Raw genomic sequence first — 72,089 nt, 5'->3', positions numbered from 1 at the left:
TTTCAGCAATGTTGGGAAAGAACTTGCTGTAATGCTGCACCATGCCAAGACGAGATCTTAGCTGGCTGGTGTTCTTGGGCTCTGGCATATTTAGGATCGCCGAGACCTTTTTCATCGAAGGCGAGAAGCTGGTCGTAAATGACTTGCCCGGATACTCTACCTTTTCGTGAAGAAAGGCACATTTTCCGTCTCGAGCGTGAAGCCGTATTCCTGTAGCCCCTGGAGCACTTGTTGAAAATTTCGGAGGTGTTCAGGAGTATGTATTTCATTGACGATGATGTCATCGAAGTAAGAGGCAACGCCTTTGAGCCCTGCATTTACCTGGTCCATCGTGCCCTGGAACACTGCTGGGGCGGAGGTGACTCTAAAGGGCATCCGGTAGAATTGGAATAGACATTTGTGGATTTGAATCACGAAAGCCGTTCTTTCCTCTTCATTGAATTCCAGCTGATAATACTTTTCTGACAAGTTTAGCTTCGTGAATTCGGTGTCCCCATTTAGTTTAGTAAATATTCTTTAGGACGAGGCAGTGGGTAGTGGGTCATGTCGAGCTGTGGATTCACGCTGACTCTGAAGTCACCACAGACTCGAACCCATATATTGCACATTGCAACAGCCACAAACGGAGTGGGCCACTGCGAGAAGTCCACGGGTGCGAGAACGTTGTTCTTGACTTGCCAGTATTTCTCTGCTGCTTCTCGCGTAGCAAACTGTATTGGGCGGGGCTTGAAGAACTTCGGTTTCGTGTCAGTCCTCAATGGAAGTTGGACTTTGAGTGTAGTGCAGCAATCCAAGTCGCCGGAGAACGAGGTTGGAAATGTTTCCAACATTGTCTGAAGCGAATATTTGCCTTCGATTTTCACAGATTGAATAAACAATCTGTTTAGGTCGATCTTCAACCTTTAGATCCACGTCCATCCTTGCAGGTTGGTGTGTCGCATGTCAGTCACTAATGTTTTTTAGCTGTTCGGATCGTTTTCCAAGCGTGACCTGAAGCAAGCACCGGCAAGGGACCATGAGGTTCTTCTAATTGAAGCACAAGAGGTTGTAGTCGCATTTCTGCAAGCTGGATTGCCCTATCTTCCGCCCAGTGTCAATGGGTACTACTTGAATAATGCAACTGACCAATTCGCCATCTGATAATGGAGAGCCGAGTACGTTGGTGATAGCTCTCACCTTTTCCTTGCTCTTGCCAGCTGTCTTGCGGCGCTCTGCGGATTGGCATACTTTTGCAATGTGGCCTCGTTTGCCCCACGTATTGCACGATTCAGTTTGGAAGACGCAGGAACTCTCCGAGTGGTTGGTTTTGCCGCATCTTAAACACTTGACAAGTGCAGAAGTGAATGGCTTCACCTTTTCAACGAGAGGTGCAGCGTGGTCTCCCTGTTCTAGGCGTCGGGACTCTGGTTCGGCTGTGAGGGTTGACTCGGCCAAGCGAAGTGCGGCAACTAGAGTGAGGTCCTTCTCAAGCCCCAGATTTGCCCGAACACGCGTGCCACGGAGGCTCACAATGAATGCCGTAAAAATGAATGAACTTCTGGCGTCGGCTTCAGGTTCATAGTCGAAGTTAATGATGATTGATCTAAGCTGCGTTATGAAGTCTTTGATAGTCTCATTTTTTTCCTGACAAGCCGAGAACAAATTCGCCCATTCAATTCCTTGAACGTCTTAGGTGCGAAATGTCCCTCGAACTTCTTGAACTTCTCCAGAAAGCTTCGAGGCTGAATTAGGAAGTAGAGCAGCATGAATGTTTCGGGACCAATTGAAGCGATCAATAAGTTTCCCTTGTCCAAGTCAGCAATGACCTCAGCGAAGTCGAGAAAAGTTTGAAACCCTATTTGATAGTTCTCCTTTTCGTCGTCGAATATCCCGAGACCATGAAATCGGTGGGTCTGGGCATAGACTCCTCTATACTCACAAAACCTGGCAGTTTGGCGACAGAGCCATATAGTGCCCGGTCGCAGATTTGGAGCGTGAGGCTCCGGAAGCACTCAGCATTTTTTTTTTTTTTTGGGGGGGGGGGGGGTAGCTTGTAGTCAACGCACAGATTTTGCAGCGGCGAACGCAAGGAGCACACGCGAACATTGCATCGCTCGGGACAATTGTGTTTCGGCGTCTCGCCGCAGCGTGGAGTCCGTTACATGCCCCTACTATCATCCGTTGTGTGCCGATCTACCTTTTTAATTTCAGCGGCCGGGTATCGTGGCGATCTGCCAGGCTTTCTCAGCACAGAGGGGGCTATAGTCTAGTTCTCCACCCTCCTCGCTGCTACTCTGCCGTGCTCCCGTTTAGTCCGCTGTGGTTTTCACCTTCGTGGCCAGTGTAGTAAACTCGAGTCGAGGGGCTTACTAAGGGTTTATTTAAATAAAGCAGGTCGGAGGGGCATGACCAGCGGCCAGGTTTCCAGCTTGCCGTAGAACGTAATTCAAGAGTTACCATCTCCGAAATCGTGCTCTGGTGACAAAGACGACTATCGTCTTTTGCAGTCACCACATAAACCTAATCCTTCGAACAGCGAATATACAAAGCCAGATTGCGGTCTTTGAGGTTGAAAACCTCTAGTGGAGGTAATACATCATATTTACGAATATTAGCTTGCATAAACTTTGTTTTATTATTATTAGAGCCGTAAATACTTTTAGTGAAAAAAGTATGACGAAACAAGTAGTTAAATTTCTAAATATAATTCCTTTGCTCACCATGCAAACTGTTATTGTTGCTGATTAGAAAAAGCATTAAAACCCAGATTTAAAAAAGCAATCTAGGGAATATGTGCGGAGTAATATTTACATTTAAAATGTTTGGTATTAGGTTGTGCTTAAGGTAAGGAAAGCCCTAAGAGAGCGAATCAGATGAAGAGAAATAGAAGGGACACTTACATGAGATTATTGAGACAACGAGACAAGGTGTTGCTAAGGTACGCAGTCCCGAATATGTTAAGCCTCCAACAAAAGAATGTAGGCTACAGGTCTGGCACTTTGACTGTGCCTCCATTTCAATTTCGTTAACGCAGATGCATGACTACTCAATGATTCATCTCATTTATGTATGGTCCTTGGTTTCTGAAACGATATAGACTGAACACACCGTCAATAAAATATTGCAAGAAAACGAGGGCTAAACGATTGAATACATTAAACTATGTCAACGTTCAATATCCAATAACTACGAAAAGAAGCCTATGGAGACATATAAATGTTGTGAACGTCGAGCAACACAAGTCTCTGCGGCAGAAAGGAAACCCACTAGAGATCAGGCTTTTATGCTTCCTGCTGATGCAACCAAAACAGCGGTTGAAAGAAGCTGTTATCATGTGGGTTTTTTTATTCCTCGTGATCTAGTCCTGCCTGTTCAAGTCAAAATTTTCAACTCTAAGCTGACATGCGCCCCCTTCATTCAAGGCGTTCTCGGTCACCGAGCGCACGTAATTTCTCTGGCACTGCCTCTAAGGCCTAGCTCCTCGTTTCTCATCAAGACAAAGAATTAAAAAAAAAAAAAGATACAGCAAGTTTAGAAAAAAAAGTGTGTGTGTGTGTGTGTGAAAGGGGGGGGGGAGGGCGTTTATTGAGCGAAGCGGTCCTTTTAAACTGGTCGCGGCCTGTTTTTAACGGCCGCTCCATTCTTAAGAGCCACCAACGTCAGCGGAACCAAGTATGCTACCTCTCGAGTTTAACTATCTCGCTCGGCTGGAGACGCACTTTTGTGCCACCGGAACGCAGGAGAAGCCGCGGAACGCGACTCCGGGAGAAGAGCAGCGATATTTAGGGGCTCCCCTTTTTGGCGGTCCTCACAAAAGACCCGCGTCAAAAGCAGGTGGTAGCGGCAGCCACTAGCATTCCCGCTGGCCGGCGAGGTCTGCGCTGTACTCGAGTTGTTTTTCGTTTCGTTGTTACTGCTTTCTCGGGCCCCTGTTTTGCCTCGAAATTGCTCCTGTACGGTAAAATGGATGCAGGTTTAGAAGGAAAATACAGAAACGACCGCCCGACGACGAACCTCGTCCACGTTGCGCTGGCTTACGACAAAATGCATTGCAGTGCTGTGGAGCAGCCCTACTTTTTTTCCCCAAGTAGGTTTCTTTTTTGTCTTTTTCTGCTGAGCTTGTTAAGGACTTTGTGGTACACACGCGATCACTGGAAGGTCTAGTTTATTAACTGGTTAAATTCAGGATTTCTCGTCATTGCAGGGTGTCACAAAAGAAAATTTACACGATATTTTTTACCGCAAAAATAAACTAGGTATCGCCGAATGCTCATTCTCCGCCCAAAGCTTGAGCTAGATGTCACAACCAGATGCCAAAGTTTCAGCCCAATCCGATAACTTAATCAAAAGTTATAAGTGATTTTCTAAAAATTTCAATGGGAAAATGGAGCCCATTTTTGCCCGTTTTCGGTTTCTGCTGCCATAGAGCCCCATGTATTCGAAAACTCCGTCGGCCGCCATTTTCCCATTGAAATTTTCAGAAAATCAGTTCTAACTTTTGATTAAGTTATCGAATCGGGCTAAAACTTTGCCATCTGGTTGTGATCTCTAGCGCTACCTTTGGGCGGAGAATGAGCGTTAGACGATGCCTAGTTTGTTTTTGCGGTAAAAAAGACCGTGTAAATTTTCTTATGTGACACCCTGTACTTCCTTCTTGGCATCTTGAGGAGCGTCATGTTGATGCATTTCCGCCCTTTGAGTTTCTTCGCGCCAATGAAATATTTTCCAGTTCCCTCGAGTTCTTTCCCGACGTAAGGGACTTCGCGAACCAAGGTAGTTGTGAACATAACAAAACTTCACCTACTTGATTTTTTTGTTTACTATCGGTTAATTTATTAGGACCAGCCGGTAATAGAGAGATCGGCATGCCGGAGGCCAAAATGGTAACCGTAGTTAGTGCCGGAACAACTTCGAAAAAATTTATATAGCGAAATAAACATAAATTCATGAGGCCCAAACACCTCTCCGGTCATACTTACTTCTTTCTGTAGTAAATGAAGCCAGCCGCCACACTTGTGCGCCTTCAAAACATCAAACCGACAGCAACATACAATCGTCACTTCTTTCTTTTGATTAATATAAGACTCATTTATTTTGCTTATCAATACAGACTACTTGTCACTTAAAAAACGTCTCTACAAATGACAAATTGTTTATGCAATTCAGTTACCTAAGCCTTTTGTTCATATAAACTTTGTCCTAAAGAAAATTGTCATGTTGCACCATCGGACAAACAGTATTTAAATCAGACATTACAGAGCCAATTAACATCTGAATTAAGTCCCTTATCTGTGAAAGGTTACGATATTGAAGCAAAGAACACAGATGAAGGTGCGTGCATATATTTAAGTTTTTTCCCTATCTTTTTGTACACTAAGGCAGGTTAGCTGATACTGTATTAAAGCACTGTCCTTATTGTAAGCTGTATTTAATGGTTGTTGATGTTGCATTTTTGTGCTTAAATTGATGTGACGTACCGAGTGTTTATCTTACTACTGTACGATCTGTTCTTTATTTTTTACATAATTTTCACTGTTCGCATCTCGCCTGTTCTAAGGGGTTCCAGAACCTCGTCAAGCTGTCAGAAAATCTTTCTGTTAAGGACCCTTGAATTTAGCTTGAAATGATATAATGATTTATTGATTTATTTATTTATTAATATTATTACGTCTGCATGTGCTTTAATGGAGAGAGTGGCAGACACTGTTAATCAAGATGTTGGAAGGCGGGTAACCGTAAGTTGAAAAGACGTTTCGTGAAATTCCCGTATATAGCTGGGGTTAAGTTTGCGTAGACTGTGTTTTTTTCTTAAATGGAGAGCTTTATTGTATAATTTTAGATTTTGCCAGCAGCGCCGTGGTTGTGTAAAAATGTGGGAATATTTATAAAATAGTTTAAAATCGTTCTATTAAAATAAAAAACGGTTTATCCATCAAAAAGTGGCCGCACCGTCTTAACGACCAGGTGTTGTTTCCGATGTTGGGTTCGAATACGTCGAGCTGAATATTAGAAACGCGCTCTAACGATTAAGTAAACTTTTCTCGGAAGAACATCCTTTCACGAAGCATTCAAAAAACAAACCTGTAAGGCATAAAATTGCGTCAATGTTGATATCCTTATTTGTCGAAGGCTCCTTGCGAAGTAGGCGACACGCAAATTAGGTTTGAGGTGCTCGTTGAAGATTTTCACGGTAGCTTAAAGTATTAATTAACCCTTCGTTGAAGAGCTCTCAATATCCATCTACAGTTTAGAAAGTAAGCCTTCAATACGCTTTAAGGTGTCTCAAAGGGAAGTAGAAATTATAATTCTCAGTACCTTTTATACCAGCTTAGAAATGAGTAAATGAACGTCTCAGCATCGGTGTAAAGCATGCCTCCAAAATAATGCCGCTTTCCCTTGATTACGAAAAACCTATCTGAACGACAGCGAATGGCTTGAAGCGCTTAATTTTGTGCTTGACATTTTGTTGGTGTTCTCGTATTTCCTGAATGGGGCACAGCGTTTCCAAGGATTTTCAGTTTGCGTCACTGTGTAGAAACTTTAATTTCAAACGTACTTTTTAGTCGTTCTTTATATGTGTGTCATTCTATGCTCTGTTTCCTGGACTACTGCAACTGAGCATAGTAGGGGTCGGAGCTCTAGTTGAGCTGCACACTGCACCTTTCTTTCTCGAATGTTCCATCATTGTGGTTTGAGATAAAGTTTAATTACCAACTCATCTCTTCTCTTCCCTTCTTCTACACAGCTCTCCCGTATTTCCCGTCGTTCTTTCCTCGTTAGTGTACCAACTAGCCCGAGACCAGGCACTGCTACAGCCTGTAAGGGATTCGGCCGAAATGTTCGAGCTTCTGATGCGTAGGCACGGGGATGTATGGAACTCGGAATTTCAATCGGGAGGAACGTGCCGCTCAAAAACCTCTGCGCTCGAGAGATTGTGTAAACAATGAGGCGATACCGGCCTTTCGATTCATCCTAAACTCCGTTTCACCTTGCGATGAACCGCGGGGGAATGCTAGGTCTATACAATGACGCGTCTGGTCACGTGATTTTTGAAAGAGAAGGGGCCCAGGGACGCCTGGGGGCGAGTAGTGACGGGATGAGTTCGCAGCGTTGGACTTACTAAGGTGGCTCGTAGTATCTGTTGCGGTCCATCGTTAGGTGAAAAGAAGTTCTGACGAACATTCGAGGCCTCGATGCTTTAGCGCTCGGTCAGAAGGGGACGAAGGAGCACTAGAAGCGGGGGGGGGGGGGGGGGGGGGGGGAAGTAGGACGGCGTCGCGTGGCGCATCTGCACAAAGCGCTTTGTCTAAATCCAGGTGCGCCAGCGTTCCCCTCCTTCCCAAATCAACGTGCCTTGCTCCCGAGTTTCGCGGCGATTCCCGATTCGAATTGGATGGAGAACAAAAGCGCCATTATTTATCGCAGTCCACGAGGCTCGTGCTGAGTGAGACCCGAGGCGTTGAGAGTTTTTCCTTCTAATGAATCACGGAAGCGAGAACAATGAACAATAGGAGACTAGAACAATGACCGAATGCGCCCGTCTGTTTACGCTTTTTGTTGTTATTCGTCATGACTTCGTTCGTGTGCCGTCGGATAAGAAAAAAAAATGGTTCGGATAAAATAAGCCCGACGGCTCTATTACAAGATAAAGCTAGAAGCTGAAAAGGATATTTTCTTTCTTGTTAATTGCTGTTTTACCTTAACTACCGCGATTCCGTATCTCAATTACAGGGTGCCACGTCGAAAGCACCGGGTCCAGTTGAAGTGAATGTGATTTGTCTGGCGACCAGAGGGACGACCTTGTCAAAATAAAAGCAGCCTAAACTGTGTTGTGTACTAGTTCTTGGAACTACGTTCTAGGAAGTTTGGTAAAACGATCTGCTGGGGTTTCGAGGCACCGGCACATTAAAGATAAGAACAAATATTGCACTCTTTTGGACATACCTAACAAAATTATCATGCGTAGAATACGTTTCTGGGCTGTTAAATGTCAGAGACTATGAGTCACCTGGTTTGTGGTACTATCTTTAACGTGGTCACGTAATTACAGGTGTTACGTGACGTCACTGATGCATGCTCGGCCCTTGGCACAACATTAAATTGGTGAATACGTGTGCACCAGTTTTCTGTGGGACACATTTACGTAACGGTTTTTTGTAACTATTTGACGGATCACTGGTGAATACTCCGCACTTCTGAATTATTGTACATTAACCTAGTTGTGAGCAGAAAAATTGTAGATGATACTTCGAAAATCAGCGTCCATTCAACGAATAGTTGGTGATTTAATACAATAATTTGTGAGTATTGCTTTGTCTTACTGTTAACCTCTGATGCAAGGTTAACATGATAGACTGAATCATGAGAAGACGAACTGAAACTACCTAAATGTTGACATAAGTTTAGCGTACTCGTAGGGTAAATAGCGCGAATCGATGAATACATTAGCATATCGAACTTCAACTTCAAGCACAAATAACCGGGTACTTTATTTTTGCTTATATTGAGAGCTGTTGGGCTTTTACAGACGGATATCGGGGTTAGAAATCTGAAGGCGTTTTGAAACATAAGTAAAAGAATACGGCGCAAGAGTAATCAGTCTTCTAGATTTCGCTGTACACTTTTCTCTCGTTTTTTAGAGCGCAGCTCTTAGGCGCCGATTTGCGGCTTGACCGGTGTCGCCGTCGGAGTAACCGCGCGTTGCAGTATGGGACGCTCTCCATAATGACGTCACATGTGACGTCACGGGAGTCACCAGTGACGTCACTCGTAGGCGCACGTTGCAGTATGGGACGTTTTCCATAATTAAGTCACACTTGACGTCACGTGTGACGTCACGATGGCCGCTAGAGTAACGAGTGACGTCACGAAGGTCACTCGTGAAGGTCACTACCTTGACGAGGCCTTCACGAGTGATGTCACGAGGGTCAGTAGGGTCATGAGTGACGTCACGATGGAGGAGGGGAAAATGAGAGGAGGAGGAGGGAGGAGGGGGATGAAGGAGAAGAGAAGGAGATGGAAAGGAGGGGTGGGGAGGGTTAGGAGGAGAGGGTGCAGTGGAGAAGAGAAAGCGCACCTCCTCTCCGTACCCTCCCCTCCTCCTCCTCAAGAGCTGCGCTCTAATTTGGCATTACAGAGAGTTATTAACGTCATTTATTATTTTTTTTCAGTCTATTCAAACGACTCGATTTTCTTAGTTTATTGAAAATTCTTTGTGTCTTCAGTTCTTAAAGGTGTCCCAACGAACCTCGACAGAACTTCAAATTGCCTCGCCGATACTCTCCACCGATAGATGTGCCTCCGTGCATATTCGCACATTTTCAGGAGGCGGCGTCGGTATTGCAGAGTTGTTTTTCGATATCTTTTGCATTTTATGTTGTGTTTTTTATCACCCCTTTTTCCCTTTCGGCGAAGCCGTTCTCAGCGTCGTAGCCGTATCTTACATTCCCCTTTCCTTCCGATCGCACGCGATCAGGACTCGAACAAAAGCCGAACTTTCCATGCAGGCGCCCCTCGAAGTTATGGGCCAGACCAACAACAATATCAGCAACAACACGTAAAACAAACCAAAACTACACCAAAAATCACCCAGCAACAATCTCGGCGTCACTCGCGCTCCCGCGGAAACTTTCCTCGTGGAGAACGTAAATCCAAACAAACAATAAACCGCCGCATATAAAGACAGCGGAGTCTTCGATGCAAAATCATCCGCTCCAGAAAAGAAGGTGGGCGTGATGCAGAAGGAAGACGGTCGCCACCGAGAGCAAGGGCGCAGTTTCGACGACGACGCTCGCCCACTATGCCGTGGAGCCGACGCAGAAATGTTCTTTTTCTTTCCTTTTTCACGGCACCTCCGAGGGCCTTTTCCTTCAGTTTGGAGCGCGAGTGCTTTCCATTTTACCTTACGAAGGACTGCAGTGAACGCTACGAGCCATTGCAGTCACTTCAACGCCATGTGTCTATCACGTGACCTTAGGGAGGGCAGCAGCGACAGGTAGAAAGGGCGTGTAGTCAACGTTCGCAGCTCTGGATTGGCTCGGGTTGGCTCGTAACGTCCTCTGCGATCCAGGGTAAGGTGAAGCGGAGCGTAGAACCTCCGAAACATTCAGCTCTTTCATTGACGGTCGGGGCGGGTATGAGCGCTTCGTCATCGTCCTCGTCTCTTCTTCTGCTTCCTTCGTTCCTCACATTACTCGCTTGACGTTCGCGCTCGGGCGGTTCAAAATTGATTCTTGACTCGCGATCGTGCCAGCAAACTACCACGGGTACGGAAGTGTGCTGCGTGCTGGGGCGTAGGAAAGAGTTGCGCTCTTGGGGAGAGGAAGTTTAGCGAAACGAGAAGGAGAGACAAAGAGAGAGAGCCGGCTGCGACACTGGTTCAAACCTGAAGAGAGGGACAAGATATTGGGGGGTTGAAAAAAAAAATAGTACTGAGATTCCGGGTTAGACAAGGGACAAACTGTAAAAGCGCGAAATGATGCAAAAGCACACAACCAAGGTTCCGTATTTGATCGACTGCTTTAATAGCGATGTACACCCGCCGGCAATATGAAGGTGAACACCTTACTTGGTTCTTTGCCTGTTTTACGGCTCCCTAAAGCTATTATACCTTTCAACGTCTCAAATGGTACGTGGCTCGGGGTTCTAAACTTTGCGTTCTAGCCCTCTTCTGGAAGAGAGCTTGTTCCAAAATTTGGAGGAGCGTCAGAAACAAGAAGGGGGCTGCTCACCTTCATATCGCTCACGGGTGTACGTGTCCCTTCGCAGAAAAACAGCGTCCTCGGTGCGTACAAGTTTTGCGTTGTCGGAACGGCTGGACGCGCTGCAGCCTCAGGGGTTCCTCTACTTTTATGAAATTGAGAAGGGATGCTATCGGCCATCTATCATTGTGGGTACTCAAGCGCCAGTTGAGACGGCGGTCTCTGGCGTCTCGGCGTACCTGGTATCTCGGTGCAACGTTGGCTGCCCTCTCCCTCAGTGCCGCGGGACTGCGCGACAATGTGGATGCCCGCGATACGCATGCGTGCTCTCAGAAGCGAAGTGCCCACACCACTAAGGGAAATGTTGCCTCTCTCGTCGCGACGTTTAATACAAATGCGGGGCGTAAAAGGTAGATGGGTGTGTGCTTGGGCGAGTTGGTTGTACATTGTAGAAAATAAGAGTGAAAGGAAACAAAACACGTACGATAGTAGCAGGATTCTCTAGTGTACGTCGTCATTCTGCTTGGCCTTAGTGTTATTTGTTTTTCGCTTTTATTCTCACTCCGTTAAAGGTATTCTTGCTAGCGAAGTACTTGGATTAATTTTGGGCTTAAGGAAGGGGGAGTGGGAATCCGACACCCGAAAGCAAAAAGCCAGCCAGCCGCAGAAGTAGTTCTTAAAGCCGAAAGAAAATGCTTAAAAACAAAAATTGTCCAAAGGAAAAAAAAAAGAGGAGTGTTGTAGGATAAATGATCTAACTAAAAATAGTGAGTGTGAGGGATCCGGGGGAAGAGGCATGCCTCTCAGTAAGATATATTGAAATGCAAAGTGAGACGAGAAAGATTAGACAACAGTTGCTCTCGTTTCGGTTCTTTTTTCCTCTGATATATTAACATAAGTTAAATTTACTCCCTTACATAACTTTTTCATGCCCCCTCCCGCCCCCCCCCCCCCAAAAAAAAAAGAATATATATATATGTCTACATTTATATGGTGGCACAAAAAATATATTTTTTGAAACATCGGGTTTTAGTTTACATAATGAACGTCACTCAAAAAGTTGCAGCTTATTACCGCATTAAAAAGTAACTTATTCATTACTCGTTATATTGTAATGAGGACACAGGCCACAAGGTGAGTCGTTTTAGTTTATGATGAGGAAATAAAAATACGCGGCTTCATGAGGCGTAAACCTTATGGTCACAGCAATAATATTAACCAAAAAATAAAACAGACTGAAACGCTAAGTTGCGCCGACTGAAACAGCCACGTGACTTCCGATATATCTATGACCAAACAAACGCTCGCGCTTGTCCTCTAGTTTTCGTTTCATAGAGTATGTTTATTTTTTTGCTCTCGGATAATACACATATCTGGGACAAAAGTGTAACCGGGTTGTTTTATTTTACCTCACTGCAGCGTTTGGAAAGGAGCGAAGCAACAAAACAAATATATGGCACCCCTTTCTATCACCTACCTTTAAGTGTGGATGTTGATGGTCAAATACATATCTTATTTAAAACGCTTCGCGATCGAGGGTATATGAAAATAGACTGATGTTGGAATGCTGTGAACAAAAAGCTTTGCGTGCTTTAGTTCTTCAATGATCTCATGCACAAAGTGAGAAGGACAGAGCGCAGGGTTGAGTGAAAGGAGCTCGAACCGATGGGTATCCGTCTAATCAATTGCACCGGGACTTGGAGGACTCGATATGTTACGGTATGCCACAAACCTTATTTTAATGGATTTTTTTAATTCAGCTCTGTATATTGATTTTGATTGTAGATCAACATACTCATTTGGACAGGCTCGATAGCCAGCCTTTTAAATCTTGAAACTGTTCTTAGATATGTGTGTTCAAAAGTATTCTGCTGCGAAAGGCAAGTGTTTAAATAAAAAGATAAACTTAATACCAGTTTGATTTCTGCGAATGCATTCTCGCTTCGAGGAGCTAGTGTAGGAATCGAAGGGTCGAGATGTCAATTTTCTGGCTCCAACGCAATGCCTTTGTGACGCTACAATTTTTTTTTTTTTCAATATAATGACTGAGCGCCTCTCACGTGTGTTGATTTCGAGCTTTCAATGAGAGCAGCTTTGGACGAAGCGTTTGTCTTTTTTATTGTACTTTTCCTCAGGCGCGTATCCCCTCTGAGTTACAATAGACGACGTGGTTCTGACGTAATGAAGGGATTACACACGTGAAATATGTTTTTTCGCCGTGATTACGTTATATTTTGCAAGTCCACTCTCTTTCCTTGTAATGATTCAGCATGCACGTTTTTGCATTTCGTGATACCGTTCAAGATTAAAAGATTTCCCGCTTATTTTAATCCAAGCGACGACAAACTTAATCCCAGGGTCACTCAATTTAATTCAAATTCATACAATTTAATCCAAGCGCCACACAATTTAATCCCGGGGTCAGTCAAGTTAACCCACAATATATATATGCACTTATTGTGTTCAGTGGTCGTGTTTCGCTTACACGTTTGCTAAATTAGAACAATTGTTTATACAATTAGAATTTTTGGCGGGCAATTGATAATTTGATCACTAATGCAATTACTTTGAGTTACTAGTCACACTTTTGACGAGGCTTAATTGATATGCTGGTTATTCTTTTTAGAGCACAGCTCTTAGGCACTTCTTTCCGGCTTGAGCGACGTCGGCGTCGGCGTCGCCGTCGCCGGCGGCGTAACCACGCGGTGCATGATGAGTAAATTTCCCCGCTAAATTTAGCGAAAATTTTCCCCGCTAAATGTAGCGGAAAATTTTTCCCTCTGAATCTAGCAAAAAATTTTTACCGTTATATTTAGCGGTAAATTTTCCCCGCTAAATCTAGCGGAAAATTTTTCCAGCTAGATTCAGCAGAAAATTTGCGCCGCTAAGTATAGCGGGAAATTTTTCCCCACTAAATCTAGCGGAAAAGCTTCCTCCGCTAAATTTAGCGGGAATATTTTCTCGGTAAGTTTAGCGGAAAAATTTCCTTGCTAAATCTAGTGGAAATATTTTCCCGCTTAATCTAGCGGAAAAGTATTCCCGCTAAGTTTAGAGAAAACTTTTCCCCGTTAAATTTCGCTGAAAATTATACCCGTTAATTCTAGCGATAACTTTTCCCCGCTAAATTTAGCGGAAAATTATTCCCGCTAGATCTAGCAAAAAAAGATTCCCGTTATATTTAGCGGTAAATTTTCCCCACTAAATCTAGCAAAAAAGTTTCCCAGCTAGGTTGAGCGGAAAATTTGCCCCGCTATATATTGCAGAAAATTTTCCCCGCTAAATGTAACGGAAAATTTATACAGCTAAATTTAGCGCAAAATTTTCCCACTAAATGTAGCGGAAATTTTCCCCGCTAAATTTAGCGGAAATATTTGCTCACTAAGCTTGGCGGGAGAATTTCCCTGCTAAATCTAGCGCAAAAATTTTCGCAATAAATTTAGCGGAAAGATTCCCCGCTAACTTTAGCAAAAAAGTTTCCCCGTTAAATCTAGCGGGAAATTTTCCCCGCTAAATGTAGAGAAGTTTCCCCGCTAAATTTCACGGAAACGTTTCCCCGCTAGATCTAGCGGAGAAGTTTCCCCGGTAAATTTCTCGGAAAGGTTTAACCGCTAGATCTAGCGGAAAATTTTTCCCGCTATGGTTAGCGGAAAAAGTTTTCCCCCAGAATTTAGTGGGGAAATTTAGCGGGAAAAAATTTCCGCTAGATTGGGGGAAATTTTTCCGCTAGATTTAGCGGGAAAATTTTGCCGCTAAATATAGCGGGAAAAGTTTTCCGCTAGTTTTGGTGGGGAAATTTTTGCGCTAGATTTAGCGGGGAAAATTTTCCGCTAAATATAGCGGGGAAAATGTTCGGCTATATTTAGCGGGGAATATTTTCCGCTAAATTTAGCGGGGAAAATTTTCCGTTAGATTTTGCGGAGAAAATTTTCCGCTAGATTTGGTGGGGAAAAGTTTAAGCTAGATTTAGCGGAGAAATTTTCCGTTAGATTTAGTGGGGAAAATGTTCCGCTAAATTTAGCGGGAAAAGATTTCGGTAGATGTTGCGGGGAAAATTTTCCGCTAGATTGGCGGGGAAATTTTTCCGCTAAATTTAGCGGGAAAAATTTTCCGCTAGACTTAGTGGGGAAAAATTTCCGCTAAATTTTTCCGCTAAGATTAGCGGGGGAATTTACCCATCATGCACCGCGTCGTTACGCCGGCGGCGACGCCGACGCCGCTCATGCCGGAAGCGGGTGCCTAAGCTAAGAGCTGCACTCTAAAATAAGTGACCAACATATCAATTAAGCCTCGTCCATAGTGGGACTAGTAACTCAAAGTAATCACATTAGTTATGAAATTATCAATTGCCCGCCAAAAATTCTAATTTTATAAACAATTGTTCTTTGTTACCAAATGTGTAAACGAAACACGACCACTGAACACCAATAAGTGCATATATATATCTATATATGTTGCGGATTAAATTGACTGACCCCGGGATTAAAGTCTGGAGCTTGGATTAAATTGTATGGCACTTGGATTAAATTAAGTGACCCAGGGATTAAATTGGTCGTCGCTTGAATTAAAATGACCGGGGAAACCTGTAGAACTGTATGTTGGTTCTTACTAATTCGCCACCTCGCTGTTTGTGCATCGTTTAGTGCAGTTGTCGTTCATAACCACAGAAAAAATGAATGAAAGAATGAACACATAATTGAATGATTGAATTACATAGGAATAATATTGAAATATCAAATTCACATATAATTATAGTTTTTATAGTTGAAGGTAATTTATTCTATCATGACTACAGAGGCTTTAGACTAACCTCTAAAAACGAAAAAAAACAAAAACAAAGATGCAGTTCACAGATATTTTGAATCACCAAAAACTTTCGAATATTTTATTTGCGCGTTGAGTGCAGGTATCGCGGCTTATCGCCGTCCCTTTTTTTTTAAGCTCTTTTAACATATTTCCACTCTCCGCTTCGCCATTTTTCCTAAACCGGCCTAATCCCTTTGGTCTTTTTATGGCCTCAAATGGAAGGTAATCCCCATTTCTATCTGTAGTTTAGTGTGTTTCTGTTCAAACTGAGTTCTTACTTCATGGTCATACAATAGAGCGTTCGATTTACACGGGTTCAGTCCAAAGAGCTGGCCCGTTTGTTATTCTGACTCGGCTTCGGTCGGGTTCAGTAGCCTCGCAATTTGTTCTGATTCGGTTCCGGTTTAGTGATGAATTTGATATAACGCTTTAGTTTTCCGGTTTCGCCAAGTACGAACCGCTTCAGACCGGTTTTTAAAAAGTGAAGTTCACGGACCGCGCTTGTCAAGGAAACGTTTGTCCAACCGAAGTCTTTTTCATTAATAAAAAAGATCATCAGAGGCCGTTCGGCGGAACCGAGGACAGCAATACAGATATAGGCTTAAATGTGTTTATATATGCTTAAAAGATATATGGTTATCCAATGAAGCCCGGCCCGTGGCCCGTTTTTGGCAGCCAGCCCCCTTCCAGCAACCCTCTGGCGCGGAAAAAAAAAAGCGCGCGTGAAGAAACGGCGTTTCAACCTGGACCAACTGTGTAACCGAAGATACCAGAGAAACCGAGAGAAAGCTGCCTGTCGTAAAGTATGTCCTCTCGTCATTTTATTCATTGGAAATCTTCATCCCCAGCATCGCCATGTCAACATTTCGGTCGTTCTGGAGCAGGGAATAATAAAAGAAATCATTATTACCATTACTAGTCTCCAGTTTTATATGTGTATTACGTACGTTCATATTCCCTTGCGTTCTTTTGTATCCATTGAGCTTAGTGTCCTCTGTCGCATGTATTGCATATTGTCAGCATCATTTCTATTATTCTCATTAGTCTTCAGCCCTCTTGTAACATTCCAAAGTTTCTATGCGCTTTGGTTTGTGAGTCGTATGTTTTCTGGGTCCTAATTATTGTACAATATCACAATTAACTCAATATTGAATTTAAGGATAAAGGATATATAATAATCACCTTGATATATTTTTTTAATGTTTAATGCTCACTTTAACTTTCAGTATTGTATTCAAACGCTTATCTATAGGAGGAGTTATTTAGTTGCTCCTCATCTATAGTTATTTATTTTCAGACAGATCAAGAGACAGCGACAGATCCTCGATCCGGCCATTCAACCATAACGTTTGCAGACCCATTGCATTCTAAATGATCTGGGTTCGATTCCCGCCTGGCGCAAACACTTTTGTTTTGCTGCGATGACCTCTCCACCCTCCCTTCACTTAGAACCAATCAGTATCGAGCCTCGCGGCCACTCTTTTATCCAGGCTTCACTTTCGGGCTCCTCGAAATCCCGAGCACCTAACCAAAGAACGTTTCACTTTAAAAGGAGCACCCTAAACATTTGTCCGAATCAAAAATCGGCGCTTCCGCACATTTCAGCACCCACGAGCGCGTTAGAAATAAAATGTTACTGTCTAAGTTTGAGTTTCTAGATAGTACATTCTAGTGTTCTGTACTTTGGGTGAGAATTAAAAAGAAAACACATAAACAGTTCACCACAGTTTCTAAAGATTAGTTTGTCAGTAGTTCTCTTTTGCTTTTCTTCGATCTCAGATGAACGGTCGAGTATGCATTGTGCACGTTTAATATAAAATAACGAGGCACACAGAACAATTTTAATTCATTACATAAAAGAGAAATCAGTAAAGCTCCACGAGAAGTCTACGTTTTTTTTTAATTTTTCTTGGGGTAAAAGCAGGTATGTGACCTGCTGGACGCAAAGCAATTGAGCAAAAAAAAAATGCTCGTGCATTATCAACGATTATGAGATAATAAAAAAAAATATATTCCGTTCGCTCTTCTATAACGTCTAATCATCCTTTTATTTCGTCTGGGCTGCCACCGTTCGCCTTGTAACCTTATGTCATTTCATTTTAACAGCCAATTTTGATAAAATAGTTGTGATACGTGTTGATGGGAAAATTAAAGAAATTTTACTGTGCATTGATACCAACCCGGCTAAGGCATAGTTTGTACTACTAGGTTAAGACAACCTCAAATTAACCGAAACGTGTGTTTTGGGTTTGGTGTTGTATTCAAATATTCTCATAAAAATCAGCCTCAACTTCTTCTCCTGCTTAACAATAAAGAAGTGTATTTAGGACGCTCATATTTTGTGAAATCAATGCTCTCCAGCTTCAGTATCCGACAACAATGAACACCTAGACATTTATAAAAGCATAAAGATATTTTATGGCTTTTGTTGAAAACTGTTAAAACATAATCTACAAACACTTTAGTTTAAACCTGTTTTACTTGATAGCTTCGCTTGCGAACTGGTATAAATATTTTAGATAAAATTAATAGCATTAACGTCCTCGAATTCGGAAAAATATACGATTTCTTGCTGTATTAAAAAAAAAACAGTAAAAGCAGACAAATATTATGTGTGAAAAATTTGAGCCACCAAGTTTAACATAAGCAACGCGCAAATTAAAAAAAAGATAAATTAATTAAAAAACATACGTTTTAATCTTCTAACTGAAGAAACGAAAATGCAACAACTGGTTAGTTTACTTTATGTTGTAATCTAGTTGCGTAACCCTCTGTAATACGCACTTTGTAAAAATCGAGCCCGAAACCTTCTATGAATCATTAAGAAAACATTTTTGAAGTAGTATAAAAATGAAAGTTTTAAGCAAAATGATATCATGTTTCCGAACAGTTTTCTTTTTCATGAAACATTAAAAAGTGAAGGGAAGGTTACATTTTCCAGACAAATGTTATAACAAAAAAGGCTCTCCACTGTTGGCTATAAAACTGATGATGTGTAACAAATCTGCAAGAAACACTAAAGTGGTGTGGTAAAAAAAAAACACAAAACAAATTGAGATATCTGTTGAGCGACAATGGAATCTCGCTGTGTTTTCGATGCGGTAGATTTTTAACGTAAGGTTGTTGTAGCTTGAGGCTTTCACCAACATCCTTGAAATAAAAGGCGCGCCTGCTGTCCGGCGCCGTAGGGACATGTTTTTGTGTGCACCCAATATTTTGCTAGGCAGCAAGTCTGTCAGATAAAACAAACACCAAAAGTGAAGAAAAAAGGGTCAGACTCGTGTCGGTCGAAATTGAAGAACCTGTCAACATCGAGATGAACGTCGTTTTGGTTTTCTGTTTTTTCTTTTGTTTTTTTAAAGAAGAATAACCTTTGGTGTATTTAATTTTTTTTTTATGTTGTTGCTTAGCATACAATTGATTCTTACAGTCTTCCGGATATCAAAGAGTTCTTTCGAGGTCGTGTCTGGTGTGCGCAAAACTGTCAAATAAGACGACGTAAGTGAAAATGTCGGTAATAAAATATTTCTTTTTCACTTTTTCCTAAGAAAAATAGCAGTTTCAATTAACCGACGCGCGTCCAGAAAATAAAATTACTTTAAATAGAAAACGTATAAAATTGTTCCTAAAATGCTTAATTTTGAATAAGATCGGCTTATATTTGTTTATAACTACATCTTTTTTTTATATTACCACGAATGACAGACAATGAGTCAGGAGGAAGCGAAATGAACTAAAGATTTAATGGAGGAAAGCATGTTCCATAAACGAAAATGAAAGCAGCAGCGAGCCTCGGAGGCGGCAGCGGCAAGCGGCGGTGCGTCGGCGTAACACCTGGCTGTTGCGAGAAAGAATCAGGGAAGGAATCGACAATACGGCGCACGGCTCTTTATTTACTATGCTTTCATCTGGAATATTCAACTAGAATGTTTGGGAAAGAGCTTTGGTGAGACTGACTAGGCAACATTCTGCCCTCCTTATCCTATACGCTCTGGTTAAGATTATATGCGAATCGTCTACGTGAACGCTGAAGCTATCTTCTCAATCCTGCACGCGGCAATATAATATACTTTTAACGTCAATTAATTTCTCGTAACATGTTACAAGTATTAAGATAACTTCCTTATCATAGTCTGCCGTTCGAGTTTCCTGGAAGCATCTTTGATTTATATCGTAAAACAATATGTGTTCCCGGTCTGTCTTGCAACCATTTCTTAAAATAAGTATTTAAAGAACTCACGGGCGTGTGTTGCAAGATGAGAAGTTGTAAAACCTCAGTCCACTAAAATATTTTCATTGATTTTTTGCACCAAATCGTCGGTGAGCAGAAACTGCCTCCTGTTACGCTGTGAATCATGGACGCTCTGTTGCTGTTCATGAAACATTCAAACCGGGTTCCGCAACATGAATTCGCTCGTTTATATTAGTGTATACATTTGGCAAATCTGTCGATGGGTGTTTCATTTTTCGCTTTGTGTGAAATGGTTTGCATCAAAAGTTCTTTTGAAAAACCGGTCTTCTTTATCGTCGGGTCGTTATATTCACTTATAACATAATTGTTCCAATGAATAAACAAAGCGAAGGAAATCACACTTTAGAGATATATCATCAGAGTGTCGTTCATATTTATTTCAAATGTACGCATGCGGGAACTGTTCCTAGCTTCTGTATGTGCCTCTACTTTGCAATTAAATTACTTCAAATAATTGTCTAATTGAGTAATATATTAAACTCTTACGAATACAGAAACACGGAGGCGTATTTCGCGTCGCTACGAAAACGTATAGCTCAAGCTTTTTTTATCGGTATTTATTAAGCTTTATAGGAATATCTTTATTCGTGCTAAAATAAATAAACTTTTAATTAAATACAAATAAATCAATGGAGATGACGTTATTACTCGTTTTTGTACCTCAGGGCATGTATCCCATGTAATAGATACCTAGACAATTAACTAGTATTCAGTTATGTATTTTTGAAATGCTTATCGTAGCCCTCATACTGAACTCACAAATTTGTGTCCCGAAGTTTACCTTCCCTTCCGTCAAGTACCCACTCTTCCACACCACACTGCCCCAGTCCCCAACACAACTCCTGCGTTTTAGACCTTCATCGCCGTACAACCGCTCCTTCCAAAACACACCTAGGGGAGACATATCACACATGTCAGGCCCGCCTAACAAGCCAAGTCATGCTCGTAGCCTCCCTCATAGCAAACGGCGTGCGCTGACTCCGCTACTGGAAGTCTTCGCAAGACGCCATTGCGCATCTCGGGAAACACACCAAACACGTAAAACACGACAGAACCATTTTTTTTTTTTGGGGGGGGGGGGGGATGCATATAGTTTCGCTAATTTTTGTGCACGTCAAAGACAGTCGACTCAGCTCATCTTGGAATCTGCGAGTCGTTCCTACCCACACTACGTCCCTCTCTGCTATTCCTCCGCTTATGTTCGGCTCTACAGAGTAAAAAAAAGGGTGCTTTATAAACACGCCCCGTAACTTCTCATTTAACCTACCCAGTCCTGCTTCCATATCGCCTGAACAGAGCATTCCTTACTCGAGAACACAACATCTTTGCGCAAAGATTAATTGCGCTCAGTGTATTGTTCTTTTTTTTTTTTTTGTGAAACTATTTTTGTTTGGGCACAGATGGCACTTAAACACACACTATATTTAGTGACCGACAGTCCAAGACACGAAAAGTGTGCGGATTCCCGCACATATCATTATCGCTCCTCAGCCTTTGAAAACTGCGGTATTAGCGGACAAAACAGTCAAAGAAAGAATTAAAGACTATAATTACTGAAAAAAAAAGAACAGCAAGTTTTTCGTTTACGCTCTACCATACACTCCTTTATTTTAGAAAGCCTGTGAATTTGCGAAAGAAGGTGGCCGCTGTAAAGGGGAAAGGAGATCAGAGAAGAGTGCGCACGCAGTGGCTTTTTCGGGCAGCGCCAAACAATGCCCCAGCGGGAAACACGAACATGCCCCATCGTGAAACACGAACGCACTCTTCTTTGATTATAACACTATCTTTTTCTTTTTTTCTTGAGGAAAGGAGAACATTTTTTGCCGACCTTTCCATATTGCGCTCCTCTCCCGTTTTGCCACGCGCCGGTAGCTTCCTTTCTTTTCTTTTTTCTCCGCTGCGTTTTTTTTTTTCTTAGTGTTTAGTAGGGAGGCCACCGCGCGTATCGTTGGCGCTGGCTGAGGGGTTACCCGAGAAGTAGCTCTGCGCTACCACACGGGTAACCGTTTTGCCACCGCTCCTCACCCCTTTCCCGGAGCCGCGTGCTCGATGGATCGACTATGGCTCCACGTCTTCGGACGTGCTCCGGTTGAGCGAGCGTTTGAGGTGAACGAGGCGTCGAAGCCTCGCTGGTATAAAGCTCGCGCTAAAGGCGGGACAGCTGTGAGCATCCTCCCTGCCGTTCTGACCTCGTCGTCTAGTATAGACACTCGAATATACGTAGGAAGCCACGCCCTCCATTTCATAAGCTGGCAATCACGTTACCTTACCTTAGTTTCTTCCAGCGACGAAGGGGGGATATCGCTAGAGGAGTTCGTGTTCCGAACGTTAAAAAGTGCGCGGTTGTAAGCCGCGCAACAACGGTTATGGCATGCTCAACATCGGCGATATATGGCGTCGCACTTTAAAGTTGTATTGGTGGGATCTAAAATTTGCAGGTTAGGTTAGTGCCTCAAATGAGTAATTTGCATCACGCTCGTAGTTTTGATGATAACCTTAAGATTCGAAGGGAAAAAAAAGAAGAAAGAAGAAAACGGGGATTTATTGTTCGCCTTAATGAGCTGGAATAGTGTGCACAGCCGGAGTTGGTAGTGCGCTACAGATGAGATTCCAAAGATTCTCCTTTCAATTTTTCTTTATTAGACGGAAGTATCAACTCCCTTCGGGATAAATGATATACCTCAATAAAGAACAAGAGGAGCCAAGCAAGCTTTCTTTTAATTTTGTTTATTTTATATCCAATTTAATCTGGGAATTCTTCTGCGGCAACATTTGCACGTTAGATGCAAATATGCAGTGTGTTCATTAGCTACATTTATGCACCTTTGATTAACTGTGTACTCCCATAATAATTGAACTTTAGTGCTTTTATGCCCTTATAGTTATATTTAACTTATAGGGGAAAATAGTCGATGAAGTACCGAGAAGGCTAACACCGCAAGTAATTGGAGCCGTTTTTCTTTTGTATCCGTAAGGCTGCCTCCTACGTTTTATTATAAAAAAAACGGCACATTTATAATAACAGAAATACACTTCTCATTGAACAAGTAATTAGCTTAATTCAGATAACACAAAGGAAACCAACGTTTTAAATTCAGTTAAGAAGCTTTTAGCAGACTTCTTTTAGTTATTTCGCAAAACAATTAAATCTCCGTAAACTAAAACAAGCCAGAAAGAAGGTGGCATAGTCCGCATAAATAATTATCTGCTCACGAGTGGTCATAGAGCCGGACGGTTTACACAACCATCGATTGCGATCGTATCTCTCGTCCTTCATCCACCATTGTTTCCCGACATCACGTGGAATCGCCGGTGTCCCTTTCATTTTGTGGAGTACTTCGGCGTGGTTATATCACGTTTCTTTAATTTTAGTTATTTAGAGCCGCTTTCCCCCACCCCCTACTCGAAGTTATTGAATCCCTTCGCAGTGCAGGCGCTGCCGCCGATCATAAACTTCTCATTCTTACGCGTCGTCCATGCTTTGTTGGGATCTCTTTCACTCTCTTTCTTCCCCTCTCCCTCCCTTTTCTAGCTCGGCACTTTGCTATTGGCACAACGCCCGAACATTTCCTCTAATATACGGCGCGAAGGAAGCAGCGAATGCGTCTATTTCTTTTTCTGACGAATCCACCATTTTTCACCTACTCTATTGTGCGATCGCTGCCGCGCTCCCGATACGCTTACCAGCGAAACACTTCCCGCTTTAGAACATGCAGCCAGATAACCGAATAGTCACCCGTTACCCGCTCTTGGGCGATCGTGAACTTAATTTATTTTTGTTTGCTTCAATCTTTCTCTTTCCTTCCTTTTCCTACTTGCGCCGGCTCGCGCTCTGTTTCGCCACCCTCTCGCTCGGCAACACCCCAGCGATTGCAGTCTCGCATCCCGTGGTTTTGGCTGCGCTGGAAATGAATCGCAGTGCGACGAACTTTCCGCAAATGGCGCGTGAACTCGTTTAACGCTTCGACTCACTCGTTTAGGCGTCGAAAACTGAACCGGCTGACCTCTTTTCTCTTCTTCATTTCACGTTTTGTCTGTTTTATTTTTGTTTTTGTTTGCAAGCCCACTATCAGCAGTGAGTCCAGTGAGTCGTTTGGAGATCGAACACCGGGCAAGTGACTCGCCAACGCTAAAGGGGAGCCGACTTCGAAGAAGTAAAACAAGATTACGAAAGGTGCAGCATATAATAGGGAACGCGATAACTAATGTTCGATACGCAACTGCGGACGACACACCGCTAATATTGCAGGCTGCCGTGGTGGTCGCCTGTTTTCTGCGCTGGTCCTCATTCGCGGTTCTTCGATCAGTGTTCGGTTGGGCGCACATTTTCGATTAACTTCTGTTAGAAACCGTAACCGTCGCTCACGGTTGTGTTTTTAATATGTTCGCTGTACGCCATTTTGCCCGGTTGCCAACAACATAAACGCTAGCGAAAAAAACAAACAAAAAAACAATGAATGTGCGGCAAATGACTCGTCACAAACCTGGCTTCTCTTTGAGTTTGTGTTGTCGATTCTTCTTGTAATTCCCGGGAAACGAGAACGACCGCTTACCTTATAAACGCTCGTTTTCAGCTAGAGAATCTTTCTGTTGCAGTGTTGCAATGCTAAAAGAGTAAAAATAAACATTAAATTGAATTTAAACGTTGGCCGCGGATGTGTGTATTTCTACTCCATTGGCAAATACAAATCATTTAAAAAAGCTACTAATATTCGTTAGCCCTTCATTTTTTTTTACAGGACCGGGACAACACTCTGTCAGGGAGAAGATGCTGTGGTCAGGAAAATATAATTCCAGTTGACATCTATGAAGGGCTAGCCGGCCAAGTCTAAGGCACAAGACGCAGAACATCTTAAATCCACCCGACCCGACCTGATCCAATTATACGTGACCCAAAATACCCACATTTTAATTCATCTGATATAACTCTACCACGCCGACCAAACTCGACTTGATTCGACCAGCTGAAAAAAAAAAAACCAAAAAAAAAAACCAACGTAGCAAATAAAATAATGCGCCGAAGTTGGTAGCATTTAAATACCGCTGAAGTAATATTCTAGTATAGTTACTTGCATTAGACTCTAGGGTAAAAGACGAGGTGGAGGGCGCGCGACAGGCGGTCGGCGGAGAAGTCACGAGCTGACGCTAGACTGCACGAGCTGAGCGAGGCTGGAGCTGGGCAGGAACGTCGGAGCCGGGCTGCCTGGCCTGGCTCATGGTGAACCCCGTTGCGGTCCACCAGCAAGGTTCGAAGTCCGGACCGGTGGAAACGGCAAGCCCTGGCCATCTGGCCTAGGCTACGACGATCCCGGGGTGGTTCCGCAGCGAGACTCGGGCAGTGATAGCCCCGGGCAGACAGCCTACGCAGCGCTGGCGTGGGAAGGGCGATCCACCGGTCTCGACACGGACTCTGACTGTGAGCTCTGATCGACGGGCGACAACCAGGGTCGGCGGGCCCGGACTGCCGGCTCTCGACGACGGGCAAGCGGGAGGTACAGTGAACCCGTTCGCTGTCTTCTCGTTGTGTTATGTGACTCCCTTTGCGACGGGCGCAGCGTATACCGATCGGGCGGCGATTATTAGTAGAGGGACCTCCAAAAAGAACTCCACAATATGCAGTTACTGATGAAGTTGAGATATGATTCTTGAGAAAAAACATTCCCACGCTTCCGCAATGTCGAAGCAAGTAGTAAACTCGAGCATAAAAACATCTAAACTGAGAAAGTTTAGTCCGACTTAGTTGAACTTCTCGAACATAAATTAGTCTTGTTATTTTTGCAGGTTTGTTATGTTTTTTTTTATTTGACCTAATGTATTAAGAAGCATGTTACGTCTTCACTTAAAATAATGAAGTATTGAAACCGATAATACACTTGACCTAGATTTGCAAGACGAATAAAACTAAATTTTACTTTCTGAACCATGGTGCAGTGGTGAACATAGCAAGAATAAGCGTGTTGTTTAACGGAGTAGGAAAAAACACGTCATCAGTTAAACACGTGCAAATTTAGTTATCATTATTCTTTCAAGAGAACTCATTTGTTCACACACTCAGAAAAGTTTCCTTAAGGAACTCGGAGGGCGAATGATTCTCGCGATTGCAGAAGGGCGGTAATGGAGCGACAGAAATGATGTCGTCCGAATTAATGAAGTTCAATGTTTCCCCTTGACGCACCGTTCTTTGAATAAATCATCCTTGCTGGCTCCGCAAAGCCTTGCATTATTTATCTCGCCCTTTTTAGCTTTTCACACCTATTTTTCTATTAATATATATATATGAAAAAAAACGGGTTCAACCTAAGTATAAAAGAGGCTATAAAACACATCGCGGGCGGATGTTGCTTTAACTGGACAGGGAAGAAAAAAAATAATCGGAAGGTCACAGATGCCATGAACAATGTTCTATGGTTATTTTACTTTCATTACATTTTTAAATTTTTATTAAATGACAAAAATGTTGACATATTTTTTTATAATTTGGCCATTCCGTATGCGCCATTGGCACGTTTAGGGGCAATATATTGTGCTAAATCATATGTTTATTATGCTGTGTTCTCATTGACGAAAGTACTTTTTATGCCCGAAAACGGGGAACACGCACGATTGTTTCAACATTTAATGAATCTAAGATAATTTCGACATAGATAATTTAAAAAAACAGGATTTTACAAGACATGGTGGGCTTCAATTAACAAAATACTAGGTGCATAGGCCGTTTCCAAATGTTTTTCAAATAGCTCTTACCTGAAGGGAAAACAAAATTTGTTTTCAGCGTTGCTTTCGATTCAATTTAGAAACAAACTGTGGCGCTGAATTCTCTGAATGATTACCTGCTGCGGTGGACGGGTATAAAATCTTAAAATCTAAACGAACGTAAGTTTTCTCGTTAATAAGTAGCTTACAAAAATAATTATCTACAAATATCAAACACAAAAATAATAGTACGAAACAAAATGGGAAGTAATTTCCAAGCTTAAGAGGAAGAAATAAAAAAAAAAATGGAAATTTTATTGGTACGCGTTCCGCCCAGCTAGCGCGTGCCATTTCAACATTGCGGCCCTCCTGAAGTTCAAGTACTCTTCTTGCGACTCCTATACCTCTTCCCAAAAGCAATTGAAGGTTTCCTTCCAAAAAAGCGTCGTTGCAGGAAGCTGCCTCGGTTACGAGGAGTATGACAACACTTAATCACGGCGGCAGGTTCACGTGGTCGGCAGCGACTCGGACGGCAGCTGACGCTGTTTGGGGTTTCTCTAAAGATGAAACAGGCGTCCCCAGCTTCAATCTGTTTTTACCAAGGTTGATGACGGCGCCGTATTCACACCGAAAGCCCATGCCGCGAATGACGTCTCTGGCACAGTCTTGCAGAACGACAGAATTTACAAGACACGTCTTGCCGATAATTTCGACGCGAGCAGTGCACCTTCCGACAGGCGTGATGAGTTGTCCTCCAGCGGTTCGTATCTGCGGCCTATCCCACGGCGTCGTCAGTGTTTGAAGGCTACGGGAGAGCCTCCCACTCAAGACTGAGTAGTTTGCTCGATGTCCACGAGTGCCGATGCGTTGTGGCCGTCGGGAAAGTGGGAGCGCTCCGGAGTTCTTGGAAGTTCTTTACATCGTCCGTCCACGGCAACTTTACCTCCGGCAGTTGCCGCGCTTAGTTTTCCCGGCAAGACAATGGCGACAGGCTCTCACGACGGGGTCGGTTCATCGCCGAAGCTGAACGTCGTGGCGACGGCGACTGGTACCCGCGGTGAGGTGCAGGTAGGGAAGACTGAGGTGGTCGTAAGCACTCTTGAATCTCCCGCGGTCGCTTACCGTAGCGTGGGCCACTTGGGTGGAAGCCGCGCAGCCTTATTCGCTGGTAGGGGTAATGGTGGTAGGAGTGGTAGGCTTCCCCACAGTGGTAGCACAACGGGCCTTGATCGGACGTCCTCCACACGTCTGTGTTCCTTAATGCAGCTTGTTCCGGGCGATTGCGCGCCCGATCTTCTGGGCTTACTACGCGGAGCACTTTTCATAGCCACGTGAGTTCCTGAAACATTCGGCCTAGAACGTTCGGCGCGTAGAACATTCATAACTCGATCAGACGAGAAATTTCTCAAATTTGCGAAAACGCCAAGCAGAAAGAAGAAATCAAAGTGCATTCCTCTAACTGGAATCGAACCCAGATCCTCCGCGCGACAGCCAAGCAGGGTAATCATTCAGCCACGCACGCGTTCGTTCGGCGGCGCGCATGGCAATATTTCAACCTTCTGGTCTTTTCGTGCGTCTTTTTTATCTCCATTCTTAAGATGACAGCTGTCGGTATGTCAGGTATTCACCAAGTCCGCTTTATTCGCCCTTACTCACAAAAACAAATACTCATATTTGCTTTCGCAGAACTGAAGCGTGCGGGTTACGTTAGGGTTTTAGAGGAGAATAACATACAGGACCAAAAACCGGACAACAGGTGTCTTCTGGTTTCTTTCCTCTATGTTATTTTCCTCTAATACAGTATTCACTCATTTCAACATATATTAGAACACATCTCGACAAGTCACAATGCTGAGTTACTATGCCGTCGAGATGCAAACTCCATGCAATGTAATTTTAATCCCAACAAAAAAAGGCAGCCAGTAAACTTCAGACGCTACTCTCTTGAGCACACTTGCGGAAATAGAGGCAACTTGGTTCCCAGGAACCTAGAGAGTGGAGAGCGTCTATAAACATAATTATGAAGAGCGAGCTTGTCCTCTGGCAAAGTACGCGCGTCTGGCCTGCCGTGAGTTAGTGCCAACATATCGCTGAGCGCGCTGAGCTTTCTACAGTGATCTCATAATACAACACCGCTACTCTCGGCTATTTTGAGGGAGGCCGCATTTGTGCGGCCGTAGCGCGAATTGCAAAATACTCGCTCCGTTGCCCGGCCAGGGGGGCGGCTGTATTCCCGAAGCGTGTGACGACAAAGTGAAAAGACCAACGTTGCGGGTTTGATTACGTTTTCTAGAACGCAAATTATTTCTTTACCTTATGTATTTATTTTTCACTTTCGCGAAAGGTGTGATTTGGGAAAGCGAGACTGCACAAAATATTATGTTATCGAATTTGGTATGTGTGCATGAAACGTGCATGTAAAAGCCTTGTTGATTCTTCATATCTTTCCTCTCTGAAACCGTCCAATATATTTATTGTTTCTTTTTGTTTTGTTTTTTGGTTGTGGGAGATAAGTTTTAGGAATGCTTTCAGCGTTTATAACAAAGAATTAGGTGTTTCTTTTTCTGCAGTATTTTTTTTTTCACAATTTGTTAGGTACGTATTTTGAAAAATTACCACGTAAGAAGTAGGAGTGAGAAATATTACAGTATCACGAGGCATATAATTGCATAATGTAGGTCACTCGATGTAATCACAGATGGGGCTGATTGTAGGTGAACTTTCTTCACGGAATATCATTCAACATGTCCGATGAAGTTTCTTATTGCCACTATCCTCACTTAGCCAAACACTAACTCTCCGTGTAAGCAAGCGCATCTAGCGCTTTGGTACTACTTATAAAAGGCAGGGTTGATTTTGAGGTAACTACATCATTTGTCTTTTAAGAAATACGTTTTATTGAGACGGCGGGACAACATAGGCTGAAGTCATCTTATCTAGCGCGCACATTATTGCTCAGAATGCAAGAATATAAATAGCGTTGAGGAGATCCAAAGCCGTCTCTTGTCCCTAATCTTCATGTAGACCATAACAACTGATCACTGACTAGTCAATCCGGTTTTCGTTTTTAACCTTTTCTACCCTGATGTTTATGGGTTTCTTCCCTATGTTTATAACACCTGTGGGCTAATGCCTAATTCTTTATTTAGTTTTTTCTTGTTTTGTATTTTCCAAGCGGTGTTCTGGTGTTTCCCGACGCATCTCAGTGTCCGCGATTATGAAGCGTGTCGCCCAGCCACCGGCCTCTAATGGAGCCTGTAATAATGGAAGCTGCTACCAAGGCAACGAAGCGCTCGGATCACGGAGAAACATAACACCAGCGCCATTTTTCCTCAGGCGCTTTTCTTAGACGAGGATCCTTCGTATTTTTATAGTTTTGCTGCTGTTGACATCGGATTTGTCTCCTTGCTTTTACCGTTTTTTTTTGTTTTTTTATGCGTCGTTCGCTCGTTAGGCTTCTCGTATTTTTTGTATGTGTAGCGACGCATGATGTCGTGTGCCGTGGTCTAGAAAGCGTTTGTCATCGTGAAGAATGGAGTGTCTCCATATTTGGGTAGATTTGTTTATGGGGAGGTTTGTATTGAATACTTTTGGCATGTTGTAGCGTTAGGCGCTCAAAGACCGCTTGTTTTTATATTTTTTAATTGAATAATCTCTTTGTTGCTAACTTGCCGTAACGTACTGTGGCTCTATTTTATGAACAAAACGTTTAACAATGACAGAAGAACGCCCGTTTTAAGAATTTTTCTTTAATATTTAAGACTGGCTTTCCTAATTCAAGAATAAAATAGGCTTGATGCTTCTAGAATGGAAAAACCGGGATATTTCGGTAGCAAACCGTGTTGCATCACGTGGTCCCGTGGTGCCTTCATAGCAATGATCGAATTGATTTATTTTTATGCAATATGATATTGGTTTTATTTATTAAGAATTTTGATGTCATTCTACTCAAAACGATCATTCCTAAATTGGTGCAATAATGTACAGTGCTCAACGAAACAAAATTAATCAATAGAGCGCGTAGCCCTGCGCTGATGCAGTGAATTTAGTGATTACGCAATCAACCAAATGGCTGAGCTATTATGTCACTCAAGGCTAAAGTACCCGTTTGTGCTGGCTGTATACGTCAAAGTGAAAGTATATGCTCCTAAAGCGTGTTATACGAGGTTACTCTAGTTTGACAATGCACTGCGCTGGTCCATTTTGTTTTGTTTAAGTATTAAATAGTAAAACAAATCGTGTGAACCCCCCAAAAAAAACACAAAACATAACCGCTTTATCTTCATTTTTTGTATTAGCATACCTGGTATAGATGCATTACGTGTCCAGTAAATATAAAAAAATAAGCGTGCTACTTTATTGTTGCTTTATATTGGTAGCTCAATCGCTGCAATATTCGTAATGTGAGGATACATTTAAAGAAAAAAATAAAGGATAGTGCAGGACGCTGTCGCTCATCAACTTAAACTGCACAGGAGGAACGAAACTTTTTTTTGTACACCCATTCATATTAAACTTTCCTTTGCATTTCTGCGTAAAGTTTTCTGTTGTTCTTGTGATTTATAAAATATATTGATACTCGCTAGTCTTCCAAAAAAGGCGTGCTTGGCAATGACCTAATTAACGCCGGACATTTGTTTACATGCAGGATATCTTAAATGATATGTTAAATAAACTCACGTTCATGCACCAACACTTTAGAATGCTATACACCAATCAACAGCACGAGCGTAAGAGAATGAATTAATCTAAACCGCTTGATTAATGAATGAATGTATCCGGCCTTTTTTACCAATGTTTTTTTAAGAGCGTTGCGTCGATTTTCACGGGCCCACAATGCATATTCTTCGGTTAACCAGGACTAAATGCTTAGCTACGATAACATTTAAGAAAGCAGCAAAAATAAAATGATAGAACACAGAGATGGCTAAGTGATCTGTTTATTATCGTTTAGGAAATGCTTAGAGTGTTCGAGCTGGTACGCGGAATAGCCACGGTTGTTGCGATCGACGTTCATATTTAAGTTTTAAATAAAACACGTTTCGGACATTGATCTTTGATTTCTTATGCATAGTCTGATGCGCTCCGGCAGCTATGGGCTTCAAGTGTGGTATTAATTTGGCAAGATCAATATAAATGTCTGCCTTATGTATCCATAGGCAAATGTTCAGCATTCATAATGCGGCAGTCTTATTGAGTATGCGATAGAATTTCTCACCGGTTTAAGCACGAAGAGGAATTGAAGCGGTCTTCGGTTCTCTGGTTACTGTTCCGTAAAGCAGTTGTGGAATTCCAAATTAGCAGGGGTACTTAAGTGTTTACGAAATACCTCATTACACCTAAAATATCAGACGTCATTTTAAGGTAACTTGACTACCACTGCCTATTTCTCTAATTTTTCATTTAATATTCTATCCCACTTCTAATTTTTCTTGATAGTGTCGAAACACTACGATAAATAAAAAAAAAGGATAGGGCGGTTTTGTTCATATGAATTTCACTCAACTAAAAAAAAATATAAAAAATAAAAATAGGCTAAATTTGCATTGAAAATTGTTCAACAAATCAAAACAACATATAAAAGAAAATTCATTGGTGGATCCTTAAGGATTCACCATGAATATTCCATTAATGTCGTTCCGGCCTCGAGGGTTCTCGTTCGCCCGCCTTGCACGCATAGCAGCGGCATCCACTGCATGACGCTCCTTTCGCTATTCACCGGTTTCTGCAGCACCGCATCCTTCGTTCACATTCCGTCTGCTTTTGTTACCTACTTGGACCAGCGCTAATACCTGGTTCACACTCCATTTTGTAGCACAAACAAAGGAACACGCACTCCGCAGAACTGCAAGTTCAGGCTCGCCCCAGCATCCGCGAGCCCATTGGCTCCCGCACCGTGACGTCACACCCCCCTCGCCTTTGTCCTTCACTCCTCTCATCCTCTCTACGCGGAACGCTTCCCTTTACACTGTTTTGTCCACAGAAGGGCGCTGTCAGCTTTGCCCTCTCATGCGGGTACTGATGCTAACGCGCTTGATAAATCTCACGTTGGTGGAAAGCGCGCTTTGCCGCCATACTCCCCTGTCAAAGGGGGTGCACCCTTTACAGAGCAGTTTGGGTTTCTCGCTTCAAGGTGTTAGTGTACGAAGTAAACACAACAGTGAGCAGCACTGTTAATGCGTGTTAAAAACATAAACTAACGAACGTCGTACGGTGTAGACTGTACCTTCCTATGAAAATCGGTCTTGTCGATCGTTTGGGTTATTACGCGTGATGTTAGGCAGCGCACTTCATGGGTGAAACGAAAATTTCTTTACGTTGACGCCTTGCTTTTGCTTTTATAGCGCGACGCAACACGAACGAGCGATCGCCGATTTTGTATTTTTTTTTTGTAGTTACAAGACTGTCATAAAAAGACTTGTAGTGCACCATATGTTTTTTTTTTTATTGGCGATATGAGAAAACAATAAAATTAAGGGCTCGCCTTTGTAAACTCCGAGCAATATGCGGGAAAGCGCAGATAATGTGTTTGCTCTAAATATGTCGCACGCAAAATAACATATTTAGTGCAAAAAGGGTGTTTCGCGAAAGAGGAAGAAATTCGATATTGCGAAAACTGTGCATCGCAAAAAAAAAAAAAAAAGACTTGTGTAATTTTGGTATTAGGCCAGGGGCCTATTTATGAAAATTATTAGAGTTTCGGATAATTATATTCGTCATTTTGTTTGAGTAATTATTTTTCTTAAAATATCGAGTTTAAGGATATGGTTTTATTCGCAAACTTGCTGAGCATCATCAAAAAACAATAAATAAAAAAATCTGGAGTGGGATAGAAGGCACGCGCAGCATTTACAGCTTTCTGAAAAACAGCACAACTTCAACGGGTATTTAAGTTTTGGTTTGCAATCGGAGCACTTCTTGGCATCGACGATCCCACGCCCCGTGGAGAAATTATGCAACCTACATCTGATTCGCTGTCATCGCGCAACGCAGTAGAGACATGATGCACTATTTCTCCACGGGGCGCGGTGCCGTCGGTGCCGAGATGCGCTGCGGTTGCAAGCCGAAACTAAAAAACTCGTCGAAATTGTGTGGTTTTTCAGAAAGCTATAAAACAGAGCCAGCATTCTATCGCACTCCAATTGTTTATTTAGTATTTTTCGATGATGCCCAGAAAGTTTCCAAATAAAACCGTGCCCTTAAACGCAAAATTTAAAAAAAAGATATTTAAACTAAAATAATTAACAACTGAATTATCCGGAACTTTAATCGTTTTCCTAAATAGGCTCCTAGCCTCGGACCAAACTTGCACAATACTTTTTTTTTTTTTGGTGCGATGCGTAGTTTTCGCAACATAGATTTGTCCGCCTTTCGTGAAACACCCTGTATAGCGTCTAATTGCACAGCATTTAGAACGCTTTACTTTACATCCGCTTAAAACCACGGCCTGTCGCACAGATTACAGATCGCAACGAACGAATCATCCGTGAACTTGTGCTTGAACGGCCGGCCGGCCACAGTTTAATGGTAACTGGCTTCTTGCAGCTGGTGGGCCCGTAGCTTTCGCTTTTCAGGCGTGTCCCTTGCTCTTGTATCTTCACCTTGCTGCGCCTGCCGCAGTCACCCTCCCGCTGTTTTTCGTTACACGCTAAGGCTGCAATAAGGTGCCTTCATAGCACGTGTGATTCGCTTCACTGCCGACAAGCACACACTGATGAAAATCTTCGCTTCAAGAGCCGTCTCCGACTGCACACGGAGAGCACAATCCGTGACTGAACGATGTTCTTTAATGAGCCCCCATGCCAGACTCAAACTGAAAAGCGCCAAGAGGTGATCCTAAAAATATTATGCACTAAAATAAAACCTAAGCACCCGTTTTTGACTCGTAGTATTTAGGTTTCATTCAGCCAGGTCTTGTCGCGTGGCTAATCCCATTGATTCAAAGGACAAGGGTTCCTCTCCCTTTTCCTGATGCGGTACTATATCCACAAACGACTTTGAAAAATATCCTCGAGAAGGCCTGGCTTATGTATCTCTCCTTGTTTCTAAGATCCTAGACCTGAAATTAAATCTGGCTTCCTTTGTTTTCTTCGAAGATCCTTTAAACTGTTTTCTGGAGACTGAGATACCCTTATATTATACAACATTCGTTTTCGTAAATCCACTGGTTTAGAAAACTGAGAGTGGGGCCATGGAAGACGTTGTTATTTTGATTTGTGTTTCTTGTGTGCGCACGCAATACTAATCAAGAAAAAAGTGGTTCTTTTAATTTTTTTCTTCTATACAGCGATGATCGAGCATTATCCTATTCATCTTGCTAACCTGGTCAGTTAGAGCTTCAGATTTCTGGGGGTGGTAACAAATACCTGTCTGCAAAAATATATGCATTGACCATCACATCTACCCCGAGAGTGCATTGGAGGTTTAGCTTCATTTGTAGACAATAATGTGATATCCCGCATAAACGGAGAGTGTGCAATACTATAATTCTTTTGCAACCAGCATCGCAATATGTACTAATTTGAGAGTGCTTAGATTGGAGCGTAAACACCTCCGCATTGGCGTTTGCCTTCATGGCGCATAGTTTTTTTTTATTATTTTGGAGCGATGAGAATGCTACCACGTTTCCAACAAATTTTATCCCGCCTTATCAAGTGATGACTGATGTCTAAGTTGCGCTGACAGAGCTTATATTTTTTATCGTGACAAGTTTGGAAATGTAGTAGAGCGCCAAGAAAAAAGCGACATTACAATGCAAGAAATAACAATATATTAAAACGAAGTGCACTCAGGGAGACACAAAGCACTTGTATTTATTTGCGTGTTTTTTTTTTTGGGGGGGGGGGGGGGGGGGGAGGGGTACAATGTGATTGCTTTTTTTATTCCTGAAATATAAGAATGCGTTTTCTGTCGACAGCGAATGATCTAAAGGTGTCTCAATCGTCAACTTTAAAAACATAAAAGAGACAATGACTCCCATATTACTTCGTGTCGTTTAGGTTTCTTCTGAAAAATTTACTGCGTGCTTGTTGTTCTCGAGGTTTTTATGTAAGCCATCGGAATTGATAGGTTATTAACTTTTGACACTGTGTTTGCGTACAGAATTTAGTTGAATGGAGATTGTTAATACAACCATAAATGAGAGAAATATTTGTTTCCGCTTTTGATGCGCGCCCTCAGCTACCGACAATAAGCGCTACAGTGCCAAAGAACACCACTCATCAAGACTTCGTGAAGCACAATTAAGTCTCTCACAATTGCCGAAACAGCCTATCGCCTGAAATGTGTACATCGAATGTCGATGCCCTGCTGAGAAGCTCGAATAAATAAGAGTTACAGCATATTGACTCAATTTGTAATCTCATGTTTGAATCGTTGCTAAGGAAAGTGACTCCACTCGAAATGATACTTAAATATTCATTATCTCATGAAAAACATGTTAACACTCAACTTGAGGCGTTTCTATTATTTACAGCAACTGATCTATATTATTAACAAAACAGTAACAACAGCAGGGGAATGTCCCACATGATCCCAATCAAAGGTATTCAATGCATGGCTCCCATTTTCGTAGGAAGTGCATGAGCGTGGATTAATGAAAAGTGATATTTATTAGGTAATAGATCGGGCTAACCTGATACACAGTCACCAATCGGCACTTCGCGGATGGATCAGAGGAATAGAACTGATGGTGAACAAGAACTCATGCAATTTGTCATTGGGCCTGGGGTGCATTTCGGTCACATGTAACTGAAATTCAATCATGATTATTTTACACCTTCCTGGGGACACTACGACAATACGATAGCATGTTTCTGCCTTAACTGGCAGAAACATGCTATCGTATTTAAAGAAAGAAATCCTAATGCACGTTGCGAGGGGACTATTCTGTTTTATAGGCATAGTTTCTGCCATCCATGAGCTACTACAATTTCCTCAGGCCTGCTATTGACAGAGTAAATATGGCACATTAAAACAAGCAAGTCACGTCGCCGTCCGACGAGGCCGTTTTGGTCTGCCCACTTTATTTGCCATTCGCTATTTTTTAAGTCACACAGAACACAGCAAAAGAATTATTGATTCGTCGCTGCCATGCTCGCCACCCTTACGGGTCGTCCCTTTTGTCGTGGACAGTCCTCCACGGATATTACAGGCGTCCCACATGCTGCAGCAGAGAAGCTGTGCTTCCTATTTGTCTATTTGTGGTAAGGTGGCGATGGAGGCGCAACACCGCTTCCACCGCCTCTACCAGCTCGTGGCAGTGTTTTGTGCCCTTTGCATTCGCACCACGTACGAAACCAAATCAATTGTTCCTAAAGTGTTCCAGTACCCGTTAAAAAATGCACCTTTATTTAGATTTAGATTTTTTAAGAAAATGCACCTTTATATTTTGTTAACAAAATGTACCTTTATATTTCTCTTGGCTATCGCAGTCTATGCGGAGAGTAAGTTCGTCTTCTTTTACAGTGTTGCGGTGACGCCATAAAAGCCGAGCTTCACTTGGCTTTAATTGAAGGATAGTGGGAAGACCTCACGGATGCTTACTTTGAGGGTTACCCACTATTCTTCAATCAGAGCCAATCTGGGCTCGACGTTATGACGTAACCACAAAACCTGCGAAAGTACCAGACGAATTTTCGTTCCGCATTGGACAACAAAAATGTGTACCCATCTGTCACGCCTGGCTATCGTATTTCACCTCTGAGAAAAAGAAGAAAAAAAAACGCCCTAAGTGAATCGAGATATCGTCCCGTTTAACGTTCACGTACTACGAACATTATAATGAACCAAGGTTTCGAAGCCTTTTGGGCCAAATATATGTGTTTTGTCTAAGAATTTAAGGTTCAAAAGTGGTAAAGAACCAAGGTAGAGTTAAATTTAACCTTTTTTGCCTGAGTTTAGAAATCGTGGCCATAATTCCCAAAACAAACACCAAAGTTAGGCTCCACTGTGAATAGTTTGGGTGTTATTTCTCATCTTTGCGAATAAATCGCGAAACTAGTGCCAGAGTAAGGCCTTCACTTGGCATTGTTCGGCTGGCATGTGGCAAGCTTGTTCCTAAACTGCAAAAAACAAGGGCCAGATTTAGGCTTTACTGCTGGTAGTTTCCTCTCACCTGTCATGTTTAGCCATAGTCTGATGTCTTGGCAAATACATGTTTTTGAGAGTACATTCATAGAAACTCCATCTCAAATTACTGTGGCACTAACGGCAGTGCCATAGAGCGAACACCGTATTAGGCCTGAGGTAGGGGTGTGAAGTTTGGACCAAGTTATTCGGCTTTTTGGCGTGCTAACTGAAAAGTGATTGTAAGACGTATTTTTAGTTTCGCGAACCACGTTTTTTTTTATCTTAACGTACTGCAGCAAGCGAGTCAGAGTACAATTTAGGACGACGTTTTTGTTGAATCTTAATTGTCTCCGTATTAATATGACCCATATAAAGCTTTGCGCAATCACAACGTCAGACCGGTGTGATAACGTTAGCATTTAAATATTTACCGGAGAAAGACTAACGTAGCATTACACGCTGTGCTCTACCTAAACCAAACGCGGGTTCATCAATTTGGTCGCTTGGCCCGATATACAAGCAGAATGCTGCTTTTGTGGGCCAGCTCTTTATTTTGTATGACTTGATCTTAAATAAAAATTGAATTGAATTGAAATGAATCCCGTCGTCTTATTTGAGTGTGCAGCCTTCAACGCTGGTGTGATTTTGATATCTTTTTTTATTCGCTTTCTACAAAAAAACGTTAGAGCAAATTAGTCTTTGGAGACTGTTTCCGCACTGTCAAACGCTAAAATCAAATCGGTTAACTACAAAAAAGTTTACATTTGGGCCAGAACGAACGATATTTTTGCTTCATAAACTTTGATTCCTCGCGTATTGTGCGACACGTTTTTCCTCATGAGGAGTGCACAGTAAAAGCAGTTGGGACGAGTGTGTAGCGAAAAGGGAACGCGCCTGCAATGGCAATAAAAATAAAACATTCCAGAAAAGACTAACGTTGAATTCGTTTTTTTTTGTAAACTTGTATACACAGTGTTTTTTTTTTTTCTTATTTGAATATAATAAAAAAAAAGGAATCAACGTTAAATGACTTCCTTCTTCGCCAATACGCTCGGCAGACACTGGACGCAAGAATAAATGTCCAGGGTCAGTTGACTAATTAACTCAAATTTGTTCGTCGACCTTTTTAATTGTTTATTTTAGGGATCATGTTTCAGTTTAATTATTGACGGCGATTGCTTTCGGAGGCCAACCAAATTAAAAAAAAAGAGAAGAAACTTTTAGGAATTACTTATTTAGGTTTTGCGCTTTTTGCCCGATTTAAAGGTTGCGCGTAAAAAGCCCATCCCAGGACTCGCCTCCAATTAATTTTAGAACAATGACGTAGCGTTCCGGTCACGTGGTCACTTTTGTCATTGGCACACTCACCAACGACACGCTGCCGAAATATTGACATCATTGAACAGACTACTTCATACTTCTAAGCGTCATTGGGCATGGCTTACAGTGTTTTCTGTTTGTTTTTGTATTGAACAAGAAAACGTTAAAACTTATTGATTAATCTCTCAGAAACCATTACCTTTTTCCGAATTCTTTAAATTGGCGAGGCCTTTAATAGTAATTGCCGTCAACAATGCAATTCAATTATAAACCCCATAACCAACAATTAAAATATATCAAATTGTTTTAGTTAATTAGTTCATTTACGAGGACGTTTATCCCCTCATGTTATGTCCGCCGAGCCGGATAGATATATGGTGAAGTGGGCGTTCGCCTAAAGTGTATGCCTTTTAAAGAAGAAACGTTATAATTAAAATAAATACCCTAGGTATGTAGAGCAAATTTGTTTGTGACGTCTTGCCGCTTTGTCTTTTTACCGAAGAGAAAATGGACATTTTCCTTTTGGTTTGTGTTTCGAAGCTTGGAAGCTTGTTTAAAACGATCGCCACGATCACGCTTCAGTAACCTGTTGCCAACGTAAGACGTGTTTTCGTGAAGCCACTACATGCCTTCACCTTCGGGAATTGTGATTCTTTCTGACAGCGCTGAATCAGAACGAAAAAAGTTCCTTGTTTACGGCCTGCTAAAACGATTTTCCAAGCAATAAAACGCACACACAGAAACATTGGTAATTTTATATAAAACCGTCGTAAACAATGTTAAGGAAAACAGATGTATTAAAACATGCTTCGACCGAATTCCCATTCTTATGAAACATCAATTGCGGTATCGACTCCCATTGGCGAATATGAAAGCTGTTATTCAAGACAAGCGCCGGTGTTTCACTGATTCTCAGTAATCTGAAAGGATATGAAGTTAGAAATATGAAGTTTAAATAAAACACATCAAAAGCTTTTCGCATTCCAGGTGCCATACTTGGAGCCGTATCACACGATTAAAGCACGCGCTTACAGCTGTATAGGTGAGTGGAAATTTTTCTTGTACAGCAGTAATGCGTAAAAAACAAAAACAAGAATATATCTTTTATTATTAATGTACTTGCACAGATAACTGCAAAATATAAAACCGGCTTTAAAAAAAAATCTTGCCACAGCTGTTTTGTTTTTGTTTTTCGTCAGTCGAATAAATGGTGAGAACGAATTTTTATAAAAACACAATCGCAATAATTAGCTAAATTTTTGGAAAGTCTTTCTAGACTCTTATAATTTGGTTTCAAGGCAAATCTTTGTACCTAACCAGGGTGAAGAATACAGTCATGATTTAAATTGTGATTTATATCATGATTTAAATCGCGATTTAAATCACCGTGATTACTATGATGATCTTAATCAAACTTTACCCGGGAATAAAAGAATCATCAATGTAGAAATATTTACAACAGGCTGACAAAGGTCAAATATAGGGTTGTTCTTCTCAGCAAATAAGATCGTTGAGCCTTATTTCTTGCTTCAACTTCATTGGCTAGTTAAGTAACGCGCTATTGTAATAAAATAAAAAAGTGAAAAAATAAAGCGTTTGAACTAGTTAAAATGTTTACTGATATATATAAATATATACGAGTTAAAACATTGTTAATAGAACTGTACTTAAAAAAAAAATTAATTTTACAGAAATACTTTTATGGCATTCTTTTCAATGATCTGACAGATTGGTCAATCATTTAGCTATGTTTAAAATTACGTATAATAATAATAAATTTATTTTTGCAAATACAGTGCTGTAAACCGAATTAATTTGACTTAAATGAAATAAACCTAGCCTAAGAATAGATCTGATTTATTTTTTTTTCTTTCACATGGTCATCATTTCTTTTTGGCCTGTATCTAAGAGAACAAGAGTTTCTTTCCTCAGTTTTTCTAGAAGAGTGATTGGTAACAGACTCTAAATCACTCAATTAACTTAAATAACAATAAACAAACCACTCAAGGTGCGACTACCTTATGCTGTATTTTGATTTCAAGTTTTACGACACTAGATACGTGTATTTTACCATTTTAAATTCAAGGGCACCGGAAACACAGTTCGATGCTCTATTTAGGTTATACTACGCCGTAACTTTTCTTCGACCTTAGAGAAAATACAGGTTTTGGCATAAAAGCCATCTTCGATTTCCCCCTCAATCGTAAGAAATTCGTTTTTATTACTACGGGTCTTTTTACACACTCGTCCACAATTTGATAGGCCTCTACATTCGTACTACAATCGTCATTCTAACTTCGACTCCTGTCTTTTTTTTTCATTTATTAGAAAAGAGAGCACTTTCATTGCGTGGGTGCTTAAATCATATTGTTCTACACTTTATAGCCATATTTATTTATTTATTTATTTTACCCTCAGGGCGCAAAGGCATTACAGAGGGGAGTAAGGAATAATAGTAAGAAGAATACAAAAGGAATAATGAACAAAAACTCAAACATTCGGGAACATGAGGTTGGCAATAGAAGTACAAAAAAGAGGCGTGGTCAGTCATTAAGATCATCTGCGATATATTTTCTTCTCGCTTGATTAGAGCTTTGTAAATCCGCAACCGGGTTTACCTAACCTTTTAAATGGCTTCGGTGAATTACATTTTCGTCTTGGCGTAACTACACAAACATTTATTTTTAGTATATATACGTTTGCCTGCACAAACCATGCGGGCTTAGCTGCGCAAAATACGTAACGTGAGAGACTATTTCTGTTTTGCAACGTTCCCGCTGTTTCTTATTTTGTCTTTCTGGTACTCGCCGTTTACGCTCTTTTTTACGTTCTAAGCAAGTCACTTTTTTTCTTGTAAATACTTCTTTTTAGTCGCGTTCGCGAATATCTTATTCGTTTTATTCGGGAATCAGCAAGGGAGTTGAGGAAAGGACACTACACACAGCATGCAAACACACTCACACACGGAAGTACACACACATGCGCACGAACACACATTTGAACACACTTCCATGCACGCGGATGCTCTGTAAGCAACAGGCAAACTTTAAAGCGCGCTCTAGAGAAAGAGCTTGCGGAAGCGTCGTAAAATGAATCTCGCAAGCACATGGTTGTTTGCGGACGCGGTTGGAGAAACCCAAGTACGATATTTACGTAACGCTTGTTTACGCCAAGGCGCGCATTTTATTCGTGCGGCTTGGATTTAGGCAGCGGCGGTGACCAATCGGGTGTAGGGGGCTTTCTGAAAAGATGGATTGTGAGACGCTCTGCGGGCTTAAACTTAAAAAAGGAGCAACAAAATATTTAAAAAAAGATTTATATAAATGAAAAACTAAATCGTAAAACGTTTTTGACTGCAGGGAGTGTCCGGCTGGTGGATGGGATATCAGAAAAATAAGTGATAAAAGGTGGCTGACAACTAGCCTATGGCTCATATTTTCACTACATAATTCAATGGGAAATAAAATTTAATCTTGGGTAATTTATTTTATATTTTATGTGATACTCAATATGTTTAGCAGTTTGTGTTTAGAGTACTTCATAGGGTAAGCAATAGGAAGCAATAGCCTATGGCTCATGTTTTCGCTACATGATTCAATAGGAAATAAAATTTAATTTATGTAATTTATTTTATATTTTATATGTGGCACTCAATATGTGTAGCAGTTCGTGTTTATAGTACTTCATATGGTATATTAATAAATCCGCTTGGAGAACGTTCCTCGGTCCAGAAGCTGTATATAGCGGATGAAGGCAGACAAGACAGCTGTAGTTTGATGATCGTTTACATTGGTGCTACAACATTCAAGGGACATCGTTAGCGCGTAAATACGAGCCCCAGTGAGCTCCATGCTATTTACGTGAATGATTTTTAAATTGTTTTTTGTGTAGTAAGTTAGTTATTTTACCCTTCCGTTATTGTTTTACAATAGGCTGTCGGTTGCATCACAATATTTAAAATTAATGCATATATATATGGAAATATAGCAATTTATATTTTTGTGATATCTATGTATATAGTGTCACGAATGATACTTGAAGAAGCGAGGAATGGCTGATGGAAACTAAATGCTAAATGGGGTTTATTTGTGCCCGAAACAAAATGAAAAAGGTTGTGTCGCAGGCGTCGATGGCGGCATAACAGCAGGATCGAGCGCTGGCGGCGAGACCGACCCCGTACGGCGCGGCGCGGCTTATTTTGAGCCTTCCCTGGGAGTGTAAAATAATCTACCTTGTGCGTTCTGGAAGTAAACATTCTGAGCAGTAACAAGCTACACAGCTCTCCAACATTCTAAAACTTTCTACTTACACAAAGAAAAAACAACAAGCGGGTGTGGGATTCGAACCCCGGCCATCTGCGTGCCAGTAAAGCGCGCCGCGTCTGAGCGAAGTGTGCGCGCGACAATAGGAAGCGATTCGCAACAAATAAACAAGAGTTCTCTAAAATTAATTAGAAAACACCTCTATTAAAAACCACTTGATTATATATTCGGCTACGATTGGCTAGAATGATTTTGTATATTGGCCATAATAAAAGGTGCGCTTTATACAGTCTATTGAGCATCTGCAATCATAATAAACCGGCGTTTTTTTGTAAAGGGGGAATGCATTCCTATTGCTTTCGAAATGTACTCTCTCGTCGGCATTCTATCGGCGAATTCGAATCACAATGAGAGATCTCAATTTATTGAGAAATTATGGCATCTGCCTTAATTGGAAACATCAATGGAACGTTGAGCAGAACATTGGAAAGGGAACTGAAGAAACAAAGTGACAGATATTAATTTTTACTTGAGATCACACCATACGTGCTGAGAATGAACATACTGAATAACAAAAAAAAACAAAAAAAAAAACACGATGGTTGTCGACTATAGCGAAACCTCTAATTAAGGTCTGCGGCGTATTATTGTTTCCTAATTTGCAGAGAACAAGTGAGTTTTAGTTCGCTTGAAATCAAAGATTTTCCAAGATGGCCTTATCACGTGCCAGAGGTACATCATTTGCTAAGGTGTTCCATAATCTTAGATATCATTCGAATATTGCGAAGAATAGATTAGGTTTAGTCCTTCTTCGCGAGCTATTAATGAAGACGTAACTGCTGCTTTCAAAATTTTAGTGCTGCTATCGTATTATCACAATCATCTTCATCATTTTCATCATAATCGGTGTATATAGTTTATGGGCTCATTAAGAGCTAGTTGCCTAAATTACAATACAGAAAAAATGAAAAGGCACTTGACAATTCTGGGAGGAAATATTAGGCGGTAACATGTGTTGTAACATTTGTATTGCTTTCTTCGCACGACGTCGAGAATAAAATTTTTGATTTCACGTTGAAGCGCGCCATAACACAATAAACTTTGTGACAACGAAAATTATCCGGAGTACTTCTGATGAAACTACAATCGTTCTTATCGCCTCTTCCTGGAGCGCCAACGTTCGCTATTCACCGCGCACTTCCGAAACACGATTTGTGAGCAGATAAGGCCATAATTACAGAAGCTCATTAATCTTGGCTTCCAACAAGTGTAAAAAACCCGGCAATCGAGAGGTCTTTCTGGGCCTTTTTAATTAAGAACGTGACCCCATGGAAGAGATTAATCAAATTACTCTCGATTATACGTAAACTAAATACTCCAAAGCACGCGTTATTTCGAAGTGCGCTTTATTCAGCAACGCAATCGCTCACACAGACAACAGGAGAATCTTTTATTTGTATAAGCGTCGGGCAGTAACAAAGACCTGCATTCGCTTTAATCAGGATCCCTAAGGTTTTTTTACTGCTCACAAAGCGCGAAGCGTGACCAGTCTCGTGCATCATATTACCACTCATCAACCAATAAGATTGCTACATTTCCCAAAAAGTTTGCAGCACGACCAATCACAACGAGAAGTGCAAACCTTATAAACGAAACCCTGCTTCTTTTCAGGACTTGTCTGTGATTATGGTCTGAACGGGTTCTTTTTTAGTGTCGCTGAATTTCGGAGACGTTCGGATTCACAAGTGTATACCTGATTTTCTTTCTCTTGTCGTGGAGGCTTAATTTTGTCAATTATAGTTATTGATACGCGACGCTTTGACAAACTACCAAAGAAACAAACACCACGTCGAAGCACGTGTAAACTTATTAAAGCAGGTGGAATAATAAAAACAGAAGAAACGAAAATATTTAGGAGCTTTTAATCACTTTTGCGTTAAACGCTAATTGAGAGGTGCTCTTTTTTAATGTAGAAAATGCATTGACTCCACATGAATGCGAAATTAACATTTGGCATACGCTGCCAAGGTGCCTACTTTTATTTATTTTTTATTTTATACACTTTTCTCACTTTGTCCGGAAAAAATACTTCATATTTATACGACCCCCTAGCAACTTTATAAGTAGGCTTGTGTGGGACATGTTCCTGCATTTAGACAACGTTCGGCGCCCTATTTTCTTTTTGAAGAATAACAATTGGAAGTTACCTTGCCATCAAACAGATTTTTGTTTCATGTCTTCAAGGGTAGAAAATTAGGCATTATGCTATAATTAATACCATAAAGTTGAGCTTAACCCTCAAATTGAAGGTTTAAATATTTCGCCTTTATTGCTTTTGTTCGTACTATTGTAAACACCTCAGGTATGTTTCCTTCCATAGTTCACAAAATAACGTTTAAAAAGAAGCAGCTTCACGTATGTTTCAATAATGCGATATACTATGCTTGTTTTTAACGCTTAAATTACGTATTCTTTCCATCGCTTTTCAGACTAAAGTCCTATTTTCTCCAAGCAAGGACTGTCAATCTCTCACAGAGGCCACCTGCCTTTGGGAATTTTTATACTGCACCGAACTGCATCCTAAATAGCCTACAAAACACGTGCTATCATATATTTTTTATATTTTGCGCAGTTGTACGAGAGCCTTCTTTTACATTAACAGCTATCGCCATGTGAACGGCTTCCATGAGCGGTACGGAATTTTTATTCGGCGGCAAAGCCGCACTTACCCACCGCTAATCATTGCGGCCAAAAATGTTCGTATGCTCCTCGTCAAAAATAAAAGAAAATACAAGTTTTATGAAACGTTGAAGAAACACGAAACCAAATGAAAGGTCTGTCCGGGGATAAACTGACCGACTTATTTGCATGCGTGCATGAAATATACATCCGGGCTCGGATCGGAAAGGCACACCGAGCGAAGAGGGCGTGCTCCTCAAACACCGACGAACGAATGTTTTCCTCGCAACGCTCTCGCGGGATCGAGATCACCGCTAGACATTCGCAGCTTTCATTCGTTGCGTGTGCGGGGATATAAGCGGGAATAGGTACGCCGCTCGAATATTCATGACTTGCCCGCAAAGTAACGGTTGCCAGACGAGCAGACCTCTCGTTTCGACATCGTCTACCTTTTAGAGAAATACGAAAATAAAAACAAACCATCCGTGAAAGCAAGCTTCGCTTGCGAAATAGCCGATGTGAGTGAATAGGGGATTTTTTTGTGGTTCCAGATAAGACGGAACTGACCTCGTGACCTGTGCTTAGCTATCGAATTGTTTCTTGCACTCAGGTTGGAAAGCAAGGGTAACGGAGGCGAAGTTAATTTTATGCATACATTGCTAGAATCGCGGCCAGCGTCAAAGGCAATAAACCAAACCGAAAATGATTATTCTCTTAAATGAGAAATGCACGGGAAAACATTTTTTTTAAAACAGCCTGGAGGGGAAAAGTATGCCATAAAATTAATTCCCAACAAAAAAAAACATTTTTGACAGCTATATTTTAGAGCGAAACTAATTTGTAGCTGGCGCCCGCGGGAGCCGCCACTGGTCACGTGGTAGATTTGTGCGCCTCCGCGAAGCGCCACCGCCGCCGCGAAGCGCCGCCGCCACCGCAAAATCACACCGCCGCCGCACGCTGAGTGTGGCGCGCCGCCGGTTGAACGCGCTTCTCTTTGCCGCCGCCAACGTCGTCGCCGGAAGGGAACACTCCGGCGCGCCGCCACCGTCAAGTTCTGACCGGCGCACAGGTCTATCACGTGGTGCTTACGCTCTTTCAAAAGCTTCCGGTGGGCTGTAAAAGTTACTGATAATTTTTTTTCTTTTTTTTTCAATACAAGCGAGGAATAATAACTTAATAAGTAACTTTTGCAGCCCATATGAAGCCCCCGAAAAGCTCAAGTACTAGGTGACTACAGTAGCTAGTCCCGTAACTGCTAGTTTGCACTTTTTTGCGGGTTCCCGCGGGTGCAAACTAAAAATTCGTTTTGCGCCGTGAATATAGCTCTAAAACAGTTTTTTTTTAGTGTGTGTGTTCTAAAATTTGTTTTCTGACATTTTTTTTTACCATGGTGTAATACGCCAAAACAACAAGGACGAGAACGAAAGGAGAACTGGACAGGACGCGGCGTAAGTTTCAACTGAATGGTTCATTTTAAAGACACAATTTTACATTTAGTCTGTTCAAAAATGTCGTCTTCCCATTTTCATGTGCCCTTTAACCATCATCAACATCATCATTGATTTTTCTTGAGGACCCGAATGGGTATTATCGAAAGGAATGTGCGCAGAACACCTAAAAACAACCATGTCAACATCAGCATGTTTTTTTTTTTTTTAACTGTAAAGTCTATACGAGGGCGGAAAGGATGAACGTGGGGACTTTGAAATTGTATTAGTATTATTTATAGAAAAGAAATTTTGACAGGAGGTTCACTGTAGCTTCTAATTTTTTGAAATAGCAAAATGGCAAAGACGGCATTTATAAGGTACGGTGGACGGTGAAATCGCAAACAATTTACACGTATTTTCGAAATTAGGAGAAACACGGCGAGCAGGTGACAGTAGACGCTCCCTATGACGGATATTGTGAATGAAAATTTGTATGAAGAGTGAGAGATGGGGGACACACTGCGGCAGAGAGAAGGTGTGTCTAGATTAGCTGACTGCATTAAAACTGCTACACTCGTATATGGAAAGGCGCCTAACAAAATGAAAAACTCTATTTTGAACGGCATCTAGATCATTACATATGTATGATTGATATGAAGATAGTTGGGAGGTAGAATATTCTAGCATAGATCTTAACAAAAAAGGGTGGAATAGTCGTTTGAATGAGTCTGTTGTTGGCCAGAAATTACGGCCCCAAAAATCTTGCAATTCAAGGGTTCTAAATAAACTATATTACTGGGAGGACGCTAAGGCTTCGCCTTTAAAGGGACCCTGCAATAACTTTCTTTACTAATTTATAATTTGCACCGAACCTAGCGCACCCAACGTATTAACTTAATGAAACCTTTCTTTTCTCGAATTTCGCTTTATTTTAAAAAGTTATAGCCATATTTAAATTACAAAAACAAGCAAAACACAACCTCCTTCATGATGTCCTTGGTTGCTTGAGTGGCCGTGAACTACAGGAGGGGTAGTGAGCTATAAGAGCGCTCACGGCAGCCGCACTACGTGTCGACGGCGCGAGAGGGCGCCACTAAAGCACGTTCTGGATAGGCTGTATGCAGCGGGCAGTGCGGGTGGCTCACATTGCATTTGCTGCGGGATTAAACACTAATTCGGCATGACACTTCATTGGCCAAAAACGACAGCAAACGAGGGGTAAAGATCAGTTAAGAATGGGAGCCACTTCGCGCTGCCATACCGCGAAACGGCCAAACCGCAAGGAAAAGCTTCTCGCCGAAGGCCTTCGGAACTCTCGGGGCCGGTCGGATCCTCCAGTCCCTACGACCGCAGCGCCGCCGCGTACATTCGATACCTTTCCGTGTCGGCACCTAATCCCACTACTCTTTTCTAGTATGCGCCACCTTTCCCACCGCTTGGTGGCGGGTATGTCGACGGGTCATTTCTTGTTTCCGAACATTATAAACTGCATCTGTTTCTTTTCTGATCTAAAATAGTGAACAAAAACTACTTTTATTAGTAATTGAAACGGTTCGAGCCACTTATATTTTGTATTTCGACTAAAAAGAAGTTTTTAGCGGCTCTAACCAGTAGTAAGCCCTGGATCAAAGACGTCACATATCGCGCGCTTCAGGTACCGCGGGTCGCCCTTGTCGGTGGAGGAGGTTTCCGCGTCGTTTGGTTAAAATGTGACGCACTGATATTTAGTTACTCTCTCTGTGCCCACTGGTTTGCCCGAACCCCAAGAAGCGTGGAAACCGCAAACAAGGTAAACGCTTTAATATGATTGCAGGGCCCCTTTAAGAACGGAACGCGATAGCGTTATCGGCCCTCGTTGGCATCGCCTTGTCCTTCACCGTGCAAGCGTGCCTTGCGTGGCATAGTCAGGAGCGTGTCTGGCTTGTAACCGAAGGGTGCGAGCCAGACGCGCTAACACTTGTCATTGCATGTCATGTTTTAATCACTTTCCTTCCACGCGTGACGTTACAATTCACGTGAGTGTTGTGGGCTGTTTGAATTTCCCGCGCGAGGTCTTGTGTCTGACATCATGACCCTATCGACCAATCAGTATTTTCTGAAAGCTCATTAACGCTATCGCGTTAATATAATATTAGCTCATGTAAAGACTGAAAGGCATTTTGCAATTAAGGAACTTAGTGAAAAATATTGTTGGGTAAGTAGAAAAACTAAATAACTTTGTCATTTCTCACCATTTCAGTGCTGATAATAGTCTAACAACATGTCGGCGAAATAACGTCATCTTTTTAAATGTCCGAGTGACGCTGGGGAATGCCGTCTTCGCTTGACATTTAAGAACAAAGGAACTAACATTATAAACTGCACAGGGACGCTCACTGGAGTTTTATATAGTAATAAACATTCTTCTATCTAATAAAAAATATTGTTGTGTGTGTTGGAGGCCTTAGCCGACTGTGATAAGCTTCTTCGCATGACTTGAAATAAAATGACATGACATCCGCGAGCGTCAACGGTTTCGAAGATTAATAATTGAAATTTACTCGCTTTCAACTAAGCTACAAAAATGTTACACTGCGGTGATACGCGTTTACTTATTTAATTTATTGCTGTATTTAAAACAGCGTAGATAATTGTTTCCAAGTACGTAAGGGAACCGAATTAAGTTGATAGCTATCTTATGTGCGGGCAACAAAAAAACAAAACACACCAAACGCGTGTTTAATCCTCCTCATGTTGAAACACACGAAGTACAAACATATGCCACAAAAAAAAAGAGTGTGTACACTTCAAGATAAAAGTAGATTACGTTGTACACCTGATGATCTTATAAATTATAATATTATTTTTATGGCTAAGTGACATACTTTCGCAATTAGTCCCGTTAAACACGTGATAAATTTCATTCAATCAAGTGGTACTTCAAAAATCCTTAATGTAAAAATTATCGCTCCTCGTTGTGCGTTAAAAAAAAATTACCAGGTAGTTTTCTCCGTAAGTTTCTTACAATGAATCCCAAGTACCAACATTTAACGCCCAAAAAGAAGCAGATTCTGAAAGAGGAGATTGAAGAGGCAAGACCGAAAAAACATGCCAACGATTCCACGGTCCTCACAAATCGACGCCTCAGCAGTACGGCGACCTCTTACGGTGATGGTCTCCATAACAGATGGAAACGACGCGCTATTCCAAAAAGCTTCGGCTCCAGGATTGCCATGTTTGTTGTCTTTGAACAAAAAGAGCAAACAGGTTCTACTAGAAGATCCGATATTTGAAATCGACCAAACGGTAACCCAAGCCTCTCACTTGGAGAGAAGTGCGCGAACGTGGCGCAGGTGAAACTGTCCGTCGTCGCACTCTGTACCGAGTCACGTCCGCGAATCGTGTGAACGTTTCGCTCCCCTGGATTTCCCAACGAGGCTTCGCCGCAAAGCCTCTTTGGCCGCTTTTTGTTCTCCGGAAAGGGTTTCTTGTTCATGCACTCCGCAGCGGCCCATCGATATTGAGGTCAGCGGAAGTAGCATCATCCATGTGCTGCCTTTCAAACATTCACGCGATGAAAAAAAAAGTACTTTAACAAAGAGTGTTTGCTTTTGTGAAGAGACAATACGGCGGTGTGGGGTGATACGTGAGAAGAATATGTTTCCCTGTCAAGACGGTGCTTGTTTATAGGGGACGATTTGCTTTGTGCGTGTTATTCATAGAGTAAGGCAATATAAATTCGCAGGATGGAGCAAAATTTTCGATAGTTATGGGGCTGAGAAGAACCGAAACTCCTCGACAAGTTGCATAGTCGTGATATTACAGCGTCACTGCGTAAAAGTGAAGGAGCAGAAGTGTTCCTACAAAGGCGCGGGCTACCGTCGTGGTTGCAGCAGCTTGCGTTTGTTTAGATGGATATGTTCTTCACGTTTTTGGTGGTTATATAAATGCATGGCTAAACTATAAACGGTAAATACAGAGATAAAGTTAACGAGTGCCTTAATGTTATTTATTCGTAATGTGAGGATTTAAAAAAAAGAAAGAAAGAATAACTATGCCCGAGGAAAGAAGGTTGTGTAGTGGGAGTAAAGCTCGGGCTCGTTTTTGTTGTTGTATGATTTCCAACAAAATTTGATGGTGCCATTTTGGGTCTATAGTTTTACAATATATATCAAGTGTTTTGCAACTTCTTACCATATAACATTAGTCGAAATTTCAAAGCATATTCACTAAGTTATATATCACACATCAGTAAACAAACAAAAAAAATATGAGGAGCAATAATTAATTCTTAAGAAGAGACAAGCGGTACATTTACACAATATGCAAGTATTTTCAAGTGTTAAAGGACGGCTATACGCTAAAACATAAAATACAGGACAAGAAGATAAGAAAGAAGTAAATATAAGACTTTACACAATCTCGTACGCCGTTAAATATCCCTACAAGAAATATCTGGAAACAGCTCAGCGAACTCAGTAGGAGTATGGCTATTGTTTTTTTTTTTTTTTATCAAATTTCGACTCGCGAGATTATATCTAGCTACTCATGGAACTCTCAGACCGGCGGTTCTAACGGGCACTCTTTCTCTACTATTTATTTCATTCATAATAGCTCATTTTTAGTCTTTAATCCCTGCTTTGAAAAATTATATTTTTTTTTGCACATGGAAGAGGTGAGCACGATGGAGCAGTGACTTAAAAGTCCAATTTAAGCGACGTAATTTCCCAATATATGCCACAAAACAGCCGCACTCTAAAAATAAAGCGTGTGCGCTCCCATGCGAACATGTTTGTCGCGGCGCAGTTCTGTCCACGAGTTCTAAGTTGTCACACGCCGGATGAACGTGTCGAGCTAATCTGATAGATCAGCGACTTTCAGAGACCGCGTAGTGCTGGTTCCCTCGACAGAAATGTCTGGACTGATCACATCCTAGAGGCGGATGGTTCATATCGTAGTCCTTCTCTGGTGCATCTTTTCCGCTAGAATAGCACAATGCGTTACACAAGAGACAAGAGATTCAGAACTGTCCGTAGGGCCTTCAATATTTATAAAAAAAGCGTGAAACGATGCGGGGTTAAAATTTTACTAACAGTAAATTTATCATACGACGGCTCAAGGATTAGTGCATATAGATCGAAAATAACTTGTTGAACTCGTTGTCATTATGAAGTTTATAAAATAAGAGTATTCTACACTTCTTCTAGGGCTTTTTTAACGGCTTCAGGCGGTTACCAATTACAATGCCTCGCAAAACCATTGCAATTTTTGCATGAACATCATTGGAGTGGTTACTTGTTGCACGAGCGCTGTGTTCACATTCGACTTTTGGCCGGTATCAATTAATCCTCTAGCGAACATGCAAGTTGGCGGCTGTTTCGAATTGAGAAGAAACGCCAAACTGACAATTCCCGACGCAACGAGCTAATGGAACCAACCAAATATCTTCACTAGGCGTTTTCTGTACACAAATCTCGAGCGACGATAGAACTTGTACATAAACATGACGAAGATCATGATGGGGCGCCTTTGGATGTTGTCTGATTGACTCATTAGCTGGTAGCATCGGCTGCGTCTTGACTTAAGATGAAACGAGGTTTAAAACTCCATGTTTGTTGTATATATGACTTACTGTTATATAGTGAAAACAAAAACCGGATTCATGTTATGGGTTCTATGAAAGATTCATGAGGGTTCACAACATAGCAAAGCAGGGAAAATACGGGTTTACGTTTCTTATTAAACACAATCATAAAGAGGTACCAACAATCCAAAAAATGTTTGAAATAAACTAATTTCAGCATTTTCATTCGTCACGTGTCTTGGATCCGCCGACGTGACTTCGACGTCCTCACGGTGGCGCTGGCCACGTACACCGCGGACGAGCGTTTCCAGGCGGTACACATGGACCGCTCCGAGGACTGGATGCTGCACATCAAGCGCACCCAGCCCACGGACGCCGGCGACTACGAGTGCCACATCAAAATGCACCCGCTCATCTCCTACTTCCTGCGCCTCGCCGTGCTCGGCGAGAACCCCGAGGGAGAATGTACGGAGACAAACTGAGGGAGAGGAGGTGACGAGAGCACGCGATGACGTCGGAGCGGCGAGCTCGGATAGCAAGGACAGAGGGTAGGCAGAAAGCCTAGCTGTCCTTGCCCACCGTATCTCTCCAAGCAGAGCGAACAAAAGTCGCCAGCTCCTCGCGCTTGTTCCGGCATTCAAACGGAGAAAGCAAGTATCAGGGTGTGGCGTTCGAACGTCGAACGCCAAACTCCAGATCCTGTCCGAGAAGCAGACGTCGCGCTCGTTCCTCTACAACTTTGAGAGAGACGGCGGTTATAGACAAAGGCAGAAAGCACGTGAGTCTTCCAACTATCCTTCCAATTGGAGGACGGCGCTCTGACGACCGCCCGGCGCTTTTTTCTGCTCCTCTCATTCTGTTTCTTCTCGTATTGGGAGTCCTCAGGAGGGGGTACGTCAGCTGAGCGTGGGACTAAAGCTACGCGGCCATTGGAGAATGAGATACATCACTCTATTCACACGCTCAACGGACCGAAAGAGCATTGATGATCAGTCTTCTATGTGCGTCCCGGGACTTATAAATGCAGGCTTTCGTGCCAGTGTAGGCGCCCAGCTAAGAATACGGTGGCATTTTGCCTGAACGGCAAAAATCAAAGCGCACTGAATTTAACATTGCTTATTAAGCTACATAATGAAGGTAATTCTTAGATTTTTATATTTTTTGCAATGGTATTTTAATTTTCGGACAAGTAAAACTTCATGTTTTTGTCTGGACGTAAGTACTAAGCCTGTCAACTAGCAAAAAATGTGCTCTGATGTTGATTATTAAGTAAATGGTAAATTATAAAACCGAATATTATCCAAACAAATTTCTTCTACTAAGTAATTGCCGCCATCAAAGTTACATTCTTACAACTCCCTAAACTTGGTGGATTATGGGAACCAAAATGCGTAAATAAAAAGACAGCTTCCTTTTGATCGCTGGGTGGTACGACATTCACAACAAATATACGTTCTTAAATACGCTATTACTGTTTGTATGAAAACCCTGCACACGTTCTTCCAATGTCGGGACGCAAATAATAAATGGGTATATATATTTATAGACGCACGCAGTAAAGACGACTCTTTTCCTTTCATGCATTTTGTTCAGCTAAGGTCGGTGCAATATTGTTGCAGATGCGTAGGTTGTTTTCCGATCCCCTGACCTTGAACTTCAACTGCCATTTCGGGAAACCCGGTCGAATATTGTCAGGATTGACATGACAAGACACGCGGAGTCTTCGAAGCTGTCATGTTTTGCTGGAGTTTCGAAGAGTCCCCCCCCCCCAGATGGCGCAAAAATCCATATCTTCTTTCTACGGAGGCCTAGCACCGATACATTGTCGGTATTTTGTGCTTTACGTCGCTCAGACCCAGTAAACAAATATCTGCGTATTGATTAAACAAAAAAAAAGTAAACACACGTGTTTCACAAAATAGCAGAGAAAGATATATTTGCCAGATAAACAATGTTTCTTGAAGAGCCTCGCGGGACATGACATTCTGCAGCATGTCTCCAAAAGGCTTCATACGATGGCGCGCTGGAACTCCCAGTATAAATATTTAGATATGTATATTGTAGTACATTATCATCATTCTTTCTCTACATTAGTACGAAAGAGGAAGTAAGCTGCTGGACTTTTTTTATTTTTTTTGCATTTTAGCGTTGAACCGATCCCTTTCTGAAACCCCACGCCCACTGAACTTCCGGCATCTCAAAGCAGTACACTTTCTTCTTGTTCGTATACTTTGTTTATGGGAGCAACAGAGGATGAACAGGGTTTGGGCTAGTATTAGCATTGCTCTGATCTTTACTTCGATACTTTCATAATGAAAAAAAAAAAATGCGCGTTCTAGCGCGACGCTTCCGCCGATTTAAATAATCAGGAAGCATTTTAGTCCCGAGCAAAGCTGTACATAGGTCTGGACTAAAATGCTGTACTTTGGTCTATATTTTTCGAGAAAAAAAATGCTTTTGTCTTCTGTGACTGTATATTATGGGCGTGTGAAAGACGCGGGTTTGAAATTATATTTTTTTGCAGTCGTTCTACTCTTTCTTCTCGGCACTGTTGTACGTCAAAGGAAACTAAATCCTTCGCAACAACTCCTTCCTAATTTGCCTTTATTTTTATCTGCTGAAATGTTTGTGCACACTAATACGTATCCTTTGAATATTTAGTTAAGTAATATTAGTCGCTTTTGTCTGAAAAAATAAAAGGGCGATAAGTCAATCCCCGCAGAGCCTGCTTTTTGAAAGATCGAACCACTGAAATGCGGAGAAGAGACTTGATTTCGCTGAAAAACAATAGGATATCTTCAGTGAAGAGGATCGTATTGGGGAATTTTGGTTCCGGCTACCCGTTTGACCTAGAGAGATATTCTGTGAGTTCTAGTTTCCTTCTCTTCCTAAAAAAAGCAGTGCTGTGAGGAATAAATTTACAAGAAATGGTGTCCTTCACATCTACATATTTGCAAGCGTTACAAGTTCCATAGGTTCGCCATAAAAGATTAACCTTTATTTAAAACAGAAGTACAAACATATCGCTAATTGCGTCTCTCATATATTTAATCTTAACCATTGGTGGGCAAATATATTAGTGACTTGAATAAACTAGATTAAGCATTCCTAGATATATTGTGCTGATAAAAAAAAACACGTAAGTGACATAAGCATTGCCGTAGCCAGGTATGTACAAGCATACCTGGCTACGGCAATGCTTATGTCACTTACGTGCATTGAGAATATTTGATCACAAATATTCTCAATGCACTTTCTATAAAAAATAAAACATAATTGCAAATTGAGTTACACTTTCTTAAGCAGCTATATTTAACGTATAAAGTAATATCAGGCCTATAGAATTATAATGTATCCGAGTGATTTACAACCACTAAAATTAAAGAATTAAAATATGATTCAATACACGTTAGTTTATGAATTACCTAGGGATGTGGTGGCATTATAAATTTATTCCCGATAAAAAAAGTTGTACATATATTTGTCATACTCCAGACACCGGACAAAAAACAATATGGTGCAACTGTTAGATATGTAAATGCGAAAACGTCGAGCTTTACGAAATGTTATGTTTGTACAAACTGCTCGGTAAACAAAATCCCATTCAAAAGCGAACTTTAGCATTATATACCATAGATTTAAGGAACATGGCAATATGAATAATGGTGAACGTTTGCAATCTAATGGCGGGCGCTTCCAGAGCAAGTTAAGTGCATGAGCACATGCATGCGTATTTCAGTGGCGACGAGAATGGCAACGACAAAGGGACGGAGCAAGTTGCAGACGTTCTACACTTTAGACTGCCCCTCGCAGCTAGTCTTGCAAACTTTGCCCACAAACCACCTGACTCCGACCGAGCAACTGGGAACTCTTAAATTTAAACGCCCCACAATAGTTTATATGGAGTGTTGTGGCGCCTCTAGCAGCACTCGACGCAATACTCGAGAAGGCGTACGAAAATGCATAGCCGAACCTCACGCAAAGAAAGAAACGCACTAGTTCTCTCTCTCTCTCCGTCTCTCTCTCTCTCTCTCTCTCTCTCTCTATATATATATATATATATATATATATATATATATATATATATTCTCTTTCTGAGCAGCTTGCCGTTTTTGCATTTCTGACGGTGTTTCTGACTTTTCGTAGGCCAGAAGCGTGCCGCCATGCAGCTGCACCTGTCCCCGTCAACGGCGCTACTGCGGCTGACGCTGGATTCAAGCTTGGTGCTCTGCGCCGTCCTGACGACGCTAAGTGGCGCCGCCCGACTCACCTCCTCTTGACCGCCAGGGGGCACTCTACGCTTCTTCCGTCCACACTGATGACAACAGGCGAGTGCTGCCTCCGGGCTAGTTGCAAAAGTGGGGATATGCGGGCAGTGTAGTCATTTGTTTCACGGAATCTGTCTAGGCTTCCACCAATACTAAACCAATGTTCCACAAAGAATGCAACTCCTAATACCCCTAAATTGAAGGGGCGGCGGAGACTAGCTCACCGGAGAAAAGCTCACCGGAGAAAAGCTCACCGGAGATAAGCTCACCGGAGAAAAGCTCACCGCAAAACCGGCAGATGCGGAGAAAAGCTCACCGATATTTTTTTAGCTTAGCTTGATTCTGCGTAAAACGTTGCAATTTAACACAATTCGCACTCGTCACTTCATTAAAAATATATCCTCGCTTTTGTAATATTCTTGAGGTTCATTGGGCATATTTACTAATTCCTCAGAAATTAGCGATCACCCATTCTGTAAATTAATGAAGCCGCAAGTATAAAATCAGAACATCGTACACCGGTAAAAAAGGCAACAATTTATTGACAGCTGAGGGTGCGCCGTCGGTACCTCTGTCAGATAAAGAGGTTTGTTTTTTTGCGAGCTAATATGAATAGCGGTGTGGTGAATAGCTTGAGGTTCAAATATTGTGTAGCGCCTAATAGATAAGTAGATGTTTGTTAATGTAATCAGTGTCGGCTACGCTGTTTTCTTTCTGTTAATTTCACTAACAAAACTTTAGTTGTGAGAACAGCTTCGTCGTGTCATGTTTGTTGTCTTCACTCCGTCGTCGTCGTTTGAGCGGTTTTCATCATGTATAACGTTTACGAACTCGCCCAATTCACTACCTACCTTACAGATGACTAGTTCTTATATAGCTCACGAATAACAAAGGAGACAGTGTGCACCTCTGTAGGTCATGGCTGGCGCACCGTAGAAGGACACTATCACACAAAGGGAACGTGCGGAAACACCAGCACGAACGGTTAGAAAGCGTGCGTGTCCGTGGAAGAAAGAAGCCTCGATATCCTATTGACTGTTTTATCTTAGGGTGCCTCAATGTCCTTCTGTTTAGGGTGATGCCACCCTTTGTAGTACCATATGCCGACAGCACGCGCTCACGGGGAAAACACAAAGAATTCGACGAAAACAAAATGCCGCCATAGCACAGTCAGCGCCACAAGCGCGTGCAGGGACGCGCTCTTTCACGCGCTTCTGAACAAAAAATAAAAATAAACGTGTGTGACAAAATGGCGAGGTGCCACCACCCTAAGCAGAGCGCACATGAAGGCACCCTATTTTATCCTGTTTTCAAATGTTAACAAAAGCTTCAAAGAGAATTTCAGGCACCGCGGTGTTGCGCGTGCACTTTTGAATTTTCGGCATTTACACCTTTGATTTTTAGGTTTTAGGCAGTCATCATTGCGTTTTTTTATCTTTTTCCTGTTCTTCAAGTTCATAAAGATTTTAGTTAGGTTTTCGTTGCCTAGAGAGTAAGCTACAAAAAACACTGGCCCGGAATTATTAATCTGGAAGCAATATATACCCATTAAGCTTAATAAATATTACAAAAGAGGACATTTTATTTTTTACAAATCTGACGAATTTTAATGATAATAAATTGATATATGTTACGCACGATCCAACGGCCTCCATATAAAAAGAAGAAAAAATATCGGTGAGCTTTTCTGCGCATACGCCGGTTTTGCGGTGAGCTTTTCTCCGGTGAGCTTATCTCCGGTGAGCTTTTCTCCGGTGAGCTTTTCTCCGGTGAGCTTTTCTCCGGGATTCAAATTGAAGGGGGGGGAAACCCGAATTTGTATATGATTATAAACCCGTTTAATTAGTTCTTATTCAGTTATTTGGGGAACCTCGCTAGGCGTATAGTAATAGAGCAACTCAATTTCCTCGCTGGATTTTGCACGAAGAACTCAATCTGTATGCACTTGCCGACAACACAGCGATCCCAATTCCTCACTAACTTTAGCGGAAGGCAAGTTCACAAAATTTCACAATTTACTTCTGCATTGAAGTTCATCTGGGAAACAGAAACTTGATTTGATATATTTTGTCACACCAATTAAATGGCCCCTTTAGATTTAACGGTTGAACCTGAATTGGTGTGCAATTATGCGCCAATTCAAATTCTTTGCCAAATTTAGTGGGGAAACGCCTGTCAAATGCGTAGTCGGACGTGAGTCCGCTAGATTTAGCTGAATGTAGTATGACTGCCCAGCTCGAAGAAGTTAACGGATAACCACTCTGGGCAACTCGAAACGCCTTACGCATTCTCTGTATCAGGGGTTTAATCGCAGTGTTGAGGTGAATTTAATCTTGTGTTGTTTTTTTTTATTATAAAGCACAAAAGAAGAATCACTAATATGTCCGCCCATTTAAATTATGTTGACAACATTTTAGATAACTCAATGAGTAACATTGTATTAAAAAGTGTTCTAGTGTACCGGTATAACGCTCAAAATCATGCACGGCTCCCTTGTTTTCTTGTTTCCTAAAACAATATCCGCGCAGAACAATCTGGGTTCATGATTCTCAAACTAAGATAATTATATTATACCACTTCCCCGACCGAAAATGGCGCCATCAAAAGACAGACTAAATTTCAGGCGCGAATAACGGCTCCAAGTTAAATAAGATTAATATTTTAAACGAAAACTAAGGCCTTCTTTTATATGCGCTAACGTTTGGTTCCACGAACGGTTGAACTTTGTGAAATCGATCCTCATATGGAGGAAAACTTTTTTGGGAGCACTAGCCGTATTTAAACGCATTATTTTATTTAAAGAACTCTCAGATACGTCTTTAGAATTCAATAGATCTCCAGGTTTAATAATGAGCGCGCTCTTTTATTTATACCGCTCTTCGCAACTTTTTTTAGTAAAGTCGCGACGGGTTGTCTCTGAAAAAAAAAAAAAAAATTCTTCTGTGACCTCCTTTAAATCTTAAACTGGAAGATTTTTTTATAGGTTTGAGTTTCCGGCTGTCGCTATATAGGCTGAAATTTGACAAAAAAACTTTGTGTTTTTACCTTGTTTATATGCGGAAGAAAAAATTTCTTCCGCCTTTGTTCGTCTTTTTGTTTGTGCTAAACCTCTCTTTGGAAACGTTACTTCTTTTTTGATCCTTCTACATTGTCCGCTTTGGAGTGGAGTGTTTGGTTCGGGATAACTATTTACTGATCTGTCACTTGAAGTGCGGCTTTGAAGAATTTTGTTTGCTTTCTTTTTTTTGTGTGTGTGTGTGTGAAGACGGATTTAAACTGTTTCTGGAAGTGGGCGTGTGAGGCTGCTTTTCAATTGCCCAACCCACTTCTGCCACCTCCGCCCCCTCCAAGACAAGAAATACTTTGGCGTCCATCCCGGCTTTGTTTAGCATCAAGCTTCTTTCAAATTGTTTTTTTTTTTTTTTTAAATATAGGAGTTCAGTTGAGTTTCTGTGTCCTTTGTTTAGCTCGATGTCCAAATAGGTGTTGTTATGCACTTTTTTACGAAGTTATTTAACGTCCTCCTTGGCTTAGCGGCGGTCTCCATACTATAAAATTTTTATTTTCTCTCATTTTTTAAAAATTTAGTTCGGTTTCTTTTGAAAAGTTGTTCATTATCCCCACCATGCTCGGTGATTTTCGGGGCCTTCGGTTGGCTCTTACGAAAGGCCAGACACACCAATATCTGAAGCGTGTCGCACAGGATATCATTGCTTGCCGAAACAAATACTCCGAAATGCTCAACAGCGTTCAAAACTGTTCGCCTCATATGTATTCAAAGCTTATTCAGTGTGCGTCTTCTTAATTTCTTGCTCGTATAGAACAGTTATTAAAATTTTGCCGTACGTGCTTATCGCCCTGCGGTATTTAGAATTCTTCTTGCGACATATCAATTCTGCTAGGGATTTATTTATTTATTTATTTACAATACCCTCAGGGCCATAAGGTGTTAGAGAGGGGAGTGGGTGTTTAGTACAATGGTTGATAGTGCTTCTCGGAATCTGATGGGATCCTGAATGGGGACGATGTCTTCGGGAAGGTCATTCCAGTCCACAATTGCATCAGGAAGAGGGGCGTGCTGATGTGCTGTGGAAAAACATTTTGGCCGGGCTATTTTATTGCAATGATCGAGTCTTTAGGAAAGATAAGCCGGTAGGGAAAGAAGAGACTGATTTAAAAGTGGTGAATAAAAAACTTTATGCAGAAGGCAGAGACGGGATATTTTTCGACGGGTGAAAAGCATTGGGAGAGAGAGACCTGATTTAATGAGGGAAACACTAGAAAAACTGGAGCAATCAGACTGAATAAAACGCGCAGCACGGTTTTGAACAGATTCAATGTAGTCTGTTAATGTAGTTTGATGAGGGTGCCAGATTGAAGATGTGTATTCTAATTTAGACCGGACTATGGCGAGATAGAGGAGCCGTTTTAGTTGAGAGGGGGCGGATCTGATCATTGCGACGGAGGATAAAGCCAAATTTGCCTTAGCGATGAACATACTTACATTTTAGAAACTCAAGGTTATTTTATTTTACTGCATGCGCTGCAGGATGTTTTTACGCGTACTGTCTTAATAACTGGAAATTCTGTAGTCACTGGACTTACTTGGAGCTTCCCGAATCCATGCTATAGAATCTCGCTTAAACATCACTAAAGTAGAGTAAAGCATTTATTTAAAAAAAAGCACATTCGACTTGCGTTCGGTTTTTCAAAGTAAAAAAAGAGTCAATTAAACAAAAGACAACAGTGATTTAAAAACAAACATTTAAATTCTCACAAAAATGGCATTTGCATTGAAGTAAGTTTTCTTTAATATTTATGAACGACGGCTTTGAACTACGGCAATGCGGTTTTCACGGATTTATGAATATAAACATTTTAATGGAGCGTTTTTATACAGCGAGAGTGTCTTATTTTTCAAAGCGATGAAGCTGTTTTTACACTTGACAGAGGTAGGACAGCACATAAAGTACTCCTTACACTTCCCAGCATATATTTATGTTTGCGATACGGCGACTTTAGACTAAATAAATTAGATTCGCCGAAATCAGGAACCCGTTTACCCAAGTTTTATTTTATTTTTATGCTTCACTTTAACCCAGTCCCAACCTGTTTAGCGGACTAACCCTCAGGTTGGGGGCGAACTATAATGCCCGGACTTAGTACCTTGTCGTCGGTTGATTTCCTTCAGTCTGCGTTTAGAATTTACGACGACTGGTCGATTGGCGTACATTCTGCTAACCCTTCCAAGAAATAATAAATTTCCGGATTTCAGCCCCAACTCCGAAAATAATCTGCGGTGACAGCTTAGACGATACTCATGATGCTAGACACAAACTGAGCAGTATCACATTCTACACACACACGCAGACACATACTTTCCCACCATTGAAAAGTTATTCGCGTAAAACACACAGGCCTATGGGTACCAAAGTCAACCAAAAAATCAAAATGATCGACGCTTTGACACGACACGGACGCCACGTGACACGATATCACCTGACACCGTGAAGTCACAAGTTACCACACCCAACGTTACTTGATTAGCTCCGATAGAAAAACTAAAACGAGGGACGAACCCTCATTTTAACTTAAGAACGTAAAATGTCCGTCGTCGATGTTGCCAAATCTTCGTAAAAGATCGCCCACCGCCCGCGGGAATCGAACAACCCTGCGTTCGAAGTTGAGTTGTTAGCACAAAGCTACGCCACGGCGTTTTTAACTCGCTCTATACTCGGGTTCCTTCTAGAACCCGGAACCCACTGCACGCGCTCACACGAAGAAAAAAAAAATGGCGGATCACAGAATGATGTCGTAGACCTGACAATGCCAAGCGCTCGTGCCGGGTGCCGGGAGACGTAATTTCACTCGCTTCTTAATAAAAGAATAAACTAAAGCGTTCGAAACATAATGGTCGGATGTTTATTTTGATCTGAACGCTTTCCTTCGCGCACCCTACTGTGCGTGAAAGTGACACCGATGCCCAGCGACTTCGCCGTGACGCCTCGCTGCTATCGCCGCGCCTGTGCTGTGGACTCACACAAGACTGCTCAATTTTGTCAGGTTCCCTTTTCCATCCACTTCCCTTCATTCCTCCGCAGCCCGATTTCGACATGAACATTCGGCGCTGGCGTTTTCGGTAAAGTCTAGTAAAGTAAGTTAATTAAGGTTGAAGCCTGGGCGAGTTGGTGTGACATACTTAAAAGGTTAAAACAGCGCAAAAGACAACGGACAGGGTAAGGAAGGACACAGACAGAGCGCTGTCTGCGTCCTGTTTACTTTATAGTAGTTATATCAAGGAACACCTCTTCAACTTCCTCTTCCTTCTTTCACTCCTCCTCTTCCTCTCCAACGCGCTTTCCCGCGTGTGTAAAGTCTCGCGGGAGAGCCAGACCCATGTTTTGGCAGTGATGCTTTTGCTGTTAGGGATCCGCCGCAGTGTCAAACACGAAATTGACAAGTTCGCCTCCTCAAAACTTGCCCCCAAAGAAACAAGAAGAAAAAAAAATAAAATAAAGGGAGATGGATTAGAATGAAAAGGAGGAAAGAAGTAAACAAAAAAGACCGTAGACGTCCTTCTCTCGCCTCCTATGTCTCACTACATCCGAGAAATTTCCTCGCGAACCCAATATCGCTCAATGCGGGTGTGGATCTGCGACTTGAAGTTTCCAAGATCGTTCGTTTCATCAATCTATTTCCGTTTTTTCGCTCGCACTTTCTCTTATTTTCTTAGTTCATGCCCTTCTATCGGGTTTGATTGATCTTCCTCGTGGTCCCGGCTGTTGTTGTACGGCTGCAGTTCAGAAAACACGGGACACGGCAAGTTGGAAGTATGAGCTACAATGTTAGCCTTTCAGGTCAACTCTTATTGGCTCTTTTCCGGGCACGTGGAAACGGAAGTCCGGACATAGACCTCCACTCTCTTTTCTGGTTTGGCCCGTTTATCTACGCAGCGTTTTTATTCGTTTCCGGGTTGCGGAGACCTAGGCTGTTGAGTGTCTTTGTAGATAATTTCGCATAAATCAATATTCTTTTTCGTATTTAAGTTTCTTTATTTTTTTTTAAACAAAATTTTGGATTCCGTCGAAAGTGGGATTTCTTAACAAAGTCACAAGAACAGGATAAAAAAATAATCAAACGCATACTTCATTAAAACAAAATGCTGGCAATATATTGTTTTTGTAAAATGTACAAAGATTTCAATTAATTTTTAACGCGCTCCCCAACATACCTGAAACTTAAAACAGATTTTATACATTTCTAGAGTACAGCTCTTAGGCGCCCGTTCCCGGCTTGAGCGGTGTCGGCGTCGGCGTCAGCGTAGTCGCGCGTAGCATTATGGGAAACGTCCGATAATGCAGCGCGCGGGACCGTCGTGACGTCACAAGGGCCACCGGTGACGTCACGAGGGCGACGTTTTGGCATCCTGCCGAAACGGCACCCCGGTGCGTTATGGGCCGTTTTCCATAATTCACCGCGCGGACGTTTCGGGACGATGACGTTCCGGCACCGCGCAGTTCATTATAGGAAATGTCCCATAATGCACCGCGGTGACGCGCGCGTTGAATTATGGGACGTTTCCCGGGAGGGAGGAGGAGGAGGGAAGAGAAAGGAGGGAGGAGTAAGAGGGGAGGAGTAGGATGAGGGTAGATGAGGGAGGAGGAAGGGGGAGGAGGTAGGAGGAGAGGGTACGGATGGGAAGGAGGGGCATACCGTTCCCTCCGTACCCTGCCCTCCTCCTTCTCAAGAGCTGCGCTCTAATTCGGCCTTGCAGGGAGTTCTAAACGTCTTACTTTTTTTTCTTTTTTGTTACAATTTTCAAGCAGAAAGCTACTTTCTAAACGAGTCCCAACTAGACAAAAGCTAATTGCCTTTGTCTCCATTGCACTTGTTGAACGCGTTCGAATGCGAAAACCAAATGCAGTACGCAGGCGACTCGAGTGCTAACGTGGTTGACGAGTGCATTGGGAATAAAGGCAGCTAGCTTTAGGGCTACCCTCTAATCATTCCGACCACGGCTCGGCATTCTCACGTCCTGGCGCGCTTTCGTATTCTTCGCTCCCTCAGTTTCTCGGCACAAAAAAACTAAGGCCTGCGCGCCCTTTCCGTGACGTCAGTGTAGCTAAGCCAGAGACCGGAGGAACGACAATTGCATGGGCGCGAGCTTTAAGGCGCGTTCACACTGGAAGCGGATCGGTTCCGCGCGTTCTCAACCGCAAAGTGGCTGGGATTGACCGGTTGGTGCGCGTTTCTGCCATCCGCTTAGGAACCGCTTTCCCCCAACCGCTTTCGTGAACCACGAAGCGGCAACCAATCGCAACGCGACGCTGACGTGACGTCGGTGGCTTTCGAAACAAGATGGCATCTGTCGCTGGTGAGGCGTCCAAGTCGCTGTAGTCCTAGCCTTGATGCAGAAAAATCGACGAAGAAATTTTATGTTCACGTCCGTAACTTGAATCCGTCGGGAAGAGAATGGACGAGTAATCTTAATGGGCTTTGCTCCGGTGATTTGGTTCGGGTAAGAGTTTGCTTAATATTCGGTGTGCCAAAGCCCGTCACTCTCTGCTTGTTAGTTTTTGTCTGTAGAAGATTGGAACCCACCGCCAATCTATCGAAATTGCAGCTTTTTTAAACACTAAGGCAGTCGCGTGAACTACGGAATTCTTTCGACACCATGCATGACCAACACGAAGGCGGATAGACACGTCGTGAAGCCATTTGCGTATACAATAATAACGCGGAGCTAGCAGGGTACCTGCACTAGCTCGGCCTGTGTTGCTTACTACTACCAACAGTAATGAAAGGTACCTACTCAAGAAATGAAGTATACGAACCAGATGATGCAAAGGCAATCCCTCCGGCGCTTATTTGAGCTTAATGTCAAACAAGCAGTTAAATCGATGGACGCGAGAGACGGGAGGAAAGTCCACCACCGACGAAGCCACGAGCGGCTAGCACCGAACAGATTCCCCCGCACCATGGTCGACCAGTGCCACTCACAACCTCGAAACTGATAAGAGCGAACTATGTTGGAGAAGAAACGGGCACTTTGTTCCCAAAACAAGGTCAGCTATTCATGAGGGAACAGTCCACTTCGAAGAAAGAGGCGGGGGCATCCTCTCATGAGTCAGCAAAGTGCGCCTACGCCTGGTTTGGCTTTCTTTGTGTACGAAGTCGAGGGAATCACAGGGAGGTTCTGCGTGTCCATGTGTCATTTTTGGCTGCCGGAAACTCATGATGCGTGCGAACAGCATGAAGAAATATTCTACAGAGTGCCAAAAGAGCTATAATTTGGCTTTGCATCCTGGATTAAGCTGTATTTTGTATTGTAAAACAAGGTTGCCGAACGCAAGTCTCAAAAGGTCACGCGTGATCACCGGGACACGGCCAACCATGTCTCGGTGCCGCTAAACGGGGTCGCTCGTAAACCGCTTTCGCAATCGCATTGGCAAACGAATGTCAACAGCCAGTGTGACCACGAAATTACGGTGTCATCGCTTTGGCGGGTCGGTTTGCATCTGGGCTTGAAAATATTGTACGAATTCCACTTGCCCTTGCGTGAAGACGACCTAATTAATCGAATTATAGCTTTGATAAGTACCGTATTTTCCGGACTACAGTCCGCATTACCATGTTCAAATTTGGGGTCAGAAATGAAAGTTTTTGCTTAGATGGTTCGCACCCGGTGAACAGTCCGCACGCGGCGCACAGTGTTGCCAGATTGGGCTATATATAGCCAAATTGGGCTACATTTTTTCTAGCTGGCGTTAAAATTTCGTGTTTGGCTATGTGGCTATTTTGGGCTATTTCTAAGAATGCAGCGAACTTTTGTCGAACCTCAGGTTCGACACCGAACTTTAAGATTCGGCTAGTTAATTTTCGAACTTTTAATCACTTTCGAAAGAAAAAAGTTTCTCTTTTGGCTAGTCGAGAGGAGGGAGAGGAAAAAGAAAGGCTTCAAACTTCTACAAACTTTGGGGTTTTCACATTACGCAATGAACAATGCTTGCAGAGTTCAAGCATGTCTCCCCACAACGCAATGGAGCAAACCAGACAGATTGCACTATTACCACAGGCCCGGTAGCGCGACTTCGACCCGGACGCATATGGCTCTGCCCGGACGTATACTGAACTCTCCAAATACTGCTTTGGTGCCCATTGTGAGAATCCTTAGGCACCCAGGTTTGTAAAAATGAGAAGTCCGCAGTTTCACGTTGCCCACCCCAGGAAAGGACAACACAATCAGAAATGGCGTGAACATGAATGGGTGACACTAATATTCTTCACAAAGAAAAAGAGACGAGGGGGGGGGGGGGGGTTTGTAAGGACATGAGACATTGGGGTTCTGGTTTGAAACACCCAGTGTTATGACTGTTCTGCTTCTGTATTTTGTTCTTTTATTTATTGTATGATCATATCTCCCGGGCTTCACAATAAAGCCGTCTTTGTGTGTTTTGTACTTCCGAAAACCTACGAAGGAAGGGCCAGTTTTGTACGGATATTGATCCTTCCAAAACTTTTCTTGAAAAATTCACAAGTAACCTAAAGCACACAAAAGGTGGCGCTTCTGAGGGTTGAAGCAGAGATTGTAACAAGTAATGTATGAGCGTGAGAAATGGTCAATACAAGGCTTAAAAATCATTGTTTTAGTCTTTGCTATTTTGGGCTGTATTTCTTTTACGAATTTGGCTATATTTGGGCTATACCTCCCAGTCGTTTGGCGGTTTTTTAGTGGGACCATTTGGCAACACTTGCGGCGCATTGTCCGCACTTAGTGCCTAATCCGTGCGTACAACTTACCATACAGAGCACACCATGACAAATGCCTGCTGTATTAGCTAAAAAGAGGCTTGTATCATGCACACATCACAAATAATATACTTTGTCACTCAAAAAATCCTTCGGTTCTTTTCACAGTGAACGATCTACCAATATACAAAACCTGGTATAGTCCGAACTTGTGGATAGTTCGCCCAGCGAGAAATGTCAACCTTTAAACAGTGTAGCTTATGGACTATAGTCCGGAAAATACGGTAGAAATCTATATAAAACGTTCACTTTAAGGGCTCTCTATTGAGTTACGAAGACTAAAAACACTTACGGTAAAATATAGCGACTACACCCTTTTGATATTTATTTAACTTGTTATCCTTCGTAAAACAAAAGCGCTCCTCTGGAATTATACGTATTATAATTTGAACCATATTTTTGACGTCCATGCTTACCGCAGAAGAAAATATGTGAAAGAGCATTTCACGCCTAGCGCCTTGCCGGTGGTTACCTCAGAGACAAGAGAAAAGTGTCAACACGATCGATATCCCTCGTTTCAGCTTAAAGGGACAATGAAGACGATTTTATTTAATTTTTTTAAATGGTGTTTTTATGCTTCCGGGGAACATAGCATGCTGCTCAATTTTTTGTTGACATTTGAGAAGCGTATTTCTGTGCCTACGAAAGAAGTAAAGAAACCGAAACTGAACAATCTCCATTCTCGTTTCTGGGCCTCCAAAAACGGAGGTGACGTAGGGAGTGACGTCAAGTGTGAATAGTCGGTATCGGTAGTATTTAGGAGATCGAGATTCTGGTTACCGCGGTGGGTTAGAGCAGCGCGGTGGCGCGGTACTTTCGTCGAATCTGTCAACATGAACGGCAATGCCGCTCTCGCGAGCGAGTTCGAGCTTCCGTTCAGTAACCCAACACAAACGGAACGGGAGTATGTGCGTGGCGGCCTCCGCCGTCACCCGAGGGAGACCGCCCAGCCGGTAACAAGCGGCCCGCATGCCGAAGTGCCCATAGTTGCTCGTTGGCCGTTTCGCGTCCAGCGTAGCAAAGAAAAAAACAATTATGCTGCTTTATTCACGGGTTAGTGATCCTTTCCGGTCCGATTTATACTTTTCATGGTTATTCAAGCGGAAATTAGAACAGTATTCCTAAAAACCGAGAACCAAAACGTGACCGAGGGCGCGTCTCTCGTTTCGACCAATCGCTGAGGCGTCTCTTGTGACGTCGCGCTTCTTGGCCTCGCATCGGTCACGTGAGCTCCGCTTCTCCTGGCTTCTCCCGCAACTGTCGGGGCGTCGCCCCAGTTGATTCCGGTACGATTATTACCGCGACTGTTTAATTGATTTGCGTGGCACATAAGCGCCGGTTTCGGCTGAAATTTGGGCAACGTGGCCCGAGACGTGCCTGGAACCCAGTTCAATCGCCAAAAAGATGTCCGAAATTGCCTTCATTGTCCCTTTAAGTACAGAGGTGGCACACGCTACGAGATAATGGAACCAATCAGACGGCGTCAGAAGCACACCGTCATGGTGCTCGTCATGTTTTTGTACGGGTTCTGTCATCGTTGATTCGATAGTAAGCAAAATACGCCTTGTGACGCGATTTCGATGCTGCTTGATTGTCCCATTAGGTTGTAGCCTTGGTTGCGTCTGGACTTAGCCTGAAACGATCGTATACGGACGTTGTTTCCTTTTTTTTTTTGCTTAGCTTCATCTCCAGCCACGTAGCTGACGAATCTGCTTAGTGGAATAAAAAAGAGCGAGGCATTAGAAGCAAAGCAAGTAAAGGAATATAAAAAAAGGCAAAATAACCAAATAGACCGTCGCGATTCAAATGGGAGTTGCTCCCAGTAGTGTGGCGAGAACAAAGCAATATTTTCCGGCATACCGGAATTTCCGCGATTCAAGATGGCCGCACCCGAGTGGAAACGTTTTATAGCTCCCGCGTCAGGTCAGGCGGCCACGTTTGTGGAAAAAAAAATGCACAAATTTAGTTGATGCTGCGCGACGTAAGGGGTCGTTTTTTTAATTTTATTTAGGAATGATATTTTAGGAGAGTGAAGAAAAGCAAATGGGTCACTAAATGTGACTGATCGACTACGTATCAGAATGGCATCATGTAATAAGCGAGGGTGAAAATTCTACAGTTCGTCTCATAAAACAACTTACTTTTTGCCTCCGTCTGCGATTTTAGTGTATTGGTTTACAGGGGTGTTGTGGTCCCTTCGCAGTTTATTTTAAAACAGGAAACTGAGAGTCATTTTTTTTTTTTTTGGTGGAGAAGGCGCTGCATCCCGCATTAAGGGATAATTCTCTCTCTTGCAGATATTGTTGAAAAAAGACATGTCCATTCACAAGTTAAGGATGCATATGAAAACTGTTTGAAAGGAGTGGCCGCTTTCACAAGTTTCCCAGACCACAAACACTGGCAGCGTAGTTAGTGTCAAGTCCCTGACAACCAATCGTTGATCACGTAACCGGAAAGACAGAACGATTGTCTCGGGCAACATACGCTTGGTCACAACAATTTCAGCCTGCATCACCACACTAACCACCAGTTGCGTTCAAAGGTTCTGTCTACCTCGATTTAATACATAAGTCAGATGATGACCCGCTCCGTCATGTGAAAGTGTCTCCTCCAAAACAAAATGCTTACTGCAGTACTCATACCTGAATGTCTTGACCACCACATAGGCGTAGTATCCAGTTGCGTAGGTCGGAATAGAAGTCCTAGGCGGTAGACCTGCTAAATCATAGTCGGTGATACCGAATGAAGGGGCTAAAAGACAGAGCAAAATATTCTACGCAGGCTACTCGCAAGCTAAATCCGACAAAATGTATCTAAGAAAAAATCTTTGGACGTGGTAACTTATTTTAAAAATACCTATAATTGCCTCTTTTCAACTACAAATAATATCAGAGATGCTTACCATACAATCATCCCTCTGGGCATAGTCACAAGTTGGAAGTGAATTAGTACAAGGAAAAACAAATAACTGCCTAATCAACATACCTTTGAGGAGCTTGTAACTTGAACTTTGTCTCCAAAGTTGCCTTAATCCATCAGATATGCGTTGCTCGTTGGCTGCGAAGGAGTATATATTGTCCTTCGGTTCTCCGGCATAATTTCCCTGTCACCACGGCACACAACACTTACAAGGCATTGATGCTCACATTCGCACACACAAAAATGAGACGTTTACAAATCTCTGTAATGCGAAATTAGAGCGCAGCTCTTGGGGTATCTTGATTTTGCTGAAGAATTTGAGAAAGAAATACATATAAGTACTATCACGAGCAATATGAGTGCGAACACCGCTCTGCCTGGCCCGCAGTACTATCAGTGCCCCCTATCGACTGCTCTTTGAAGTACACGTGCACCTTGGTTTCGAGACGTATCGTCTCTAGCGATCGCCGCACCACTCTGCACTTCCGGGTCGTCTGCTGCGAAAACGGTCGTCGAAACAGCGAAACTGTTCAGCAATGACGAGGATCATTTTTTGCTAGCAATGTGCGCCAGCAGAAAGAACATGTATTAACATATTTAGGTTCATCCTTTTGATTAGAAAGTTTTAGTAGAACATTCCCCTGACTCCGATAACAATACCCGATACTTCGCCGACAACTTTAAGCATGCATTATGTTCTTGTCGGAGGTCTCAACACAATCAACTAAGCTTGGTAAAAGCTTGGTCTGCTGGCCAAGTTGGTAATTGAGATTCATATTAAAATATTGCGAAAAAGACGGGACAAAAAAAAACGACGAAGCGCTTGTCCTGTGCGCTGCTTCGCCCTTTTTGTCCCGCCTTTTTTGCACTACATTTAAAATCAACTAAGACTGCCTATTATTTACTTCGCGTGAGTTTTGCGATTGCAAAGGACCACCAATTCGGACACGCAAGAAGTTAGCGCGGTGCGAGCGTGGGTGATACCTTTCATCGTAAAAAACAGCGCGAACGAAACGACGATGACGTTAAGAAACAGACAGGACGTCCTCGTCGTTTTTCTCGCGCTGTCTCTCATGATGAATTCCCAACAACTCGCCCAAATATCCATTCTTCTAAATGATACCCTTCGCTCCTTAGCACTCTAAAAGCAACATGACACAGCATGAAGTTCAGTTTCGCTGCGGGTTATCGTGCGATAATCAGACCACTACTTTGCAGCTCGAACGCATTTATCAGGGGAATAATCTACTAACATTTTCCTCATCAAAAGGATGGCCCTAGAAATATATATACAAATATTTTTTGCGGGCGAACATTGCTAGACTTCGTCTCATCCTACGAT

Source organism: Ixodes scapularis, unplaced genomic scaffold (assembly GCF_016920785.2).
Source record: "Ixodes scapularis isolate PalLabHiFi unplaced genomic scaffold, ASM1692078v2 PGA_scaffold11__112_contigs__length_91849675, whole genome shotgun sequence".
Classification (NCBI taxonomy): Eukaryota; Metazoa; Arthropoda; class Arachnida; order Ixodida; family Ixodidae; genus Ixodes; species Ixodes scapularis.
This window is presented reverse-complemented; position numbering follows the sequence as displayed.